The sequence below is a fragment of the Ranitomeya variabilis genome, chromosome 4, assembly GCF_051348905.1.
Source record: "Ranitomeya variabilis isolate aRanVar5 chromosome 4, aRanVar5.hap1, whole genome shotgun sequence".
Taxonomy (NCBI): domain Eukaryota; kingdom Metazoa; phylum Chordata; class Amphibia; order Anura; family Dendrobatidae; genus Ranitomeya; species Ranitomeya variabilis.
The window spans coordinates 40234318-40306406 of NC_135235.1; the positions used below are offsets into that span (position 1 = coordinate 40234318).

Sequence of the window (72089 nt, forward strand, 5' to 3'; positions counted from 1 at the left end):
TGTAAAAAATGGACCGTATTTTTATACGTTGTGTGTGACTCCAGCCTAAAGGCCCCGTCTCACATAGCGATTTACCAACGATCACGACCAGCGATACGACCTGGCCGTGATCGTTGGTAAGTCGCTGTGTGGTCGCTGGGGAGCTGTCACACAGACAGCTCTCTCCAGCGACCAACGATCAGGGGAACGACTTCGGCATCGTTGAAACTGTCTTCAACGATGCCGAAGTCCCCCTGCAACACCCGGGTAACCAGGGTAAACATCGGGTTACTAAGCGCAGGGCCGCGCTTAGTAACCCGATGTTTACCCTGGTTACCAAAAAAAACAAACAGTACATACTCGCCTTTCGGTGTCCAGGTCCCTTGCCGTCTGCTTCCTGCTCTGACTGAGATCCGGCCGTACAGTGAGAGCCGAGCGCAGCGGTGACGTCACTGCTGTGCTCTCACTTCTCACTGTACGGCCGGCAGTCAGTGAGAGCAGGAAGCAGACGGCAAGGGACCTGACGGACATCAGAAGGCGAGTATGTACTGTTTGTTTTTTTTTCATTTACGCTGGTAACCAGGGTAAACATCGGGTTACTAAGCGCGGCCCTGCGCTTAGTAACCCGATGTTTACCCTGGTTACCAGTGAAGACATCGCTGGATCGGTGTCACACACACCGATTCAGCGATGTCAGCGGGGCCTCAACGACCAAAAAAAGGTCCAGGCCATTCCGACACGACCAGCGATCTCGCAGCAGGGGCCTGATCGCTGGTACGTGTCACACATAGCGAGATCGCTATGGAGGTCGCTGTTGCGTCACAAAACTTGTGACTCAGCAGCGATCTCGCTAGCGATCTCGCTATGTGAGACGGGGCCTTAAGATGCATAGATTCCTGTCCCACTTTGCAGGGAGCACAGTACACCACTTCTGAACAGTGACAACAGGTGGTTGTTTGCATAGCAGATAATGCTTCCAGCAGGCTTGGCAGCACCGCCCAGTCTTTGACATGGTCTAGTTTCACCAGCCTAAAGTCTAGATCAGTTAATCCTCACCCTGATCCCCTTTCCTCCCACTATGTTGAGTCCCAGGAGACTAGTGACCCCACACTAGGACACTCTAAGGAGCTCTTTACTGCATCATTTCCTGATTGTGGCCTCTAAATCTGCATGCTCCAAGAAAGATATGAGGGCATGCTGTTTAATGATGCACAAACCTTAAAACAGCCATGGCCACAAGAACATGAGGTTCGGAATGGCAAATTTTGGATAAGGAGGAAGATGATGAGACATAAATGCTGTTGAGTTTTGTTAAGTCACAAAGTTAGGAGGACCAGCGTGCGGTGGTGGACAGCATAGTCACTGACCCAACTGGGAAGCTGGTATGCAGAGTGAGGCCAGCAGCGCTAAGGGGGAGAGATCCGCAGCACTGAAACAGACAGAGGCAGTGGGTAACCAGAGGGAGAAGGTGGGAAACTGTTCTGCAGAGCACTGATCCTCGTGAATTTCTCTGTTAATGAGTTACGTGTTTCCCCAGTCTGAGACATTTTTTTTAAAGAAAGTCAGCAGGGGCATGATCACTAAGAATCTAACCACCTCCAGCATGATCAGACACATGTCGTCTAAGCACCCGACTTGGTGGGCTGAACGCCTAGGACCACGATTGGCAACAGTGGGTGACCCCACTGCCTCTTCCCTTGTTAGGTGCTACCCAATCCCCTGTCCATTAAACTGGCGCAGATGTTTCTCATCCTGCACCTGTCCTTGCATATTCTGTTTCCTCGGTATATATCCCTCAAAAATGCATAGTCTTTATGAGTGTAGGGTGTATCTCAGTCCCTTATTTTTGGCAGTTCTTACTTCCTTCATAAATGAAACTGAAGTTTACTATTTTTTTAATAAAAAACAATTTTGGTATCCTTAAATTATATAATTTATAAAACTTCCCACGGCACTAGTGCTGATGTCAGGTGAAGGGAGTTCATTGGCAGTGAACTCCCAGGAACTGCCTGAGAACTTTTTCATGCTTGTGGTGCCATCAGACGGGTAATAGTTCACAGGGAGACACTGGGTCATAGTAGCAGATGCTGCTCAGTGTCCCTGCTGGATGACAGGTTGTATGGTCGCATCATGTAACCATACAGCCTGCCATCCAGATGTAGCAAAGCTAGACCAGTCATTGGACAAATGGATCAGCAGCATCTCTGTGGAAAGGTGAGGAATATTTTTTTTCTTTACTCTTTTGCAGGAGACAATGGCATCTGTCGAATGGGCAATGTCGTAAGTTCGGTTTAATTAAGATTTATTAAAGGATTCTGTGTCATTCTTTCAATTAAAGGACTTTTTTCTGTGTGTGTTCTTATACAATGTGACTATGTGGTTAGCAACGGGAGCATATTATTGATGCCTTTCCATTACTAACTTGATGGGCTTGATGTCACCTGACAATACAAAGGTGACATCAACTGTCCCAACTATCACCCCACTTGCCACCACTACAGGGTAAGTGGGAAGAGTGAGGCTAAGTGCCAGAATTGGCACATCTTAGAGATGTGCCTTTTCTGGGGTGGCTGAGAGCTGATGCATTTAGCATGGTGGGGGGGCAGTATCCAATGCCCCTTCCTAGGCTATTAATATCAGCCTGCAGTGGTCTACCTAGCCTTTGCTGGTTATTAATTATAGAGGGACCCTATGTCATTTTTATTAGGGTCCCCCATTTTAATTGCCAGTAAAGGCTAATTATACAGTTGTGAGCTCATATTAATAGCCTGGGAAGCTCCATGGGTATTACCCCCTTTTTCGGACTATAAACATCAGCCTCCAGCCGTCGGCTTTCCTTCTGCTGGTTAAAAAAATTAAACGGGAGCCTACACCAATTTTTTTCAGAAAAATAATCTTTTAATAAATACATGTACAGTAAGCTGCACAAACACTGTACTAATTGTATATGTCACTGACAATTTTTTTTTCTCGCACCCATAGGCTTGCATTGGCGAGTCTTGGTGGCAATCACAGCCTGCTGAGATTTTAAATGCACGTCAAATGCAAAAAAGGCTGATTGATCTGCCCCATAGATTAACACTGGGCAGAGTGCTATGCGATGTTTTCTCACATAGCATTTGGCCATATTCGATTGTAGTGTGAATTTGGCCTAAATGCAATGATCGGAAATTTCATTGAACCTTTTCTATACCGGTTGCAAGCATCGTGGATTTAATGCAGATTTTTCCACTACATATCCAGAGTGTTTCTGCATCAAAATCCGCACATGTCACATGTAGATTTAATTAATAATTTCACCCTATACATTGTAAGTGTGAAGACTCCAATGAATTCTGTGCCAAAAATTGACATGCTGAGCATTTTAAAATCCAAACATTCGGTAAGTAAGGGAAAATTTCCACAACATGAAGAGATTTATTTTTAAAGTTTCAATAAGGTAGTTGGTATTATATTACGTGAAAATCCACATCTTGCCCATTTCTTTAACTCCTTTCCCACCTTAGACGTATAGTTACATCAACGGTGGGCTCCCCCTGTTTGCTGCAGGCTCCGACAATGAGCCCGCAACTTTTCCAGGACATGTCAGCTGACTTAAATAGCTGACATGTGCCCCTAAAACCCTTCGGGTGGAATTGTGATCCACCCATGGCTGTTAACATGTTAAATGCCGCTGTCAATCTCTGATAGCTGCATTTCACATGCTCATGCTGGAAGCACGTCACTAATCCTGCCCATCACATGACCGTGGGTCGCCAATGGGTTGGCATTACAACCCGGGGTCTACAGTAGATCCCTGTGGTTGTCATTTCTGGATTGCTCCCGTAAGAGCGCCGCCCAAGGGTCGGCACTCATGGCAAGTGAGCAATTTAGTTGCATAGAGCAGGCTTCTGCTATATGTTGCACAAGCGATTGGATGATCGTAGCTTCTAGTCTCCGATGGAGACTATTGAAACAAGTGAAAACTAAAAAAAAATGTTTTTAAAGATATATATAAAATCACCTCCCATTCACCCAGTTCAAAATAAAGTAAAGAAAAAAAACGCATATTTGGTATCGCCGAATTTATAAATGCCCGATCTATCAATATTTAAAAAGAATCCAATCGGTAAACGGCGTAATGCGAAAAAGTCAAAAAGCCAAAATTACGCTTTTTTGGTCACTGGAACATTGCAAATACAATAATGGCCAATCAAAAGATTGTATCTCCACAAAATGGTATCAACAAAGACATCAGCTCCGCGCACAAAAAATAAACCCTCACCCAACCCCAGATCACAAAAAATGGAGAAGCTGTGGGTCTTGGAAAATGGACACTTTTTTTTTTTTATTTTTTAGAAACTTTGGATTTTCTGATTTTTTTCCACCAATTAAAATAGAACCTATACATGTTTGGTATCTACGAACTCGTGATGACCTGGAGAATCATAATGGCAGGTCAGTTTTAGCATTTAGTGAACATGATAAAATAGCAAAATGAAAAACTTTTGTGGAATTGGACTTTGTTTGCAATTTTACCGCACTTTGAATTTTTTTTTCTTGTTTTCCAGTACACTATTGTGGCACCCCAGGAGTTCGGGTACTACAGTGGTACAGCCTTTCTCTCGGGGAGGGTGATGCCATGCCATGCCTGGAGACGAGAAGGATCCTTTCGACAGGTAACCTCTACATGCATCATTTTCTGACTCCAAGCCAGAAGGGGGAGCTCTGAACCCGGTTTCAGGGGCGCTTCCCTAGTTATATATACATTCTGGTATGGAGGAGGAGTTAGTCTGTAGAGACAGTGAAAGAGGAAGGAGCAGAGGAGAAGTGAGGAGCTGGAGGAGAGCTGCGATTGGGCTCCCTCCAAGCTGAAGCACAGAAACCGGGAGCCCGAGGCTGTTTGGTACTGCATGTCCCACGGCAGAACCAGAGGGCAGGAAATTGAAAGTGACTTGCCCATATATACACCCTGAGGTACAGCAACATCCAGAGCCCGGAGTCACTGTGGATAGAGACCCCTATAAAACGGCTCGCGTTGCCTACCATGCAGGTGCTGTCCCAGGACAGAGAGTGAGAGGGGACCTCGAAGGAAGCCATAGGCAGCAAGGGACTATTATTCAGCCCATAGTGGAAGGCTCCCAATCTGACCTGACAAAGGGAATTCTACTCGTCCTCAGTGGACTCTATTGTCACCCGTTGCTGGTATCCTGGACTGTCGCTGTCTACCATCAGTAAACCAGGTAAAGAGACTGCAACTTTGTGTCCTCTGATTATTTCTGGCACCACACCATCTTTGCCAAACACATTAGGAGCCCTGGGGACCCCAGTTTCACCTGTCATACCATCTTTGCTGCAGTGCCATCACTGCCCAGAGGACCCCTTTTAGCAGCATCGGTCACCTCAGACTGAATACCACAGGTGATGTCACGAACATTTATTATTTCACAAACTCCTTTAAAGACGTTCCCTTTAATTTGGACTCCAGGGCCACTGACTGGGTCGCTGCCACCATGACGTCCCCTTTAATGACCATAGGACACCGTACTGAGTGCCCCTAGGCCCTGGCGGGCGCTCCACTATATGGCAAAACCAGTGGTGTCGTAGAAAAGTACAACTCATCCTGCAAAAAACAAGCATTCACATGGGCTTATTGATGGACTAATAAAAAAGTTATGGCTCTGGGAAGAAGGGAAGCAAAAAACGGAAACTCAAAATGGAAAAACCCAAGGTGGTGAAGGGGTTAAGTGAAAAATTGCAACCGTGGTAATACTATTCAAAACCATATCAAATCAAAAGATAAGTTCCAAGATTTTCATAGGACTGCGTCACTGATCTCCTAGTATCCTCCACAACCTATGAGTCTTCGCTAGCTGCAGACTTTTTATGCCCATTGTCGGTTGGACAATGCGGTTTTCTACATGCATTTGCATATTTCCCTTAAGGGATGGGGGCAGTGTTCTGGATCACTGCGTTGAGAAACACGTGATGGTGTCTCCGCGGTGTTGGATGTTTTGATCTCCACGAGGTCATTCATCCTTATGTTTATAGTCCTTTCACTAGGCACTGCTCCTAATAGCCAGTTTCCTACTCCACACTGATGAGGGGCAAATACCCCGAAACAGCTGTCTGTGGATGGATACCATGTTTTGGCATAGGTGGTTTTCCTTTATTGGATGCTGCCCTTCCCGTGGTTGTTCCTTCCCGGTGAAAGACCTGGCTATTCATTGCTTGCGTTGAGAAACACGTGATGGTGTCTCCGCAGCTTTTCTACATGTATATGGATATTTCCCTTAAGGGATGGGGGCAGTGTTCTGGATCACTGCATTGAGAAACACGTGATGGTGTCTCCGCGGTGTTGGATGTTTTGATCTCTCCGAGGTCATTCATCCTTATGTTCATTGTCGGTTGGAGACATCAGTCACATGGTCAAAGGTCCTATACCCTTCACCAGTTTGGAGGAACAGAAGAAGCAAGAGTCTGGTGAGTCATCTGCTCTGTCCTTGTGTATTTGTTCCTGCAATGTACCCAGGTGACAATTCTGGACCGCTAGATACACAAAGGCAAAGTATATTAACGGATTATACTTTAAATAGCATTAAATATACCACAAATTAAAGTCTCTGTGATATTGTACTATCTTTTTACATCTCTGTATAATATGATACATCGCACTCTTAGATGCTGCATAGCGTCAAACGTTTGCAATCTTTATGTTGGTGCACATACTTAATCAATTATTTTTTAATGTACTGTCCCTTTAAATTACTATTGGTGGTTGTGGAGCGCCCCAGAGTCCTGGTCGTTGCAGTACTGTGGCTCCGCCGCTAAGGGGGGCTATGGTACGTCTGATGGCACTGAAGGAGTTCATCTGACCAGGTATCACAGACACCAATACATTTCACAGTCTGGCCTCCAGGGGGAGCTAAGGGTTCTATTTATTAGGCCACTCCTCACAGTCTGGTAAAACTGGGGGTTAGGCAGGAAGTTAGACAGAAAGCTGACTGGGTTGGAACCAGGCAACACCTTGTGGCAGAGGGTGTTGTAGGGGAAGATTCGGAGGGGTCCCTGTCAGGGGTGGGATCCTGACAGAGGCCTAGCAACCAGAGAGAACGTTACCGGACCGCGCCTGCACGATATAGCGGCGGTACCCCAAGAAAGGACAAGAAGCGAGATTTATTGTGCTGAATGAGAAACGAGATCAACGCAACTAGGAGAATACCAGTAGGAGTCGTGCTGTAAGATCGAGGCAACATCCTATTGAGGCGCATAACCGGTGGCCGGAACGCCGAGGAAGTATAGAGCTCCAAGCCAAACTTCAAACTTACGGCAGGACAGTCAGTCACAGGCGGGCTGTCTCACCCAGACCCAGGAAGACACAGGGGGGTAACAACAGGAGAGGGGTGACGATAGAGCCCAGGAAGAACCTCCGAGCCTCCCCGTCATACGGGTGCGTCCTAACCGTAAGATCAGGGGGACGTAGAAGAACATCAGAATCGAGTTGTGAGGGAACACGAGAAACAGACACAACAGTTGTGGGGTACTATCCCGTAAGCACAGCAGGGAAGGACCACAACACACAAGCGCTAGCAGGTAGGCACAGATTTCCACCTGCGAAGGGAACTCTGGAGGTGCCATTGGACCGGCCGGACTTGCGCAGCCCTGTTAACCGTATTCTGGACTGAGGACCCAGAAGCCTTCAGTAAAGAGGTAAAGAGACTGCAACCTGGTGTCCTCGTTATTTACTGCGACCGGCACTACACCGCACCATAACATCAGCACCATACCACCACCTTTCATTGGGCGCCCCTCAGCAGGGTCACGGACCGGGTCTAGCCACCGTGACAACCCCAGAGCAGACAAAAACCAATAATTAATAGTCTAGCCGCACCCATATAGATAAAGTTTAAGAAATACATATCTCTGTGGATATAGGGGTGCACGTCCTTACCAGGGGATCCATCCCGGTATCCAAGTCCAAATCCAATATAAAAGAGGGACAGCACCATAGCAGTTGTGAAAAAGAAAAAATCACATTTTATTCCACCTCCTGCAACGTTTCGGTCCGCAGACCTTTTTCAAGCATGCTTGAAAAAGGTCTGCGGACCGAAACGTTGCAGGAGGTGGAATAAAATGTGATTTTTTCTTTTTCACAACTGCTATGGTGCTGTCCCTCTTTTATATTGGATTTGAACCCCAGAGCAGAGACTCAGAGGCCCGGTACCGGGTACCCCTCGGCCCTGCGGCAGTGGGGGCGCTACAACTTGGCGTCACGAACAGGATCTACTTAAGCCTGAAGAATCAGGTCATGTGTGCCTTGGAACTGTGATTTATTATACTTGGAACTGTGACTTATTGCAAGGACTGTGTATTGCCATTTACCGCCAAAATCCGCCATTACAGCGCTGAGGAGAGCGCAGGAGAAGAAGAGGGGCGTAGAGTGGGCGTAGACAAGCTGGAGAGCGCGAACGACTATGGCCGCCCAGTCTAAATATTTCTGTGTCCTGAGGACGTGTCCGTCAGCAGCCGAGGTCCGCCTCCTCATTCTCTTTGGAGGATGGAGACCATGGAGATGGGGCCACCCACGAAAGAGACCGCGGGAAGAGGACACCAGAGAGGAAGCGAAAATGGCGACGCTGGGAGCACTGCGTGGGACCGACCCGACTCATTGAGAGGCTGCACAACCCGACACAGCCCCGGACATGCCATCGCTGCGGGAATTGACCCTTGCGGAGCTACCGATAGGCCGACCCCCATGGCCGATGTCCGAGGAGTGTGCGGCTGCAGCCGAGGCCCGGCAGGCAGCCTACCGCCTGGAAGCCGATGGCCGTGTGATCGCTCGGCTGGGCCAACCTACGGAGGTCCGCCTGTCTCCGGTGTCCCCTGCTTCTTTTGTCCCGACCGCGGCGGAGTGTGAGCTGCAGGCCCAGGGCCTGAGGATCCTGCCGGAGGCGGAGCACCTGCAGCGCCTGATGACAGCGTGGCGGGACAGGCACCAACCGGCAGCCCAGGTCGATCTGAGGAGCGTTGAGGAGGTTCCACCGTCACACTGGGGTGTAGTAATATCCTTTAACTCCCGGAAAGGAAGGGGAGTTATCCAGGAGATCGGGGAGCCACTGCAGGTCCATGTGGATCGGGAAGAAGTGGAGCCCTGCGGGGGAAGGTACGATTCCGACCTGGAGCCTGGCGATGCAGTGACCTACACCCGGTGGCGGAGGGAAGCTTGCGAAACTTGCTGGATAGCTCGGGGCGTCCAGCGGTGCGTCGCCCTCCAGGCTGCTGCCAGAACGCCGGAGGACGAGCCTTCTGCAGGGAAGGTGCCGGAGCCCGTCCACGTGGAACCTCAGGAGGTCCGGGTCCACCGCGTGCCTCTGGGTCGCGCTTGCCCACGAGTAAGGAGGGCATCTCGCAGAGGGATCCTGTCGCTGCTGGAGCCAGGACCGGCCCTTGCTGCACCAATGCGACCCGTTGGCCGGGTGAGGCCTGGAAGGAGACCACCCCCTGCACAGCCACTATCAGAGTAAGCAAAAATGCTTTATTGATTGTAAATAAGTTAACTGTTTGTTTTCTTGCTGTTTGCTGCTAAAACCCGTCCAGGGTTAACTCTTAAGGGGATCCCTTTGTTGACCCGGGATCCCTATTGCTTTTTGTTTGTTCTCTACTTTTTGCACCAGTTATCAAGAACTGCTGAATCATGAACAATGCATGATACAAACTCCTTGTATATAGTTTGCACCTTCTTAAAGGTGCTCTCTACTGGTTTTACATAAAAGACGACTCTTTGCGAAGATACGGTTCTTGGAACCTGCACTGGAGTCCTTGCTGCGTACGGACTTGCAGCTTGAGAAGTTGCACTACCTCATAGAGACTTGGTCCCCTCTTAAAGGGGATGTTCATCAAAAGCACTTAAAGAATGATGATGTTTTGAAAGAAAGTACTGATAATGTTGACATGTGAAAGTTATATATAGCTAACTAGTTGATTGTAAGAAATGTTTAATGATGTTGATAAAAGAACGAGGACAGGAAGTGAACCCGTATGGGGTTAGTTAGTGAGTCCTCTTAGGAGCCATGTAGAGATGGCTCAGTGATCTTGAACTGAAAGAAAAATGATATGTTCTATACTGTGTATAGTAGTGGAAAGACAGTAGGCCCGGGCAGAAAGGGGCGGTCCTGTAACAGAAAGGAGAGGCAGTAGGTCTGGAGCAGTTAGGACAGGCGGACCTGCATATATAAAGAAGGAGAATGCATAAAAGTTAATTACCCTTATATGTGATATAAGAAGGTCTTTAGTGGATTTAGCGAGTACGTCCTTAAAGGCAATGTTAAATTATTGTTCAAAGATTTTGCACTTAGTAGAATACCCGGTTGGGTAAGAGAAGTTATTTATAGTCTGTTATTGAAAGTATTTAACCATGTTTGTAACGTTCAAGTGTCCTCACCTCCCATAAAGGGAAGCTCTGTTAAAAGTTTACTTGTACTTGCATTTTCAAAATTGTATGTCTTTTTGCTGACATGTATTGTTGTTTTCTTCCCAGTCCAGGAGTACTGGATTTATCCGGGGGGGGGAGTGCAGCGCCCCAGAGTCCTGGTCGTTGCAGTACTGTGGCTCCGCCGCTAAGGGGGGCTATGGTACGTCTGATGGCACTGAAGGAGTTCATCTGACCAGGTATCACAGACACCAATACATTTCACAGTCTGGCCTCCAGGGGGAGCTAAGGGTTCTATTTATTAGGCCACTCCTCACAGTCTGGTAAAACTGGGGGTTAGGCAGGAAGTTAGACAGAAAGCTGACTGGGTTGGAACCAGGCAACACCTTGTGGCAGAGGGTGTTGTAGGGGAAGATTCGGAGGGGTCCCTGACAGGGGTGGGATCCTGACAGAGGCCTAGCAACCAGAGAGAACGTTACGGGACCGCGCCTGCACGATATAGCGGCAGTACCCCAAGAAAGGACAAGAAGGGAGATTTATTGTGCTGAGTGAGAAACGAGATCAACGCAACTAGGAGAATACCAGTAGGAGTCGTGCTGTAAGATCGAGGCAACATCCTATTGAGGCGCATAACCGGTGGCTGGAACGCCGAGGAAGTATAGAGCTCCAAACCAAACTTCAAACCTACGGCAGGACAGTCAGTCACAGGCGGGCTGTCTCACCCAGACCCAGGAAGACACAGGGGGGTAACAACAGGAGAGGGGTGACGATAGAGCCCAGGAAGAACCTCCGAGCCTCCCCGTCATACGGGTGCGTCCTAACCGTTAGATCAGGGGGATGTAGAAGAACATCAGAATCAAGTTGTGAGGGAACACGAGAAACAGACACAACAGTTGTGGGGTACTATCCCGTAAGCACAGCAGGGAAGGACCACAACACACAAGCGCTAGCAGGTAGGCACAGATTTCCACCTGCGAAGGGAACTCTGGAGGTGCCATTGGACCGGCCGGACTTGCGCAGCCCTGTTAACCGTATTCTGGACTGAGGACCCAGAAGCCTTCAGTAAAGAGGTAAAGAGACTGCAACCTGGTGTCCTCGTTATTTACTGCGACCGGCACTACACCGCACCATAACATCAGCACCATACCACCACCTTTCATTGGGCGCCCCTCAGCAGGGTCACGGACCTGGTCTAGCCACCGTGACAACCCCAGAGCAGAGACTCAGAGGCCCGGTACCTGGTACCCCTCGGCCCTGCGGCAGTGGGGGCGCTACAGTTGTGGCACCCAGTATAGAAGCTGCTCTTAAGGCCGGGGTCACACTTGCGAGTGCAATGAGAGAAACTCCCGCGAGTCTCTCCTATTTTTATCAATGTGGGTTGTGGCTCATAGCTAGAACTCGTGCTTGCAAAGCTAGAGGTTAATGGTTTGATTCCTGGTAGAGAGCAGAGAAAGAGAGATTGTTTATGTAAGTGCAAAGATGTTACCCTACCCCCAAGGAGGAGCTACCGAGCGATAATGACATCGAAGAGAGGTGAGTAGTAAAGGATGGGACAGGAGGGCCTATCCCTCAAATCAGGACAGTCCCGCTGAATCTGGGATGGTTGGGATCTATGACTATATCCTTCCTGAGCATTCAGTGGCTAGATCTCCCTCAGTCCTGTAATTTTGGCTGTGTCCCAACTGTCCTGAATCCTGAAGGACTGTCCTGATTTGGGGGAGCTGTCCCTGGAAGACGAGGTCAGGACTGAGTCCCCGACTCGCACTCACGTTGCATGATGTCTTCAGTTCTCACCTCTCCGCAGTCTTCATTGCTCCTCCTCTCCAGGTCCAGTATCTTTGCTCCGTTCTTGCATTCAATTATAGAAGAACAGACTCTACATATAAATAAATATGTGGATATAAGAAGAGATCCAGCAAAGTAAGTAAATTAATAATTTTATTTAATCCATTTAAAAGCCATAAAATAAAGACAAAAACAGAAATGCCGTATTGGGGATGCCCAGCAAAAATGAAGTGAAGTGGAAAAATAAGGGATAAAGGTAAACAACTGATCAATAAATAATAGTACAGTGACCCCCTTAAAATAGCAAGTCCACTATTTGTAACACTCCAAGAAAAACATACCGTATATAAACGCAGCAAGTATACAAGCAATACTAATCATGAAATGAAAGATGATTGTCATAATAAATCCTTTCATAGCTTGAACAACAAAAGGCTGAATAGAAGATCCAACAAGTCAGTGCTTACATCAGTAACAGTGTATAATCATCCAGGTATGCAGCTATTGTGAAGGCATGTGATTAGTTCTTACCTATATAATGAGAATACCTAACTAAAAATGCAGGAAAAACTAATGCCAATGTTTTTTGCTGCATTTTTGCTGCTTTTTTGCACTTACTCATTGCTTTCTATGGGTGAAAAACCTCTGCAAAAAATGCTGAAAGAAGTGACATGCTGGAATTTTCAAAAAAGCAATGTAGTCAAGAAAAAACACATACCTTATATACTCGTGTATAAGTTGACCCAGTATAAGCTGAGGCACCTAAATTTTCCACGAAAAACTGGGAAAACATATTGATTCAAGTATAAGCCGGGTATGCATTGTCCCCTCATCCCTATCCTTGTATGAATGGCTGCCCATCCCTGTATGCATGGCTCCTTATCCCCATCTTTGTATGCATGGCTCCTTATCCCTGTATGTATGGCTCCTTATCCCCATCTTTGTATGCATGGCTCCTTATCCATGTATGCATGGCTCCTTATCCCCATCTTTGTATGCATGGCTCCCCATCCCTGTATGCATGGCTCCTTATCCCCATCTTTGTATTTGGAGCGCCCCCAGACGCAGGGCCGTGGGACACTCGGCACCGGGCCTCTCTGTCTCAGTTCTGGGGTTGTCACGGTGGCCAGACCCGGTCCGTGACCCTGCTAAGGGGCGTCCAATGAAAGTTGTAGGTGGTGGTGCGTGGTACAGGTCGCGATGAATAACGAGGACACAGGGTTGCAGTCTCTTTACCTCTTTACTGAAGGCTTCAAGGTCCTCAATCCAGAGTACGGTTAACAGGGCTGTAAGAGACCGGCCGGTCCGATGGCACCTCCAGAGTTCCCTTTTCAGGTGGAAATCTGTGCCTACCTTCTAGCGCCTGTGTTGTAGTACTTCCCTGCTGAGCACCACTGGATAGTCCTCACAACTGTTGTGTCTGTTTCTGATGTTATTTCCCACAACTTATGTCTGTTCTGATGTTCTTCTCCGTCCCCCAGATGATATGGATAGGACGCACCCGTATGACGGGAAGGCCTGGAGTTCTTCCGGGACCCTAGTGACGCCCCTCTCCCACAGTTGCCCCCTATGTCTGCTTAGGTGATTTAGGTGAGATAGCCAACCTAAAATCAACTGTCCTGCCTCTGTTTGAAGTATTGGTTGGAGCCTAATACTTCCTCGGCGTTCTGGCCACCGGCTACGTGCCTCAATAGGATGTTGCCTCGATCTTACAGCACAACTCCTACTGGTGTTATCTCCTTTTTGCTTTGATCTCGTTTCTCACTCTCCACAATAAACCTCGCTTCTTGTCCTTTCTTGAGATACCGCCGCGATGTAGTGCAGGCGCGGTTCCTTAACGTTCTTTCTTGTTCGCTAGGCCTCTGTCAGGATCCCACCCCTGACAGGGACCCCCCTGAATCTTCCCCTGCAACACCCTCTGCCACAGGATGTTGCCTGGTTCCAACCCAGTCAGCTTCTGACCAACTTCCTATCTAACCCCCAGTTTTACCAGATTGTGAGGAGTGGCCTAATACATAGCACCCTTAGCTCCCCCTGGAGGCCAGACTGTGAAGTGTATTGGTGTCTGTGATACCTGGTCAGGTGAACTCCTTCAGTGCCATCAGACGTACCATAGCCCCCCTTAGCGGCGGAGCATCAGTACTGCAACGACCAGGACTCTGGGGCGCTGCATATGCATGGCTCCTTATCCCCATCTTTGTATGCATGGCTCCTTATCCCCATCTTTGTATGCATGGCTCCTTATCCCCGTCCTTGTATGCATGGCTTCTTATCCCCTGTCCCTGTATGCATGGCTCCTTATCCCTGTCCTTGTATGCATGGCTCCCCATCCCTGTATTCATGGCTCCTTATCCCCGTCCTTGTATGCATGGCTTCTTATCCCCTGTCCCTGTATGCATGGCTCCCCATCCCTGTCCTTGTATATGTAAGGAGGCGATGGAGGTTGTCATATACTTCCCTCTCTTTGGATATTTAATGTGTGCGGTTCTAGAGCATTTATAAGTGTTAATATGTCTATGTACTGCAATGTGAATGTATTTGATATGTGTTGTGTGTAGGATTAGGGTTAGCATAGGACAATAGGGGGACTGGATTAGTGGGGAACACTAGTGATAGGGAATAAGAGTCTTAGAGTAGATATAGTTAGTATAGGGGTTTTCCAGACTGGGAGGAGTTATAGAATAGTGCAGTACAGAGCAGTGGGGTGTAGTGAGGGACTTCCTGGTTTAGAGTCAGGATGCAGCAGTAAAGAGAGACAGTCTGCTAACCATGGGGATAAGGCTGCTAAGGCAGGAAGGGGCCCCAGGCTGAGTGGGGTGCAGGCGGTCACCAGGTTGTTGGAAACCAACCTGAAGAGGATCCGGAGTCTATGATCGGGGCAGGTGAAGCTGAGCCTGGTACCTTTTCCTTTTGAAACCGGACAAGGGAATGGTAGGAAGCTGGTGGGCCTAAAGGCACAGACTGGACAGAGGTTGTCCAGAAATGAGGCAGGGTGTGCCAGAAACAAGGCAGGGATTGCCAGAAGCGAGGCAGGGATTGCCAGAAGCGAGGCAGGGACTGCTAGAAGGAACAGAGGTTGCCGGGAAGGCAGGGAAAGCGTGAGAGATGCCACTCTGTGTACACTGTGCTTTTTGATGGAAACTCTACTGCTAAGTAAAGTTGAACTGTTGAAAAAGGACAATGTCTCTGAGATGGTTTGTGGAGCTTGTGGATGCGGAGCCGGAGTGACAGAAGACAAGGGGACTCCGGCAACTAATGTGAGTGTCCTGCTGCGCACATTACACACATGGCAGAAGGGACATATTGTTTAATTTGTGAGGCGCTAGGGTGAGGGAACACTACAGCTCATTGCCACGCCTACCATCCTGGCCACCTTACATATGCATGGCTTCTATAAAAAAAACACAGAGCTAGCAGCTCTTCCGGATGAGCGATCACATGTCCCCCACTCATTAAGGTAATAAATATTCACTCCACGTCTATGGGAGTGGAGTGAGGTGAATATTCATTACCTTAATGAGTGGGGGACATGTGATCGCTCATCTGGAAGAGCTGCTAGAGCAGGAACGAGATTCAGTGAGGGCGCGCAGGGAAGGGAAGTAGGATGGGTGCTGGAAGCTGGCGGCTGCAGCTGTATCTGTGCACTATAAGAAAAATGAATACTCACTGCTAGCACAGTGAATATTAATTTCTCTTTAGCAGTGTGCACAGGCTTTAGCCGCAGCCGCCGGCTTCTGCCTCTGTGTCCTGCTGCTCCGCTGCTCCCCTTCCCCCACCGTCTTTCTGGAATAATGACTCGTGTATAAGCTGAGGGAAGCATTTTCAGCACAAAAATTGTACTTAAAAACTCTGCTTATACACGAGTATATATGGTATATTACTTACTGGTAATGTGAGTTTTTTTTGGAACCCATGAGAGCACCAACAAGAGAGGGGATCCGCCCTTCAAGTACTGGAAATCTGCAAGATAAAAAGGGCGGCGCTTCTGTCCACATCAGTGGATTAAAGAGCACAAGAGGGCCTCCAATTTAATGTACAAACACACCTACATACATACAGTGTATATGTAAGCTATTTCTAACTTCCACCATAAGTGGTACACCACATAAAAACCCACCAACCAGAAGGTGATGAACTTAGTAATGGGAAGGAATATAAGGGTGCTGTCATGGGTTCTGAGAAAACACATTACCAGTAAGTAATATACATGTTTTTCTTTCACCCAATACAGCACCAATGAGAGAATTACTGAGAATTACTCATATATTAGGGAGGGACAACCTGTAGAACCCTTTTCCCAAAACTGAGATCAGAGGAGGCAGATAGATCTAGTCTATAGTGGCTATATAAGGTAGATGGTGACGACCATGTAGCTGGCTTACAGATTTGTTCGTTGGACACGTTTGCTCTTTCTGCCCAAGATGCTGCAATTGCTCAACATTGTCCCCAGCTCTTGCTGATTGCAGGGAAAGCAGGCAACAATGATGTGAGCTGTCTTCAGCACCCAGTGCCTGAGAACACTGTGAACTGTGCCGGCTTTTCTCCGGCGCCGGTACATGTGATACTGATGCGGCACACTATGAAACACACGGACACGGATTTTTCCAGTACTGAAAAATATCAGGACCTGTGAAGAAGGCCTTACATGTTTTCATCCTTCTGAGTTCCTGTTCCGTCAGTGCCTCCGGTACGTGTAGTGACAGTTTTCACACGTACCGGAGACACTGACACACGTAGACCCATTCAAATGAATGGGTCTATGCACATGTCAGCGTGATTTGACTGACCGTGTGTCCGTGTGCAAAACACACCGACATATCCGTTTTTTCCCGGACACACAGGCCGCAAAATGTGCCACACATGTGCACACGGATAAGTGTACACTGCCTCCGTGCGCACGGACGGCCATGGGGGAAGCAGCGCTACTGTAAGCCGCTGTTCCCCTGCGTGTGGTGCTGAAGCCGGCTGTCATCCATTGTACGGACGTGGGGTCCCCCCTATATTTTACAACCAACCCAGCAAAACTCACAAGTGCGGGCTGCTATTCTCAGGCTGGTAAGGGGCCATGGATATGGGCCCCTCACAGCCTAAAAACAGCAGCCCGCAGCTGCCCAGAAAAGGCGCATCTATTAGATGCGCCAATTCTGTAGCTTTGCCCGGTTCTTCCCACTTGCCCTGTAGAGGTGGCAAGCGGGGTAATGAGGGGTTAATGTCACCTTCCTATTGTAAGGTGACATTAAGCTGGCTTAGTAATGGAGAGGTGTCAATAAGTCATCTATCCATTACTAATCCTAAAGTTTTTAAAGGGTTAATCAAACACCACACAGTAAGAAAAAAGTCTTTTAATGAACTAAAACAATATACATAGTTTTGTCATCTTTATTAGTCTGCTATTCCAAGCAAAGCCCTCGATCTCCTGTAAAAAACTTAAAAATAAAAAACCAACAATATACCCATACCTGTCCGGCGTACAGTCAGTCCCATGCCATAATCCATATCTGGAGAATGTACAGTTTACAACTGGGAGCAGTGCTAATGCGAACGCTCCCAGCTGTAAACTACTGGGGAATGAATGATATGCAGTGGGCGAAGACTCAGTAACTAGCGGTGATGTCACTGAGTCTGTGCTCGATCACCAACATGAACTCCTGTGACCTCAGGACCGTGGGAGAATGCAAGTGATGAGGTCACAGCAATTCAAGCTCTGTCACAGTGACCTCATTACTTACATTCTCCCATGGTCCTGAGGTCACAGGAGTTCATGCCGGCGAGCGAGCACAGACTCAGTGATGTCAGCGCTAGTTACCGAGCCTGTGCCCGCTGCGTGTCATTCATTCATTCTCTCTTGCTCGCACTGCTTGCCGGCCAAACAGGGGAGAAGGGATGACAGCCGGCTTCAGCACCACATGCAGGGGAACAGCGCTTACTGTAACGCTGCTTCCCCGGCGGCTGTCCATGTGGTACTGATGCGGTACACGGTTGCCACCGTGTGCCGCACCTAGTACACAAACGAACACACGGACACTGATATCTACGGTACCAGTTTTTCTGGTACCAGAAATATCAGGACGTGTGAAGCCAGCCTCAGTCAGGGGTAACAGGCTGACCCATAATTGGGGAGGAGTACTGGAGTAGTGATGAGCGAGTGTACTCATCACTCGGGTTTTCCCTAGCACACTCGGGTGACCTCCGAGTATTTGTTAGTGCTCGAAGATTTAGTTTTCATCACGGCAGCTGAATGATTTACAGCCATTAGCCAGGCTTAGTACATGTGGGGGTTGCCTGGTTGCTAGGGAATCCCCACATGTAATCAAGCAGGCTAGTAGCTGTAAATCATTCAGCTGCCACGATAAAAACTAAATCTCCAAGCAGTCATAAATACTCGGAGGTCACCCGAGCGTGCTCAGGAAAACCAGAGCAACGAGTATACTCGCTCATCACTACTGGAGACCAGTGTGTCAGTTCCAGGTTTGGAGTTAGTTGTTAGGCCAAGGAGAGATGAGCGAATATGTTCGGGTTCCCTCTTACTTGGCAAGCTATATCGCTTACCAAATAAGCTGCAGAGGGAACCTGGCTTCCTGGATTGCGCCGGCCGATCAGGTGATCGGCGCCACAACTGCATGTGTGGCGGCTGTGTGACAGTCACAGCACATGCATGGAGAGCCTGTGTGTTTTGCTCTCCATGCATATGATGTGACTGTCACTCAGCAGCGACACATGCAGCTGCGGCGCCGATCAGCTGGCGCGATCCCGGAAGCCGGGTTCCCTCTCCAGCTTATTTGGTAAGCGATATAGCTTGCCAAATAAGAGGAAGCCCGAGCAAATTCGCTCATCTCTAAGGCCTAGTGCACATGTTCAGTATTTGGTCAGTATTTTACATCAGTATTTGTAAGCTAAAACCAGGAGTGAGTGAAAAAATCAGAAGTGGTGACGTGTTTCTATTATACTTTTTCTCCAAATGTTCCACTTCTGATTTTGGCTTACAAATACTGATGTAAAATACTGAATGTGGGAATTTGGCCTGAAACTGGCACATTGATGAAAATCTGTCCATATCTTGCATATAAGAAAAATCATTCACTTCTGTTTAAAGGCTTCGAGATAACAGTGAGGAACGGCGCAACAATCACTCCAGAAGAAGACCAGAATGTGACAGCTCTGTCAACACCGTAATTGCAGACCTTGTAGGCTGCGTTCACACACTGAGTATTTGGTGCTAATTTTCTTACAGCAGCAGCAAAGTGGATATGTTTTACCTTCGTTTCCCCCACAGCTTGCATTTTGTTTGTGCAGAAATTGTGTTTTTTATCTGCAGCATGTCAATTTCTATATCAGAAATTCAATTTTTTAGTTTAAATTTTACCCTTTAATTTCAACGAGAAAACTAAATCTGGAGGTTAAACTGCATCCCTAGTGTTACTTTTTTTGAGTTTCCGCAACAAAAGACGCACATGAATGGATAAATGTGGAAAATAGGTACAGACTTTTGAGGCAGAAATTGTAAAAATCAAATACTCAACGTCTGAACTCAACCGTACAAGTAGACTGTGCGGGTTTTATGGATTTGTGCACTGGGCGTTGTAATATGACCCTCAGTCCAATAGAATCTGTTCTAAAGCACTGAGTAAAAGATGAGCCAGGTATAGAATGAACTATACGTACTGCATGGAAATAAGGTACGGCATCGGCTTCATTACTACCGTATAAGGGCTGTCCCACACGTCCAGATAATTCCGGTACCGGAATAAATCGGTACCGGAGTTATCCGTGTCCGTGTGCCTGGGAACTCACGGAGGCCATACGTGCGGCACACGTGTGCCGCCCGTATGGCGAGTGGGTACCACACGGAGCGTGTGGTACCCACTCTGCATGGTGCTGAAGCTGCTGAAGCTGCAATTCATATCCTCTCTGCAGTAGCGTTTGCTGCAGAGAAAATATGAAGAATAGTGTTAAAAATAAAGATTTAGGTGTCCGCCGCCCCCCCACCCCCTGTGCGCCCCCCCGCTGGTCAGAAAATACTTACCCTGGTCCCCCGTCGGCTGTCGCTCCTTCCTGGTCTGGCCGCGGCTTCTCCTGCATGCGGTCACGTGGGCCCGATCATTTACAGTCATGAATATGTGGCTCCACCTCCCATAGGGGCGGAGCCGACTATTCATGATTGTAAATGATCGGCCCCACGTGACCGCATACAGTAAGCCGCGGCCAGACCAGGAAGGAGCGAGGGAGCGGGTAAGTATTTTCTGACCAGCGGGGGGGGCGCACAGGGGGTGGGGGGGGGGCGGCGGACACATGGATCTTTATTTTTAACACTATTCTTCATATTTTCTCTATAGCAAACGCTGCTACAGGGAAGATATGAATACCGGCTTCAGCACCATGTGGGGGGGACAGCGCTTACTGTAGCGCTGTCTCCTGCACGCACACGGACCCCAGACGGAGAATGTCCGTGTGAGGTCCGTGTTTTACGCGGACCCATTGACTCTATTGGGTCCGTGTAATACGTGCGCTCCCACGAACACTGACATGTCTCCGTGTTTGGCACACGGAGACACGGTCCGCAAAAAATCAATGACATCTGAACAGATGCATTGATTTTTATGGGTCTACGTGTGTCAGTGTCTCCGGTACGGGAGGAAACTGTCACCTCACGTACCGGAGCCACTGACGTGTGAAACCGGCCTAACCTCTTTCAGCTACTTTGGAGCTTGATTGGAAATTGCCTGCAAGTTGTGCAGAAGGTCATCATTTCAATGCAAACCCCAGCATGGAGCTCATTAAGAGTCTGAGGACAAGTCTTGAGCTCTTTCCCGAGCAAGCAGCACCTAGGAATTAGTATGGATATGTTTGGGCAGCATGCATCTTGTTCCCAGCGAGGATACCACTATGCACAGGATTTTGAGGATCCGGTGGTCAACGCTGGAGACCATTTTAATGTACATCAGCAGAACCTACACCATTCTCAGAGACTGGCTTCAGAGTATGGTGTAACAGATGATACATGGGCAAATACCAACTCATATTGGAAGTTTGGTGGCTTGGCCAGTAATCCTTCATACCTCAATGGGAATATCTCTGGATATTTGCCTAGTGGATATGACAATAACCAAGCCCAAGTTTTGACTCCTGCTGGTTATGCAATGTCAGAGGAGCCCTCGTTGACGTATTTAAGCTATAATGACACAATTCAAAAGGTTCGACCGCCTTTCTCATACTCCGCTTTAATAGCCATGGCTCTTCAGAATGCACCCGAGAAGAAGCTGAGACTCCGTCAGATCTGCAACTATGTGATTAACAAGTTCCCCTTCTATCAGAAGAACGGAGACAGTTGGCAGAAGTCCATCAAACACACCTTGTCCATTAATAAGTGCTTCAAGAAGGTGGCCAGGGATGACCACGATCCAGGTGAGAGGTCCTTTAGGGTCCGCAGCATTGGTTAGAAGTGTCTTGGAGTGTGTATGTGAATTTATGCTTCCAGAGCATGGTTTTCATTATCTAAGTTTTCAGTCAATTCATCGTTTGCAATTTTTTTTTTTTAATTTTGTGCAATTGTAATGGAATATAAAAATTTATTTTTGCTAACTGACAGCCATAAGACCTATACACTTTTTTTTTTTTTTTTTTTAACTCTAGGCAAGTGTTAAAAGCAAAAAAAAAAAATCTTTTAATTTTGATATTCAAATATTTATTACTGGGGTTATTTTTTTGTGCAAAAGACAACTATTTTGAATCAGGGCCAATTGTATCACTTATAAATGTTGTTTTTCCCTCTAATTCCATTATACTAAGAAAGTTCAAACGTATAAGTTAATGGTTCAATTTTAATTTAAAAAACTAAATAAATAAAATTGCTTGTCAATGAATGAGAACATTCCAGGTTGTGTAAACTTCAGTAAATAAAAATGCTACTCTTAACAGATGAAACTACATCCATTACACACCCTGGGAGACGTAGTGCCTTTCCGTATGTTGAGCTTTGACAGGGAGGTCCGCATTGGTATGTTACATTGCTCTGCAGCGCCACTGCAGGAAAGGAAAGATCAAATATATTACATGGACAATGAAACTGAAGACTCAATAGACGAGACACCATCTAGTTCAGGTGAAGAGGGGGGGGGGACTAAAAAAAAAAAAAAAGTTCCATTTATTCTGCCATAGATGCAATGTCTTGACAAGCCATGAAGCGTCACCTCTATGGGAAAATATATGGCATGCGGTCACATGCTGACTAGATGTGTGCAGCCTTTCCTAATACAAGTGCATTGAGCGAGGCCAGTCGCATGTAGTCAGAATATTGGGACCTCAATTCCAGTGGCCACTGTGGGTCCCAATAGTCAGTCGTTGCCTGTTCTGTAGATACCAGACTGCAGGTGAGAAATGTAAGAACCTCCTTTAATCTCGAGAAAAATCCCAGTGCCTGTAATGACAAACTTCAGTATTGTTCATCCTTTTTTTTACAGTGGTTAAAAAAAATAAAAATAAATAAAAATGCGTGGTAGGGTTTCTACTCTCCTCTCCCAATAAATGTTTTTGAAACCTTCTTGCTGGTGTGGTGGGAATCTCTTCATAGAAACTTAATGTTTTTCTCACAAAGTTTATTTTATAATTTTCATCATTTCTGTTTCCACAGGGAAAGGGACTTACTGGACTTTAGATCCAAACTGTGATAAGAGATTAAATGATAATGGTTGTTTCCAAAAGCAGAGAAGGAGCAAAGGGCATAAACCCTCTAAGAATACAGATAATGGGAAGTTCCTGAAGTGTGGCAGGCTCCTAGGGTCTTCAGATGGTAAAATTAAGTCTTCTCCACCTTTGGATACGAGCACTACTGACTTCACATCCTCTGGGATGGGGAGTAATGAGGCGTCCGCTTGGCTCAATGAGGACTTCTCATTCTACAAACTCTCTTCCACTGATGACCACCACAACTCCTCGCTGCCTGGAGAATTTACCTTTCAAGTCAACCTACCTCAAACCTTCGCGTTGCCCAACCAATTGGAGGAGCCAGTGCTCATCTCTCATCAAGCCTCTACATGTGAACCAATGTTTTATAACCAGGAGGCCGTGGTGTGATGAGGAATTTATTTTAACTTTTTTAACCTGTTTCTTTCAGTGTACTTTTATTTAAATCAATGGACTGAACCCATGTACTGCTAAATTGTCTAATTTGCCTCCAATTCCTCTTTGCGGGGAAAAGAATGAGACACTTGTTCAGAAGCTCCTCTTTTCTGGCTATTACTGTACATTCATGAGTTTAGCCCATCTGCAGACATGTTTGTTGTATGGTCCACCAGGCATAAACTTGTTGTGCAGGGCCAACTGGTGTCAACGTTCTGATTAGTGATTTCTATAATGGGGACTCTAATTATGTAGTAGTCCTGCTTACTGATGTAATATAGCTTTTGTATATTATTTTAAACATCCTAATTGTCTCTGCAAGGTTTACGCTACCCAGGACAACCTGTGAGCACATTCCTAGTCATGGACAATGTGCCATCACTTTGCTATCATGGCATTTCTGCAAGAAATAAAACTTGCTGGGTTTTTTTTATAATTTTTTTTTATGTATTTTTAGTTCTTTGCTATGAGAGGAAACTGTGTTTTTATACCTTGTAGTCATTGTTGGCACTTTATGGAAGATAAAGGTAGAATTTTCTTAATGAATTTGTGTTTTGTCCTTAATTGAAGTGATGCATGCTCTATCCATCTCTAAATGTCACACAAACGTACACAAAACACTCTAAGGCCTGCTTCACACATCCTGATATTTACAGTACTGTAAAAACCAGTACCAGATGTGTTACTTGTGGCAAACATGTGCCAGCAGCGGTACAGTTAGCGCTGTTCCCCCAGTGCCGGGTGCTGAAGACCGCTCTAGTCATTCTCCCCTGCTCTGCCGGAGGTCAGCACAAGCAAGGCAAAATGTTCAGAGTTGCATTCAACTAATAACAGTGAGACTATTACTCCCATCAGCCAACACCTGCTGCTGCCAAGAACAGTGAGAGCAGGTGGCGGCTGATTGGGGGGGGAAGGTGTATTCATAAGCCGCCGCCTGCAATATAATCTAAAACCTGCTTGGGTTCCCCTGTTAAAGGCCAGGGGTCCTCTCTTGCAGCTATATCAGGACACAGTTCTACTCTCTTGCAGCTATCAGCACAAAGTTCTCTCTGTAGCAGCCTCAGCTCACACACACAGTTCAGGCTCCACCCCTGCCATCTGCACTGTCCAGTCCATTCATACAGTCTATTGCAGGGGAGAAGCAGAACATTCCATCACATCAGACAAGGGGGTGCAGTCTCTTAAAGTAACAGCGTGATCCTTACTGTACATAACAGAACCACCCTCCTACAACTGCTCTCATCATTCTCCCCTGCTCTCGCTGATTGCTGCAGAGCAGGGGACAATGATGTGCCATCTGAACAGCGCTAACAGTACAGCTGCTTCCCAGCCGCCAGTACATGTGGTACTGATGACACACAGATGTCGTCAGTCTGCTTGTGTGTGGGAGGTTTTGTGGCCTGTACTGCTGAGATATATAAACCCACACACACGCTAATATGTGCACAGACCCATTCACTTTAAAACTGTCGCCACATGTACTGGACACACTAACGTCTGAAACAGGCCTATTGCCCCCTGACTTTTTTTTACCAAACATTAAGCCTATACTTCTGGGTTGTGGGAACCCTCACCATTCAGGGTGGGATCACACAACCCACCGGCCCCTGTTGCAGTGAAGATTTAACTTTTTGCACATAGTTTACGAAGTCGTGACCATCCTTGGAGGTATCATTGATTGCTTAAAGATGTGGACATTCTGGGATAGTGCAACAGTGAAATCTCATGCTGTTTTACTGTGGAGGGTTGTAGGATCCCACAATCTGGAAGCTCGGGCCTGAGTCTTTACTAGAAAGTTAGGCCCTATAGGGGGACATTAGGAAGTTTCCACCCTGCCTGTCTATTTTTATGAAAAATTATATTCTATCTTCAGAAAAACTATGGTTTGATCTATGCCAGTAATTTAATAAACTATATTTGCTTTACTGGTAACTCAATCCACATCTGTTTTTCTAAAATAATAAAAAAAATTAGGGTATTGAACTATTGATATATAATAGAGGGCTAATCGATATATAAACCTTTTTATTTAAATCTACAAATGCAATTATTTCAGCTCTACCTGTACAAACTTCAATAAAAGTAAAAAAGTTTTAAATCCTATAAATCAATAACCTACAAGTGTGACTACGCTCCACTCTTATAAGGGTGAGTTCACACTGGACTGAGTGCCCCCCAGAGAGAAAAAACTACCATACTTCCTGTAGAACCATACCTCTAGATCCTTTGTAAAGCTGGCAGTTCATGTGCTGCTACTGTAAAATCACACTGCCAGGGTAGTGTGTGTGTGAGTGAGAGATGGTGTGTGAAGAGATGGATTACACACCGTAAATACAAATAGAATAGATAGATGTCAGTGACAAATACAATTAGTACAGTGTGAGCAGCTTAATGTACATGTAATTAGTAGATTATTTTTCAGAAAAAAATGGCCTGGGCTCCAGCACAATTTTCGTAACCAGCAGAGGGAAAGCCGATGGATGGGAGTTGATGTTTATAGCCTGGGAAGGGGGTAATACCCATTTAGCTTCCCAGGCTATTAAAATATATCATTTTAGCCTTCACTGGCTATTAAAATGGGGGACCCTAAAAAAAACAAAAAACTGCAAAGGCTTTGCAGACACCTGCGGACTCATGTTAATAGCCTAGGAAGGGGCCATGGATGCTGCCTCCTCTTCCCCTTCCACCCCAGGCTAAAAACATCAGCTCTGAGCTGCCCCAGAAAAGGCGCAGTAGCGGGTATCTGTATATATAGAGGTGATATGATAGCTGCTACTGTGCAGGCATTGCCACCTTGCTAGATATAAAAAAATATATATATATAAATTCCTCCTCCAAGATGGCGGTGCCTGTGCAATAGTGAATGGGTCTGTGCACATATCAGTGTAATTCCATGGACTGTGTGTCCGCAGGCAAAATATGCTGACATGTCCATTTTTTCACTATCAGTACGATTATGGCAATACCAGACATGTCCAGATTTTTTATTTTAGGAGTGAAAATTTTTTTATTTTTTTTAAAGATAAAAAACAAACTTAGGTTTTGTTTCACAATCTTCCGAGACCCATAATGTTTTAATGTTTCTTTTGCTAGAGCTGGCTTGTTTTGTTTTTTGTTTTTTTTGTGAGGCAAGAAAATGTTTTTATGATTAACAAGTTAGGACAAATGTTTTGATACAGCTTGTTACAGCATTTTTTGTGGTATTGCTGTGACCAAAAAACATAATTTTGTCCTTTAATTTTTTTTTGATTTACCGATTAATTTTAGAAGTTGATCAAACTTTTCTGAATGTCACCACGTTTTTTGCTTTTTTTTCTCGTATTCTCTTTAATTTTAACTGGGGAAAAGGGTGATTTGATCCTTTATGTATTTTTAATTGATTTTTCTTTTTTTCATAGTAAGGGCTCGCTCACAACCGCATATACGTCGGACGAATGTTATCTGATTTTTTTTTTATTGATTTTTTTTTTTTTTTTAATCGAGTAGCACTCGGACCAATGTTATTCAATGAGTGAATGCTGATGACTTTTTTTCTTCACTTTGAAATCAAGACAGTGACCTATTCAAGTCTAAGGGTGTGTGGAAAACATCTGAGTGCAGTGCGATCTCCGCGGACTCGCAGAATGGAGAAAACCGAGAAATGGGGTTCTCCATCTTCTTCTCTGAGAGAATCGGATCACACTGAGTTGATACAATGATCAAACTTTTTCCAGAGTTTGATCAGGGCATCATTCGCATAATTGGCCCGATTCTCGCGGATGACAGATTTCTTCGGCCGTCTGACCGCACCCTAATAATCATTTTTGATTATCCGCCCATGTAAATATGACATTTATCGCCTGATAAATGAGCAACACTGGATTGTTTATGCTGGGACAATAATCGCCAGCACATTGCCCCATGTGAACAAGTGATGTTCTGACGATAACATGATACTGTTTTTGGGGAACAAATTGTACTAGTGATTGTTCTGTCCCCTAAAAAAATTGTGCGCCCCCCTTCCACCCCTGCAAAAAAAAAAAAAATGTTACAGTGGCATTCCATTAATTTGTCTAAGTTATCAGGATAAGCAAAGTTGTGGAAGAAAAATTTAAAAAAGAAAATTTTAAAGAAAAATGTATGTAGAATAAGGTGCAAATACTAAAGCCACTAAAAAGAAGAAAATGATTTCAGAAAAGTGAAGAAATGACACTGATGAATCGGGCCAAAGTGTTTTCACACTACCTCATACACACAGAAATATCGAAGTATTTTCAAAAGTCACATCCATGTGCTGCATAAGGCTACTTTCACACTAGCGTCGTGCACTGCACGTCGCTATGCGTCGTTTTGGAGAAAAAACGCATCTTGCAAAAGTGCTTGCAGGATGCGTTTTTTCTCCATTGACTTGCACGTGCGACGGTTGCGTCGGACCGTCGCCACCAAAAAACATCACTTGTAAAGTTTTTGGGTGCGTCGTTCCCGTCTTTTCCGACCACGCATGCGCGGCCAGAACTCTGCCCCCGCCTCCCCGCACCTCACAATGGGGCAGCGGATGCGTTGAAAAACAGCATCCGCTGCACCCGTTGTGCGGCGCTTGCACAGTATGCGTCAGTGCGCTGCAACGTCTCATTGCGACGTGCAGTGCACGACGCTAGTGTGAAAGTAGCCTAAAAAGGACAAAATAGGATTTGAATCTGACCGACGCCGCTCGGCAATTTTTCATCTCAGAGTTGACAGGAAAACATCTAGATGGTACACTGGGGACAATTTATTAATATGAGATTTTCTTAAGGGCTCGTTTGCACTGGCGTATAACACGGCCTAGTGCTTTGCGATGGTTTATCAAATAAAACTTGGGCCCAATGTTATACTATAGGGCAGTGCGGACTAGAGCTTTTTTCTGATGCCGAAACGCAGCATGCTGCCATTGTATCCGATAATTGGCCCATGCACACCCATACAAGTCTATGGGTATTTGTAAAACATCAGACTGCACTCTGATGCTATCTGAGTGCAGTCCGATTTACGCAGGCAAAGAAAATGGAGAAGATTGAGAAATTAAGTTTTCTGTCTTTTCCACACCTGCAATACAATTCTCATGCGAAAGAATTGGATCAACATAAACTGACACTCGATCAAACGCTGCTGACCAAGTTTGATCCGAGTGTCATTCACCTAATCTGCCCAATTCTCTCACATGAGATGACATAGGACTAGAGATGAGCGAATATTTCAATGTTCGGTTCTGATTACGATCTCTGAATTTGCAATTTTTGCCGATTTAATGCGTTAAATATTCGCCGAACATAACCAAACGCCATTCAAGTCAATAGGAGGCAAAAACAAACGCAGGCACAACACCTTATAATGGCCCCAAATGCTGCCAAAACACATCAAATGAGGGACAGACCACTAGGAAAGAGGCCTCAATTCACCCACAGTACGAATTGTTGCATAGAACTGCAGCAATCAGCCAGGCATGAGGTATCGGGGTCTGGGACAGCGTTTACAGCTTTCAATTGAACGTCACAGTAAGACGAGGTTGGTGAGAGATCGGAGTAGGACCCCTTTGTGCTGGGAGCCCTGATACCACATGCAACACCTTTACCTACTTTCATGCCATGTCACACTCAGGTGGCACAAATATCAGTTTTGTAGACAACCATTGTAGGAAACATTTAAGGGTAGTAACACGGGAAGTTGACTCCAAGGAAGTGGAACCCTGACTGTCTCGGAGGCCTACTGCTACAGGCAACACACAAACTAGCAGAATGACTTTGTTGACTTTAACCGTAAAAGACCAAGTAAAAGATGAGCTGTATGGAAATAAGATCCTTATAGATGTTGACTACCGGAGACGTGTCCTGCTAAGTGGAGGGCTGGGGCGACCTCGGCTTCATTACTATAATAACCTCTTTCAGCTACTTTGGGGCTTGATTGGAAATTGCCTTCAAGTTGTGCAGAAGGTCATTACTCCAATGCAAACCCTCAGCTTGGAGAGCTGAGGAGGAGTCCTGTTCCTTCTCTTGAGTGAGCAGCACTTGGGACTTAGCATGGATACTTTTTGGCAGTATGCATCCAGTTCCCAGCCGGGATACTCCTATCTTCAGGATTTATTGGACATTGAGTTCTCCTCTGTAGACGATTTTAATCTTCATCAGCAGAACCTGCACCAGCCTGAGAGGCCAACTAAAGTGCATGATCAAACTGACTACCAAGAGTCAAATGCTGATCCATACTGGTGGCTAGATGGCTTTACCATTAGTCCTTCACACCTCAATGGGAATGGCTCTATTGATTATGCCAATAGTGACGCCCAAGTTTTGACTCCTGTTGGGTACGAAGAGCCAGAGATGCCCTGTTTGCCTATACTAAGCCATGATGACATAATTGAAATGGTGAAACCAAATTACTCCTACTCGGCTTTAATAGCCATGGCTCTTCAGAACGCACCCGAGAAGAAGCTGAGCCTCCGCCAGATCTGTAACTATGTGGTCGATAACTTTCCCTATTTTACGCGAAAGACTAACTGGCAGAAATCTATCAAAGACAACTTGTCGCACATTAACTGCTTCAAAAAGGTGGCCAGGGGTGCTGGCGACACAGGTGAGTGGTCCTGTAGGGGCCCCAGCATCTATTTATAAGTATTTTGGAGTTTATCTGTGAATTGTTGCTGCTGTAGCGTGACTTTCATTATCTATATGTTTTTGTTTAAGTCTTCATTTGCTAGTTTTTGCACAATTTTTGTTCACATTTGAAGATTTTTTTTTTTCTGCAGCTTTCTAAACATCTTTTGAATTTTACTTATTCATTAACTATATTGTACACTTTTGCACCCCAAAATAACTGAATCAGGGAAAATGCTGTAGTGTTTCACTGGATAAAGGTCGTCCTCTAATTTTGCTATATACTAGAAAGCCTAAACTTTTCAGTTAATGAATAACTAACATTAAAAAAAATAAAAAAACAGGCACCATCAAACCCTGGGAGCTGTAGCGTCCTGCATATGTTGTGCTTTGGCAGGGAGGTCCACCTTGGTATGTTACTTAGCTCCGTGGCGCCACTACAGGAGAGATCAAGTATAACATGTTGGACATTTAATATCAAAGGTTGTCTGTAAAATGCATGGAACTATGTGGGAGTCACAAAGGCAAGAGGTCATTTTAGCGAAGATTCCCGCTCGCTCTTCATCATGTGATGAGCGAGGCTGATGACCTCACTGACTGTGCGTGAGCGGCAGGTAGAATGCAGCTCAGCTACTTCCTATCTCTAGTATTAACCCCTTAATGACCGCCAATGTCTTTTTACTGACCTGAAATATAAGAGCAGCATCCCCCCCACACAGGTGACAATCCAGCAGCTGTCGACTTTACACCATATCTGACAACTTTCTGCATCCGCCATGTTCATTGTTGGCACCGTCCATATCTGTTTAACCCCTTAGATGCTGCTGTCAATACTGATTATATCATATAAATGGTTAACAGAGTGTGGGGGCACCCTGAGATCATAATTGTGTGGTCCCGATGTTTGCCATGACAATTCACGGCCAAATAGTGGCCTTAGTCTGTCGGCTACAGCGGCCTGTTCAGAAGTAAGCAACATTTAGGTGGTAAAAATACACTTTTTCATTTGTCATGCCACTTTGCATTAATTCCTGAAAATCACCTGAAGGGTTAATAAACTACTGGACAGAGGTTTTCAATATGTAAGGGGGCACTGTTTTTAAAATGCTATCACTATTGGGGTTTTTCCAATAGTCAGTCACTTCAAATCTAGATAAGTCCCTTAAAAAAAAAAAAAAAAAAAAATTAAATAAATAAAAATATATATAATGTACATTTCCTTGAAAATATGAACAATTACTGATACATTTTTTTTAAACCTCCTAAAATGCTAACAAAATAAAACTGCATTTTACAAATGATGATTTTAAAGCAAACATTGGGAAATTTTATTTCTTAATGTTTTTCTGTGGTATGACTGTCTGGATTTAAAGGGATAACTATTCAAAGCTTGGAAATTGCATACCCTTTTTACATTTTTGGCACATTTTTTATGTTTTGTGTTTATTCATAAGAAAAAAATATATAATTTTTATATATATAATATTTTCTTTACATTTACCATTTTCATAAATGTTAAAAAAAATAAAGAAACAATCTCAAAATTTGCTGAAGCGTTCCAGAGTCATTACTACATAAAGTGACAGTGGTCAGATTTTAAAAATTTTGCCCAGTCACTAAGGAGTTAATGTGATTAAGGGAAGAGCAGGACATAAGCCAGGACTGTTCAGACACCTGTACATTTGAAGCTATAAAGCTAAAATGCCTAGCTCAGAACTAAATGTTCTTCAAAACATGAGGGTGGGTGGGGAAATAATTTCTAGAGGTGTATTGCTATGCTCACAAAGTTCCTTGTCACTTCTCTCTCCACAGGTAAAGGGGCTTACTGGACTATCAATCCACGCTGCGCCACGATCTTAGATAATAATTTCAAAGGGAAGTGGAAAAAGTGTAACAAATGTACTAAACATTCTAAAATGCTGGATAACAAAAAGAATGTGAAGTCTCTGAGTTCTGGCAGCCTTGCAGGATCTCCAGCGAGTAAAATTACATGTTCTTCTGAGACCTCTCCAGCTCTAGACACGAGCCCTTATTTTGCCAGCTTCACATCCACAGTAATTGAAATGAGTCATGGGGCGTCCACTCAACTCATGGAAGACCTTTCACCGTTCACAGCCTATTTCACCGAACTGTCTACTTACCCCAGTGACTACCACCCCAACTCCTCGCTGCCTGGAGAATCTACTCCTGAATTCAACCTGCCTGAAGTCTTGACATTACCTGACCTGTTGGAGGAGGCTGTGCTCTTCTCTCATCAGTCCTCTACATGGGAACCAAATGCCTTCTAATCGGGAAGCCGAGTTGTGATGAGGTTTTTCTTTTAACCTGCTGGGTCCTGTTTTGATGTTTCATTGTAAATTACTTAAATCAATGGACTAGATTCACCCAATGGTGAATTGTCACTGACCTCAATCCTAGAAAAGGAGATGCTCGTTTGGAAGCTTTCTTCTAGCCATTACATTAATGTGTTTGGACAATCTGCGGATGTGGTTGATGGTTTTCATGACCATGTTGTAAGCAGTATTTTATATAATTTTTTTTCTTTGTTTATACATTTACACACACCTAATTGCATATTAGCAAAACTGTGCCGAAACCTATCTAAAGCCACCTGAAAAGGTCTGACTTTATAGGAACCTTTGAGCCTAAACTTCCAGGTTGTGAGAGCCCACCATGCAAAGTAGTATCCCATAACCCAGGAAGTTCGGGCCCGACTTATACTACAAAGTTAGGCTCTGTCAGGGGACATTAGTGAGGGTTTCGCTCGCTTTGAATATGCAGCATTGCTAAATATCGCCCATCTGGAGTTAACTACTCCAACCTTTTTTTTTGTTGGGGTGTGGGGAAGAAAGGTCAACTCAGGGTGGCTCAAGTGTAAAATCTACTGAACCGGTGCCACCGCTCTTCTGCTGGTATCCCTTCTTGGTTCTTCTAGTCAAGGTGTGGGTATCGCAGGATGAAGCGGTACCTGTCCACATTGGACCTATTAAAGAGCATCTGTCACCATGACATCGCAGTCCACTATGCAGGCATCATGTTATAGAGCAGGAGGAACTGAGCAGGTGGATAAGTAGTTTTCTGAGAAGATTTTCGTATAACCTGTGTTAATCATTTTAAATCTCTGCTCTTTCTGTGATGATTTTTTTTCCAGTGGGCGGTCCGATCAGTGACTGACAGCTTTATTTGTGTAAATGTGCATATAGAGAGAGCTGTCAATCACTGATAGGACCGCCCAGTGGACCCAAAATCTCAAGCAGAGGATTAAAACACAATTTATGCTGAGTTTTTATTTTTTATTTTTCCCCCTCACAAAACTACATCAATCTGCTCAGCTCCTCCTTATCTATAACATGGTGCCTGCAGATTGGACAGCATGTTCATGGTGACAGCTTCACTTTTAAAGGCTTAATAGCCACTGGACAACCCCCTTCTTAGATTTCTGTAGTCCGGTTGTAACCGATGTTATAATCTTTTAGAAAAACCCTGGTTGAACCTTGTACAAAACTATAGCGTGCCGAGCACCTTTGTAAAAGGAATGATCAAAAATTTCCAGGAATCATTTCTAAGCTGACTGCATACATTGTAGACTTGATGAGAATGTTCTACTGCATAAACATAGCGTTCATCATCCAAATCCGCTTGTGACATGCAGGTTTTATTGATAATTTCGCCTTATGCATTGCAAGGTGTGAAGACTGAAATAAATTCTGCACAAAGAATAACATTGCGCATTTCTTTAAATGGAACACTGCAAACGGTTTAGGATTTAAAACCATATTATCAAATCAAGAAGAACATATAAAATCTCACAGGACTGCATCACTGGTCTCCTAGTCCCATACTCATCCCACTAGCCTTGGGCAGGTATAAACTGTCAGGTACATGTACATTTCTTTGCATTTTTCCTCTGTATAAGGCCGGGATCACACACAGCGAGATACGGCCGAGTCTCGCAGGTTAAAACCAATCTCTGGCACCGGCACTCCGGAGCGGAGCATGCAGCCGCACAGCAACACATGGAGCTGCACGCTCTGCTCCGGAGTGCCGGTGCCAGAGCTTGGTTTTAACCTGCGAGACTCGGCCGTATCTCGCTGTAGTGTGACTCCGGCCTAAGGGCTCTTCACACATCTGGGTCTCTAGTACGTGTGGTGACAGTTTTCACATGTACTAGAGACACTGATACAGTCTGTGGGCAAAACAGACATGTCCATTTTTTACAGACAGCACGGACCACAAAACGTCCCACACATTGATGTCATCCGTGTGACACGCATCAGCGAAGAAGCACTTCCAAAAGCGCTGTTCCCCGGCACTGGGTTCTGAAGATGGCTCCTGCTGCAGCTAATAGCAGTGACAGCAGGAGTGGCTGATGGAAGTATTCATCAGCAGGCTCTGCGCTGTAAATAAATGAAAAAAAGTGGCTTGGTTTTCCCCCTATTTTCTATAACCAGCCAGGCAAACTTTAGGATTATTAATGGAGAGGTGTCTTATAGACACCTTTACATTACTAAGCTGTGGGCTTGATGTCACCTGACAATACAAAGGTGACATCAACCCCACAAATACAGTATGAACCCCACTTGCCACCACTACAGGACAAGTGGGAAGAGTCGGGCAAAGTGACGCATCTAATAGATGTGCCTTTTCTGGGCAGCTGCAGGCTGCTAATTTTAGGTTGGGGTCGGGGGGAGCCTACATCAATGGCCCCTTACCAGCTCCCCAGCTGTCTGCTTTAGCAAGGCTGGTTGTCAAAAATGGGGGGGGGCCTCACAACGTTTCTTTAAATTATTTATTTAAATAATAATAAAAAAAAAAGCATGGGGACCCTTCTATTCTTGATAACCAGCCTTGTTACAGCAGACAGCTGAGGGTTGCATGCCCAAGCTGCGAGTTTTGCCTGGCTGGTTATAGAAAATAGAGGGGAACCCACGCCATTTTTTACTTATAACTCAAGAGCCTGCTGATAAACTCCCATCAGCCGCTCCTGCTATCCCGATTATTAGTAACAGTAGGGGTAAGCTGATGGGAGTAATAGTCCCAAAAGCAGCGTCGGACTGGAGCACCTTGGGCCCACCAGAGAAAATCATTCTTGGGGCCCACTATGTAGCTACATAGAAATAAATTTAAGACCATCAATTGTGCAGTAAAACACGCTAATATCAGGGCATAATATAAGGTAGTACACATCTTAATTACGTAGCAGGGGTTGGGGTAGCCCCCCTCATAGAATATAATGCAGCCCCCATAGAATATAATGTAGCCTCCCTCATGGAATATAATGCAGCCCCCCTCATAGGGTATAATACAGCACCCCGCAAAATATAATGCAGCCCCACCATAGAATATAATGTAGCTCCCTCATATGGCATAATGCAGCCCCTCCATAGAATATACTGTAGCCCCCTCATAGGGCATAATGCAGCTCCCCTCATATAGTATGATGTAGCCACCTGAGAGAATAATGCAGCCCCACATATAATACAATGCAGCCCCTCCACAGAATATAATGTAGCCCCCTCAGAGTATAATGCCAACCCCTCATAAGGCAGCCCCCCATAGAATATACTGAACCCCCTCATAAGGCATAATGCAGCTCCCCTCATATAGTATGATGCAGCCCCCTCAGAGAATAATGCAGCCCCCACAGAATTGTAATGTAGCCCCCTCATAGGGTATAATGCAGCCCCCTCCAGCATCATCATTGTTCTCCCCCTCCACCATTGCACTCATTACCACCTCCATCATTGCCTCCTCCCCACAACAAATGTCCTTTCCACCACTACCATCTTTGTCCTTTACACCACAATAATCTTTGCTTTCTTCCCCACTATCATCATTGCCTCCCCCACCACCATCATCATTGCCTCCCCCACCACCATCATCATTGCCTCCAGCACCATCATCATCATCATGGCCTCCAGCACCATCATCATCATTGCCTGCCCCCACACACACAGCTGCACACATGGAGGCAGGAACACACATGCAGGCAGGTAGAGATGCACACAGACACACACAGCTACGCACACACACACACACACACACACACACACACACCACCCACTCACTTCCCTGCACGTTCCCAGCACATCCCGGCAACTTTCTGTCTGAAACAGCTGCTCTGAATGATGACGTCATCCAGCCGTGCTGATTCAGACAGGAAGTGCCGGGCAGGAAGGAGGACGGCGTGGATCCCTGCAGCTCCGCTCTGGTCCCAAGCTGCAGGGATCACAATCAAGGATCACCGCCGTATAGGTGCCCACCTTCGGGGCCCCCATTCAGCAGCAGCGGCGGACAGTGTTAGCCTCAGCCTGCGGCTAACGCTGCCCGCCATTAAAGTGAAATGGTATTCACGCCTCTCCACGCCCATGGGGGCGTGGGGAAGCATGAATATTCATTTCTCTTTAGCAGCGGGGACAGGCTCTTGTCCATCTGCTGCTCTCTGGCACCAGAAGGGCCCCCCTTGACTCAGGGGCCCCATAGCAGCTGGGTGTGCCGCTATTAGTGACACTCCACTGGCTGGGGGTCTCCTGGAGCAGTGGGGGCCCTAGGAAGCTGCTGGCCAATATGCCAGCAGGTGTCAGAGCCTGGGCCCACCGGAGAATCCTCCGGTTGTCTGGTGGGCCAGTCCGACCCTGCCCAAAAGCCACCGCCTGCTGTCATTGTTCTCACTTCAATATAACCCTTCGCGCTGTTGCTTCTTAAATCCGGTGCCTGCGCTGTGCGTGCCTGCCTGGGGCAGGCGCAAATAACAATGCCGGAAGGCGGGGGAGCAGGGGGAGCGTCAGAGATGGGACAGCGTCCGAGATGGGGGAGCGCCTGAACAGCGCAGTGCGCATGCCCAGGAATGCCAGCCCCGCACTGTGCATAATGAATAACACAGTGCGGGGCTGGCATTCCTGGGCATGCGCACTGCGCTGTTCAGGCGCTCCCCCCATCTCGGACGCTGTCCCATCTCTGACGCTCCCCCTGCTCCCCCGCCTTCCGGCATTGTTATTTGCACCTGCCCCAGGCAGGCACGCACAGCGCAGGCGCCAGATTTAAGAAGCAACAACGCGAAGGGGGCGGCAACCATCGCCCCTGAAGAGAAGAGTGACGGCCATTGGAAGATTGATAGAGGACGATGCGGACCGCCTCCCGGTACAATTATCTGGTCTTTGTGGCCAATTTTTAAAACGCTTTATTGAGGTAATAACTTAATCAAAAACTAAAAGAGCCACCTTGTTAGACTGCAACATTACTGCTGCACAAGGTGGCTCTTTTAGTTTATAATGGCTGGAGGGGGTGACAGTGGCCCTTTAAGCTATAGGCACAAATGAGTGGTCACCAATATTTCCCGCTAGGCCGCAAGTTCTCCTGACAAAGTCAAGTAATGCTCTATGGGTCCTCCTCACACTGTACGATCCCCGTCCCATCTGCTGCACAGCCTTGGACCAAACCCTGTATCGTACATCAGTGTCAGAAGCAACGGCCTGCTTCCCTTGTGCTTCCGAATTACCACTGCGGACATCCACTTCTGGATGGCAGCCCGCAATCTCTTTTTGGAGCTTCACCTGTGACGGTTGACTATCTGGCTGTGACAGATAAGGGCTGGGCCTCCGGTCTAGACTAGAACAGTATGGATCCCAGGCCTTGACTGGCGTCGTCCAGATCTTGGTCACTGGCCCATGATGTCCCACCTGTCTCATTCTCCAAGTGAGTCCTCTGCACCGAAGTCCCACTGGATTGACTTCTTGGCACCAACTGACTTCCTGTCTTGACACTCCAGCTTTTTATATTGGGTAACTGTGCCAGAGGTGTCACCTTACCCGGTGTTCTCTTTTTAACCCGTTCTTCCTGAAACTCTTCTCCCATTCTTTGGTTCCGCTGGGTTCAGTTTGGACAGTAAGTGGACAGTGTACTACATTTCTAATAGAAGCGATTTGCTAATATTATTATATTACATCGACTACATATTTGGATAGGATCTTGGAGATAGCAACACCCCTTTAAAGACATGATGTGTATAGCATGTCATTATTCGGGAACTGGCACCATGGGCATGAGATTCCACTTTGCTGGTACTGTTGGCCAATGCATTTTTTGCATAGTGAAAATATGCAGTGTCTGAATGAGGCTCAATGGCTTACATTGTAAAAGAAGAGATTCGGTTCAGGCATAGAGCGAAGAGTCAGCCGGAGAGTCTGAACAGCAAGAACGTCACTGAGAAGAGGACGGAACGGCTTATTAATACACTCACACATGTACAGATTTAATGAAAAATAAAACTTCATGGGAAGGCTTCTGTAACTTTGTAATAGATAATTTATTTATTAAATTAGATGAGAATATCACTGATGAGATTCTGATGATAAAAACTGACACACTGAGCAAAGACTGATGAAAATGTGTCCACTGATGAATGGTTCAGTGGTCATTCTAGAAGGGCCAATACGTGGCTGAGACATCAGCAGGGCAATTCCACTGCAGACCTTGTAGACTGGGTTCACACACTGGGTATTTGGTAGGGATTTTATACACGCAATATTTTACAGCATAAGCAAAGTGGATATGTTTTAACTTAATCACATCCACATCCTTCATTTTGTGATGCAGAAATTCACCTTTTTTTAGTTTAATTTCAATAGGAAAAATAAATCCGAAGGTTGAACCACTGTCCTGGCGTTGGTTGGTTGAGTTTTCTCAACAAAAGAGACCCATAAAAACGCAAGGATAAATGTGGAAAATATGTATGGACATAGTATGTAGAGTATTTGGTGAGGATTTCACTATCTCAGCAAATAAGCTATGTCAGCCCACTTTCTCCATTATGCTTGTACGCGTATGTGCACGGGGCTTCATAAATATGGCGCTCAATGCAAAAACTAGCATAATGATATTGTTTAGTCTAACCCAAAGCTCCAGGTCTAGGATGTACTATACACACGCATGGAAACAAGATCCTAGACCTGGCGCTTTGGGTTAGACTAAACAATATCATTATGCTAGTTTTTGCAACTGCAATGAGAGAAACTTGCTCGAGTCTCTCGCCTCAATACCCGACACTGTGGCTCCACTCCATTCCCGAGTGCCGGCGGCCGTGCCGGGTTTTGAGGCGAGTGACTCACGCAAGTTTCTCGCATTGCAATTGCAAGTGTGACACCGGCCTTATAGTGACTACTGGAGACGTGTTCAGATAAAGGGAAAGCTGGGGCGGCACTGGCTTCATCACGATAACCTCTTTCAGCTACTTTGGGACTTGATTGGAAATTGACTGTGAGTTGTACAGAAGGTCATTACTTCAATGCACCCCCCACCCAGCATTTCTGTATGGAGCAATATAAGGGGCTCATTATTCTGTAAGGAGCACTATGTGGTGCCCATAGTACTGTATGGTGTTATATATGTGGCTCTTTATACTGTATGGCGCAATATATGGGGCTCATTACCGTATACTGTATGGAGTACTATGTGATGCCCATAATAATGTACAGAGCAATATATGGGGCTCATTATTCTGTATGGAGCACTGTGGTGCCCATAATACTGTATGGAGGACTATACAGTCAGGTTTCTGAGCTATTGAGGTCACTCATGTAAATGTAAGAAGTAAGTAAAATCTTTGGCATTATACTATACTTATATTTCTCTGCCGTATCTGTGCATCATGAATTGTGGTATGTGTTAAAGGGGCCCACTGAGACTCTTTCGCCTGGGGCCCAAAAAAACCTGGAGCCGGCCCTGACAGCTCCAAGCATTCTGTAACAGTACCTGGAGCTGTGGTGTCCTGCCGTATATTGAGTTTTGACAGGGAGGTCCACATTGGTATGTTACATAGCTCTACAGCGCCACTACAGGGAAGATAAAATATTACATGTTGGACTAATTGTTCCAGCCCTTGTTTTGCCTTACAAATACTTATGTAAAATACTGAACGTGTGACCGTGACCTTCGAGAAAGACTGTACTCTGTTTTCTTCTTCAGTAAAGTGTTAGGTTTACAAGTTCATACTTGTGTCTGGCTAATTGAAATTGCGCAAACATCACAGGCGCTCCAGCACCTGTATCCAGACACCACCTCTACAGGAACACCCCTGAGTCCTATATCACCTCCGTAAGTGCAACCTCCCGCTATTGACCATTGTTGTGGACATGAAGAAAGTGTTTAGGGGGTCAGCGACCTTCTTCAACTATCTTGATTTTAAAATCTGCTGCCAGTGGAACTACATGTCCGTAGTATTTCTATAACGTTAATCTAATAGAAGTAAAGCTGACCGCACCACCGCTTATAGTATCAGCTGAGCCTGTCACCTGCACTGGGAGTATGGCCGCCGGACCGCTGGTGCTATTGCCGAAAACACATGCTGGTATATCCAACGCTGAAGAAAGAAAAGGCAGCACTCACCGATCCTCCGAGACAGGTTCCTTTATTAACTTACAATAAAATCTTCACGGCCGGGGGTGCTGATGTACATAGTGCGGCAAGCCTGACGACGGCCGTTTCACGCCTGACTGGCGCTTCTACGGGTCAGTGAATGAGCGTCCCTTGTGCCAGGGGAAGTGGATGTCCGAGGCGAAGCACCTCCTCTCACCAACGCCCCCCTCTCTAATAGACAAAATACTTAAAAACAATGTAGACAAATCGCTAAATCTAACCCTGAATTCAAACTTCGTGGATCGGCTTATTATACCAACTATTTACCAAACCTAAACTCTACCTGTGCTGCAGGATTAGAACCTGGACGGACCAGTCTTGCTCATGAAAATAATTCCCTCATACTACTTCCAAGGGGAAGAGGGCCAGGGCAACGCATCAATCGATACTAGCGAATAACTGGAAAATGGCCATTATAGCTTCACATGGCGGGACGAAATCCATCACTCACAGTAACAAATCATATTCCTCGAACGCACCAACAATATAATTCTACCTCATAGAAAGATGGACATGTCAACCCAATCATGTCAACCCCATCATGTATTTCTATGCAGCTGTCACGCTCGGGTTAGAAGAGCTGCAGCCAGTCCTTGCACTGCGTTCTGATTTATATGGCCGTCTGACTGTGCCCTAATAATGTTAATGTAACACAGGTGATCTGAATGCAACAGTGGAGACAACAGGTGGGATCAACAATCTACTTTTACTTTATTCTCTTACCATGGTTAAATGCGCAAAAGATTATGACAGATAAATTGCACAAGAACAATATTCACAATATCATTAACAGGCAACTATATGTAGAGAAATACAGTGGGTACTGAAAGTAGTCATACCCCTTTAAATTGTTCATCCTGTTTCATTGCAGCCATTTGGTAAATTCAAAAAAGTTCATTTTTTTCTCATTAATGTACACTCTGCACCCCATCTTGACTGTAAAAAAAAACAGAAATGTATTTAAAAAGAAAAACTGAAATATCATATGGTGATAAGTATTCAGCCCCTTTGCTCAGTATTAAGTATAAGCACCTTTTGAGCTAGTACAGCCATGAGTCTTCTTGGGAATGATGCAACAAGTTTTTCACACTTGCATTTGGGGATCCTCTGCCGTTCTTCCTTGCAGATCCTCTCCAGTTCCGTCAGGTTGGATGGTGAATGTTGGTGGACAGACATTTTCAGGTCTCTCCAGAGATGCTCAATTGGGTTTAGGTCAGGGCTGTGGCTGGGCCAGTCAGGAATGGTCATAGAGTTGTTCTGAAGCCACTCCTTTGTTGTTTTAGCTGTGTGCTTAGGGTCATTGTCTTGTTGGAAGGTGAACCTTCAGCCAAGTCTGAGGTACAGAGCACTCTGGAAGAGGTTTTCATCCAGGATATCTCTGTACTTTCCTTTTCCTTTCCGCATGTTTCCTTCAATGACAACCAGTCGTCCGGTCCCTGCAGATGAAAAACACCCCCATAGCATGATGCTGCCACCACCATGTTCCACTGTTGGGATTGTATTGGGCAGGTGATGAGCAGTGCCTGGTTTTCTCCACACATACCGCTTAGAATTATCACCAAAAAGGTCTATCTTCATCTCATCAGGCCAGAGAATCTTATTTCTCATAGTTGGATTCCTTCATTTGTTTTTTAACAAAGTCTGTGCAGGCTTTCATATGTCTTGCTCTGAGGAGAGGCTTCCGTCGGGCCACTCTGCCATAAAGGCCTGACTGGTGGAGGGCTGCAGTGATAGTTGACTTTGTGGAATTTTCTCCCATCTCCCTACTGCATCTCTGGAGCTCAGCCACAGTGCTTTTGGGGTTCTTCTTTACCTCTCTCACGAAGGCTCTTCTCCCATGATTGCTCAGTTTGGCTTGGACGGCCAGGTGTAGTAAGACTTCTGGTGGTCCCAAACTTATTTCATTTAAGGATTCTGGAGGCCACTGTGCTCTTAGGAACCTTGAGTACTGCAGAAATTCTGTTGTAACCTTGGCCAGATCTGTGCCTTGCCACAATTCAGTCTCTAAGCTCTTTGGCCAGTTCCTTTGACCTCATGATTCTCCTTTCGGTCTGACATGCACTGTGAGCTGTGAGGTCTTATATACACAGGCGTGCACCTTTGCAAATCAAGTCCTATCAGTTTAAATAAACACAGCTGGACTCCAATGAAGGAGTAGAACCATCTCAAAGAGGATCACAAGGAAATCTGAGTGTCTGAGCAAAGGGTCTGAAAACTTATGACCATGTGATATTTCAGTTTTTCTTTTTTATAAAATTTGCAAAAATTACTACATTTCTGTTTTTGTAGTCAAGATGGGGTGCACAGTGTACATTAAAAAATGAACTTTTTTGAATTTACCATATGGCTGCAATGAAACAAAGAGTGAAAAATTTAAAGGGGTCTGAATACTTTCCATACCCACTTTATTTTGGTTAGTACATTATAAGAGATATGTCCTCAACCAGTTCGGGGTCTACAGTCCAACCTTGGTCTAACCGGGAAGGGGTCAAATGCTGAATTTAGCGGGAACAGTCTATAGGGCACCCTTGTGACTTTCTGGGCTCTGACAAAGCCTAATAACACTTTCTGGGCCGCTTTAGCATCATTATCTGTAGCCTTGCCCTGCCCACACCCAGTACCATGAGTATGTGAAGAAAGAAACGGCTCTGCTCACTCGCATCCTCCGATCACCAGCTGAGGTGAGAGTCTGTGGTTATGTAATCTTCGGGTATCTTCGGTGCTTGACCGCCGATGGGCATTTCCTCAATCTGGTAAAGTGAGGGGCTGGTCCTCAACTTTTGACTGGCATTGTCTGAGTTATGGGTCTAGACCGGCGTTGCTCTGGGTCTTTGGTACTTGACCAGCATAGTTTGGATTCCTGACTGGACTCGTCCAAATTTCGCTCACTACATCCTGCCTGTCTTGCTCTCCAAGCATGTTCCAGTAAATCTGCCACGGCATCTCTCGGGCCTTGCTTGGCTCTGATCATGGCCTTCCACTTGAGCGGGGCACTAATCTTCCTCAGAACTCAGGCCTTTTCCAGCATCTGACCACTCTCTAACTCTTGTGGCAATGGTGGCTGCAAGCCCACCTCACAGGCATACAACCTGCCCTGGTGCAGATTCTGGCACCAACTGCCCTTCTCAGCCTGGCCATGAATTTTTACATTCATCACGTCCTTCCTGTGTGTCACCTGACCAGGTTCAGCGGGCAAATTCACTCCACCTGTAAATCTCCCAGCACAATTTGGTTCCTGCTAACACAACTCTTTCCTTTTTTACTTTCACTTTCATTTTGGTTCAGCAGATGGCGGTGTTCGCTTACAGTGACTCAGTCTATGTTGTCCATCTCGCTACATTAAAGGGAGTCTGTCACCCCAAAATTCGAGTATGAGCTGCGGCCACCGGCATCAGAGGCTTATCTACAGCAGTGCGCAGGCGCTAGGACTCTCTGACCTTTACTGCGCACTACAGTACATTGCTCTGCCCTCAACAGGGCAGATAAAGTACACCTGCGCCGGAGCATCGGCAGGAAAACAAGAAGAGGACGTCATCATATGAAGATGGGAGGCGCCGGACCCGGACCGCGACACCCATCGGACCCGGACCGCGACACCCATCGGACCCGAACAGAACCGGGACCGCCCCTGGATGAGTATAATATAATCTGTTTTTCTTATCTTTCAGGGTACATCGGGGGCTTATCTACAGCATTACAGAATGCAGTAGATAAGCCCCCGATGCCGGTGGTCGCAGCTCATACTCAAATTTTGGGGTGACAGATTCCCTTTAACAATCCTAATTTCAGACATACCTGTGAAGAGCCTGATTAGGTTGTAATAACTATATTATTTTCAGAGGGCACAGCTTAGGTTAGCAATAAGTTGAGATGAGCATCTTGCCTGAGGTGGTCGTCTAAAGCGACTCCCCAGGGACAGGCCCCAAGAGAAGGGCAAATCTGGGATAGGCTAGCCTGACAGAGGGCTACATCGGCCAGCAAAACTATTAAAAACATTGTTTACATTAGGATGCCAATACTATTAAGACTGTAGTGGAACAGAGAGCCATCAGCTCCCTGTTCTGATACTTACCCCGGCAGGCCACAGGCTACTTCAGCCGCTGACTTGTTGGAGGCCAGCACCACACAAGAGATGTTGGGCGGTGTGATGAGATCACTGCATCGCAGCACCAGTACTGTGTCACCTCGAGACAATCCGAACAAGAAGACGGAGGCTGGAACCAGGATATGGTCAATATAAGTTTTTCTATGGAGAGGAGTACAGTGTGGAGGAGCAGCGTGAGGTACAGTTTGGAGATAGGGACAGAGTTGGAGGAAACAGCGGAGAGCGTCTATGTGGAAAATAGCCTTATGTGTACTAGCATACATAGGCTGATATTTGTTCTATGTATTGTCCGTTTTGCACATATTGAGCAGATGGACCAAGAAGACATTCATCTAAATGTATGCTTAGGCCTTATTCAGACATCTGTTTTTCATGGAATCTTCTTGAGCTGTTTCCATGTCTGTATTTCTATGGACTGTTTGGTCCTCAAAGAAAAGAAAGGAGACATGTCCATTTTTTTTTTATCCGAGTCATGGAACTCACCAATACAAGTTCAAGAGTCTGTAAAAATCATGGACAGGACAGGGACACCATTCATGCGTTGTCTGTTTTTAACATTACAAGGGGGAGGAAAAGCTTTATAAAAAGAAAATCATTGATGAAACTCTGATGGCAAAATCTGACACACCGACCAAACTCTGATGATAATCGGTCATATTTTTTTTTTTTTTTTACATATGAGAAAAATCACTGACTTGTGAATGAGGACTTTGAACGAAAAGTGATTTTTTTTTTTTCCTGCTAAAGTGATAAACAATGTGACAGGCGCCCCCCAAAGTCCAGTGTATGACATATATCAATGTGGCAGTTCCAGCTCAGATCTCAGAGGCTGGGTTCTGAATTTGGTGCATATTTTACACGTGTGAAATCTAGTGTTTTAAATAACGATAAAACGCGTCCACATTGCTGGTTATCTCATCCACGCCTTGTAAAAATTGTCTTTCGTTGCTTTTTTATTACCTGCAGCATGTCAATATCCATTGTAAAACTGCACCTTTTTGGTTTAGATTTACACTTTCAATTCAATGACAAAGCGAAATTGTCAGGTTAAACCGTTGACCTGACGTTGTTTGGTTGCTTTTCCGCAACAAAAGGTGCAAATAAAAGCGCATAAATAAATGCAGGAAATATACACAGATTTTAATGAAGAAACAGTAAAATCTGCACCAATTACTCAACGTCTGAACGCAGCCATACAAATAAGCTCTACTTTTTCCAGTATGCTTGTACACATACTTGTAAGGGATTTTGTAAATATAGCGCACAGTCACAAAACTTGCATTATCACTTTGTTGAATCTAACTCTAAGCACCAAGTAGAAGATAAGCCAGGTAAAGGATGAGCTGCATGCACTGCATGGAAAGAAGATCTTTATAGACAATGACTACCGGAGACGTGTCCTGCTAAGGGGAGGACTGGGGCGGCACTGGCTTCATTACTATAACCTCTTTCAGCTACTTTGGGGCTTGATTGGAAACTCCCTGTAAGCTGAGAAGAAGGTCATTATTTCAATGCAACCCTCCCATCATTAGGAGGCTGAGGACGAGTCCTGTTCCCTCTCCCAAACAAGCAGCACTTAGGAAGTAACATGAATGCCTTTGGGCAGCATACATCCAGTTCCCAGCCAGGACACTCCTATACACAGGATTTAACAGACATGGAGGTCTTCTCCAGAGATTACTTTAATTTACATCAGCAGAATCTGCTCCAGCCTCAGAGGCCATCTTCAATGTATGGTGTAACAAACCATCCAAAGCCAAATTCCGACCCATATTGGTGTTTTGGTGGCTTGGCCATTAATTCTTCATACCTCAATGGGAATGGCTCCAGATATTTGCCAAGTGGCTATGCCAACAGCAATGCCCAAGTCTTGACTCCTTCTACGGAGTATGGAATGGCAGAGACACACTTGTTGACTTATCTACACCATGATGACCTGATCCAAGCGGTGAGACCACCTTATTCCTACTCGGCTTTAATAGCCATGGCTCTTCAGAATGCTCCTGAGAAGAAGCTGACCCTCAGTCAAATCTATAACTATGTGATTGACAAGTTCCCCTTCTATAGGAAAAGCAAGGCGGGCTGGCAGAACTCCATCAGACACAATTTATCCCTCAATGACTGCTTCAAGAAGGTGGCCAGGGACGACAGCGATCCAGGTAAGCGGTGGCACCCAAGCATCTATTTAGAAATATTGGAATGTATCTGTGAATTGTTGCTGCTGAGGCATAGTTTTGGTAATCCAAATATTTATTATTTTCATTTTTATTTTTTTTTACAATTTGCAACTTTTTTATGCAATTGTACTCCAACATCAAGAGAAGTACAATTTAATTTTATTTCTTTCACCTTTTAAAAAAAAAAAAAATTAATGGTGTTTTGGAAAAAGTTGCTGCAAAGTCTTTATCGCTTATAATGGGTTTTTTCTCTACTTTCATAATTTAATTTTCAGTTTTAATTATACTATCTTAGCAGTTCATCACTAATTTTTAAATATCTGGTTTCAGTCAGTGAATTAAAACATTCTAGGCTGTATCTAGAGGCTAAAATCATCTGTATTAAAAAAAAAAATAAAAAATAAAAATAAAATAAGTGTGCCACAATTTTCACATGTTTAGGGAAACTACAGGTTAAAGTATCTCCAGACAGACCCTGGGAGCTGTAGTCCCGTCAGGTGTTGGATACAAATTGTGCTGATGGCCAGATTTAAGTGAATGCTGAAAGTTTTTGCGCTGTTGTGTTGTTTTTTTTTTGTTTTTGTTTTTTTTTTTCCAACTTTCAGTGCTATTGTTCCCCATTAGCAGCTTTTTCAGGCAAGGAAAGGCTAACTGTAATGAGTTTTGAAATCAAGATCCATATTAATATAAATTGCTCTACAGCGCCACTACATGGGAGATTTAATATTACATGTTGGATATAAAATGCATAGATCTATGTGGGGGTCACAAAGTAAGAGGCATTTTTAAGTCTGTGCACACACACCGCTAACAGTTTCCTATTTGAGACCCTGAACTATAGTAAAGGGGTAATCCAACCCCACACTCTTCTGCATCCGGTCCTGAGCAGGGCATTGATGTCATTTTTTGGCATGTGCGAGCAGTGGGCATCTTGGACCTATGCTACTTATTATAATAGAACAGGTGAATGATACTGGGCGTTTATAAAGATGCCCAGCTCACCACCTGTTATGGAAGTGAAGGGGGCTGAATTACCCCTTTAAGAGGACCTTTCATCAATTTTAGCTTTAATTGGCCACATCATGGAAAAACTGTTTTCAGAGCTGAGGAAAATGTAGTGGGGTTGTTTTTTTTTTTTTTTTTTTTCCTCTTATCCATTGCTTAGATATTAGCTTGTAAACGTTAGATTATAGTTTATTATAAACCTGACTTTCCAGAAATGATCTGGGCGTGTTTTTGTTCCCCTATGTGAGATTGACCAATTATAAACAGGCAGCAACATACAGGGAAAGAACACGCCCACATAATAGCTTAGAGCAGGTTTCTCACTGTGAGACATATAATAGCAGACAGTCTGCTCTCCTCACTGAGTGACTACAAAGTTTCAGGAGCTGAGTCTGATTACATACACCTTTCATCTCATGGCAGAGCAGACTTATATAGCGCTATGAAGGGATTGTTCCTATAAAGGTATGTGTCCACGTTCAGATTTGCTTCAGGCTTTGGACAGGATTTTATGCAGGTAAAATCCTGACCAAAAATGCACCTGAGGTCACTGACAGGTCACCTGCGGTGTTTTGCTCATTGTAGCAACATGCTGCGTTCTGAAAAAACGCAACGCATGTGCGTTTTTGCGGGAAAAACGCATGCGTTTTTTAACCCCTTCCCGACATTTGACGTACTATCCCGTCGAGGTGGGGTGGGCCCGTATGACCGCCGACGGGATAGTACGTCATCACCGATCAGCGGCGCTCACGGGGGGAGTGCGGCCGATCGCGGCCGGGTGTCAGCTGCATATCGCAGCTGACATCCGGCACTATGTGCCAGGAGCGGTCATGGACCGCCCCCGGCACATTAACCCCCGGCACACCGCGATCAAACATGATCACAGTGTACCGGCGGTATAGGGAAGCATCGCGCAGGGAGGGGGCTCCCTGCGGGCTTCCCTGAGACCCCCGGAGCAACGCGATGTGATCGCGTTGCTGCGAGGGTCTCCTACCTCCTTCCTGGCTGCAGGTCCCGGATCCAAGATGGCCGCGGCATCCGGGTCCTGCAGGGAAGGAGGTGGCTTACCGAGTGTCTGCTCAGAGCAGACACTTGGTAAGCCTGCAGCCCTGCACAGCAGATCGTCGATCTGGCAGAGTGCTGTGCACACTGCCAGATCAATGATCTGTGATGTCCCCCCCTGGGACAAAGTAAAAAAGTAAAAAAAAAATTTTTCCACATGTGTAAAAAAAAATAAAAAAAATTCCTAAATAAATAATAATAAAAAAATATATATTATTCCCATAAATACATTTCTTTATCTAAATAAAAAAAACAAAACAATAAAAGTACACATATTTAGTATCGCCGCGTCCGTAACGACCCAACCTATAAAACTGCCCCACTAATTAACCCCTTCAGTAAACACCGTAAGAAAAAAAAAAAAAAAGAGGCAAAAAACAACGCTTTATTACCATACCGCCGAACAAAAAGTGGAATAACACGCGATCAAAAAGACAGATATAAATAACCATGGTACTGCTGAAAACGTCATCTTGTCCCGCAAAAAACAAGCTGCCATACAGCATCATCAGCAAAAAAATAAAAAAGTTATAGTCCTGAGAATAAAGCGATACCAAAATAAGTATTTTTTCTATATTTTAGTTTTTATCGTATAAAAGCGCCAAAACATAAAAAAATGATATAAATGAGATATCGCTGTAATCGTACTGACCCGAAGAATAAAACTGCTTTATCAATTTTGCCAAACGCGGAACGGTATAAACGCCTCCCCCAAAAGAAATTCATGAATAGCTGGTTTTTGGTCATTCTGCCTCACAAAAATCGGAATAAAAAGCGATCAAAAATGGTCACGTGTCCGAAAATGTTACCAATAAAAACGTCAACTCGTCCCGCAAAAAACAAGACCTCACATGACTCTGTGGAGCAAAATGTGGAAAAATTATAGGTCTCAAAATGTGGAGACGCAAAAACTTTTTTGCTATAAAAAGCGTCGCTGGTTTCACACTTGCGTTTTTGTCTGCAGCGTTTTTTGCACAAAAAAAGCATGCGTTTTTTCCCTATATTTAACATTGGAAACGCATGCGGTTTTTTTGTACGCGTTTGGTCGCGTTTTCAAACGCATGCGTTTTTTTTTCTGCATGCGTTCATTTTCAGAAATACAACCTGCAGTATTTTCTTGCGTTTTTAAGCACATGCGTTTGTTTGCGTTAAAAACGCATGCATTTTTTCGAAAAAAAACAGAAAACACACTGAAAAGCCACCCACCACCATCAAGGTGATAAAGGGATCCAAACCCTAACCCTAACTCTACCCCTAACCTCACCCCTAACCGTTTAATGAACATTTTCTGACAGTCATAGTGCCACGTATGTCAGTGCCACGTATTTCAGTGCCACGTATCACGTATTTCAGTGCCACGTATCACGTATTTCAGTGCCACGTATCACGTATTTCAGTGCCACATATTTTAGTGCCACGTATTTCAGTGCCACGTATTTCAGTGCCACGTATTTCAGTGCCACGTATTTCAGTGCCACGTATTTCAGTGCCACGTATTTCAGTGCCACGTATCACGTATTTCAGTGCCATGTATTTAAGTGCCACGTGTTTCAGTGCCATGTATTTAAGTGCCACGTATCTCATATTTCAGTGCCACGTATTTCAGTGCCACGTATTTCAGTGCCACGTATTTCAGTGCCACGTATCACATATTTCAGTGCCACGTATTTCAGTGCCACGTATTTCAGTGCCACGTATTTCAGTGCCACGTATTTCAGTGCCACGTGTTTCAGTGCCACGTATTTAAGTGCCACGTATCACGTATTTCAGTGCCACGTGTTTCAGTGCCACGTATTTAAGTGCCACGTGCCACGTATTTCAGTGCCACGTATTTCAGTGCCACGTATTTCAGTGCCACGTATTTCAGTGCCACGTATTTCAGTGCCACGTATTTCAGTGCCACGTATTTCAGTCACGTTTAGGGTTAGGGGTAGGGTTAGGGTTAGGGTTGGAGGTAAAGTTAGGGTTGGGGCTAAAGTTAGGGTTAGGGTTTGGATTACATTTACGTTTGGATTAGGGTTGGGATTAGAATTATGGGTGTGTCAGGGCTAGGGGTGTGGTTAGGGTTACCGTTGGGATTAGGGTTAGGGGTGTGTTTGGGTTAGGGTTTCAGGTAGAATTGGGGAGTTTCCACTGTCCAGGCACATCAGGGGCTCTCCAAGCGCGACATGGCGTTCAATCTCAATTCCAGCCAATTCTGCGTTGAAAAAGTAAAACAGTGCTCCTTCCCTTCCGAGCTCTCCCGTGCGCCCAAAAAGGGGTTTACCCCAACATATATGTTATCAGCGTACTCGGGACAAATTGAACAACAACTTCTGGGGTCCAAGTTCTCTTGTTATCCTTAGGAAAATAAAAATTTGGGGGGCTAAAAATCATTTTTGTGGGAAAAAAAAGATGTTTTATTTTCACGGCTCTGCATTATAAACTGTAGTGAAACACTTGGGGGTTCAAAGTTCTCACAACACATCTAGATAAGTTCCTTGGGAGGTCTAGTTTCCAATATGGGGTCACTTGTGGGGGGTTTGTACTGTTTGGGTACATCAGGGGCTCTGCAAATGCAACGTGACGCCTGCAGACCAATCCATTTAAGGCTGCATTCCAAATGGCGCTCCTTCCCTTCCGAGCTCTGTCATGCACCCAAACAGTGGTTCCCCCCCACATATGGGGTATCAGCGTACTCAGGACAAATTGGAAAACAAATTTTGGGGTCCAATTTATTCTGTTACCCTTGTAAAAATACAAAGCTGGGTGCTAAAAAATCATTTTTGAGAAAAAAAAAAAAATTATTTTCACGGCTCTGCGTTATAATCTGTAGTGAAACACTTGGGGGTTCAAAGCTCTCAAAACACATCTAGATAAGTTCCTTAGGGGGTCTACTTTCCAAAATGGTGTCACTTGTAGGGAGTTTCAATGTTTAGGCACATCAGGGGCTCTCCAAACGCAACATGGCGTCCCATCTCAATTCCAGTCAATTTTGCATTGAAAAGTCAAATGGCGCTCCTTCCCTTCCAAGCTCTGCCATGCGCCCAAACAATGGTTTACACCCACATATGGGGTATCAGCGTACTCAGGACAAATTGTACAACATTTTTTGGGGTCCAATTTCTTCTCTTACCCTTGGGAAAATAAAAAATTGGGGGCGAAAAGATCATTTTTGTGAAAAAATATGATTTTTTATTTTTACGGCTCTGCATTATAAACTTCTGTGAAGCACTTGGTGGGTCAAAGTGCTCACCACACATCTAGATAAGTTCCTTATGGGGTCTACTTTCCAAAATGGTGTCACTTGTAGGGAGTTTCAATGTTTAGGCACATCAGGGGCTCTCCAAACGCAACATGGCGTCCCATCTCAATTCCAGTCAATTTTGCATTGAAAAGTCAAATGGCGCTCCTTCCCTTCCAAGCTCTGCCATGCGCCCAAACAATGGTTTACACCCACATATGGGGTATCAGCGTACTCAGGACAAATTGTACAACATTTTTTGGGGTCCAATTTCTTCTCTTACCCTTGGGAAAATAAAAAATTGGGGGCGAAAAGATCATTTTTGTGAAAAAATATGATTTTTTATTTTTACGGCTCTGCATTATAAACTTCTGTGAAGCACTTGGTGGGTCAAAGTGCTCACCACACATCAAGATAAGTTTCTTAGGGGGTCTACTTTCCAAAATGGTGTCACTTGTAGGGGGTTTCAGTGTTTAGGCACATCAGGGGCTCTCCAAACGCAACATGGCGTCCCATCTCAATTCCAGTCAATTTTGCATTGAAAAGTCAAATGGCGCTCCTTTCCTTCCGAGCTCTGCCATACGCCCAAACAGTGGTTTACCCTCACATATGGGGTATCAGCGTACTCAGGACAAATTGTACAACAACTTTGGGGGTCCATTTTCTCCTGTTACCCTTGGTAAAATAAAACAAATTGGAGCTGAAATAAATTGTGTGTGAAAAAAAGTTAAATGTTCATTTTTATTTAAACATTCCAAAAATTCCTGTGAAACACCTGAAGGGTTAATAAACTTCTTGAATGTGGTTTTGAGCACCTTGAGGGGTGCAGTTTTTAGAATGGTGTCACACTTGAGTATTTTCTATCATATAGACCCCTCAAAATGACTTCAAATGAGATGTGGTCCCTAAAAAAAATGGTGTTGTAAAAATGAGAAATTGCTGGTCAACTTTTAACCCTTATAACTCCGTCACAAAAAAAAATTTTGGTTCCAAAATTGTACTGATGTAAAGTAGACATGTGGGAAATGTTACTTATTAAGTATTTTGCGTGACATATGTCTGTGATTTAAGGGCATAAAAATTCAAAGTTGGAAAATTGCAAAATGTTCAAAATTTTCGCCAAATTTCCATTTTTTTCACAAATAAACGCAAGTTATATCGAATAAATTTTACCACTAACATGAAATACAATATGTCACGAGAAAACAATGTCAGAATCGCCAAGATCCGTCAAAGCGTTCCAGAGTTATAGCCTCATAAAGGGACAGTGGTCAGAATTGTAAAAATTGGCCCGGTCATTAACGTGCAAACCACCCTTGGGGGTGAAGGGGTTAATGCACAGTGGAGACGGGATTTCATTAAATCCCCTCCACTATGCTGTAACATCTGGACGCTGCGTTTTTGACGCTGCGGCAAAAACGCAGCCTTTCCTGAACGTGGACACATACCCTTAGTGTTTAATCGTGGCACTTTGCAATCACACACAGCTCTCAGCAGTGATATCAGTGAGGAGCCTCACACAGGAGAAACCCGCTCTAAGCTATTGTGGGGGCATGTTCTTTGTCTGCGTGGTTATGATTGGTAAATAATATTATACAGTGAAGGAAGCGCACGCCCCCTGAGACAAATCTTTGGTAACGTCCAGTTAAACTTTTCAGAATTTTTATAACCTAAACTTTACAAGCTTAAATCTCTACAATGGAGAGGAGAAATCAAAAAGTAAAAACTACACTTCACTCAGCTCTGCAGTCACTATTCCATGATGTGGTCAGTTTAAAATGCTCAAAGTGATGATCATTCCAATTTAACTCAAAAAATGTCTTAAGTCAGATTAATTCTTTTAAAACCATCCACAGGATAGGTGATAAATGCCTGATTCAGTAAGGGTCCCAATGGTCAATCCTTTAGATTTTTGAGTGAAAACTTCCTTGATGACACAAATCTCTACAATCACTACTTTCTGCTATACAATATTGTTTTTCTTAAAACCTATGGTTGTCTTAATTTGTACACTTTGAACACAGTGTGGTTATATGGCTTTGTTTTTTTTTTTTTTTTTGTTCTTTTGCATACTTGGTAACACATTTTATTGGCCACACATTGAGTAAGTCGAAAGAAAACTTTGTGGTAAATAGTGTATGGTTTTGTATACTTTTTTTTCTTTGCCCCCCTTTCCTCTACACACGCACTAGGCATGACTTTTTTTTTTTTTCCCTCGCTCCCATACGTATGTGAAAAAATATATTTCTGAAACACCTGGAAATCACAGCTTTTTTTTAGTGCAAACTAGTATGAATCAAACATCCAAGAGCAAACTCTGAAGGGAGTCTCGGGCTATGCTCGCATGTTTTTAAGGACTTTCTAAAGTGACTTGTGTATATATTTTTTTGTTTGTTTGTCTTCAGACTTTTGCTATGATGGTGAACATGACTACACATTGTTTCTTCTTTCCCATTACCACCCTCCTCTTTCTTTTTCAACTAGGGTAAGGGTTAACCACAGTTTACAGTATTATTGGAGTTTTGTGATGTGATATATGATCTAGCCAGTAGAGGGCAGTGGCGAGAGACCAGAGTTGGGTGGTGTGGTTGAGGGACTCAAAACGTCTTTTAGCAAAGTGGATTTTTTATTGAAAAAATTTTTTGAAATGGATGTGTTAAGAAAAAAAAAAAATCTGTGTGAACATGGCTTTATGGGTTTTCTCACCAAGTTCCTTGTTTCCACAGGTAAAGGAAATTACTGGACTCTCGATCCAAGCTGCGACAAAATGTTCGATAACGGCAATTTCAAACGAAAGCGGAAAAAGTGTGACAATGGGAGTAACCCGTCTAAAAAGCTAAGTGACAAAAAGAAAGTGACCTCTCTTGGGTCGTCTGACAGTCTTGCGGGAACTCCAGCCAAAAAAATTAAGCAGTCTCCAGCATCTTCACCCACGGTGAACACGAACCCTTGCTTTGCCAACTTCACATCCGCCGTAAATGCAGTGTGGGGTAATGGGTCGTCCTCTCAGCCCAGTGATTACTTCTCACCCCCCAATGGTTATTTCACAGAACTTGCTCCTCTTAGTTACCCCACTGACAACAACCACATCTCCTCATTTCCTGGAGAATCTATTGCTCAAGCCAACTTCAAGCCTTGGCGTTGCCCAACCAATCGGAGTAGTCTGTGCTCATCCGTCATCAACCCTCTACATGGGAATCACATGCTTTATAACCAGAAAGCGGAGGTGTGATGAAGACTTTATTTTTTTTTTTTTAGTCTGCACAGGCCTGTTTTTACTCTGTACATTACTTTCTCTTGGAGAACACACTAAACTTATGTTGCGAACAGTCATAAAGTAGACTTGTTTGGAAGCTGCTCTCTTCCAGCCAATACGTTAGGGGGTGGTTGGCCCATCTGCAGGCATGTTTGGGTTTTCATGACCATACCTCATCATAAGTTGGTTATTGGTCCAAGTGGCATAAAATTGGAGTGTAGGGTCAACTGGTGTCCACCTTATTTGTAGCAGTTTTTAGAATGAGGGCTCAAGTTATCAAACTGTATAACTCATGTTTATTGGTGAAATATGGTTCTGTGTGCACTCAGATGTGTAATATGGCTCCTATATATCCTAAAATAATTCCCAATTGGCCCTACAAGGCTTTTCTCTACCAAGGACAATCTGTGAGAACAAACCCAAACATGGACTGTTTGCTAGCGCTCTGCTCTCATGGTGTTTCTGCAATGTTTGTAGTTCATTTGTTGTAGGGGTTTTTTTCTGTATTTTTAGAGATTTTTTAGCTTTTGTAAGAGACTGTATTCAAAAGATATATATTTTTGCATTTCATGGAAGATAAAGTAGATTTTTACTTAATGGATCAGTGTATGTCTTTTATTGAAAGTGATTTTTCTTCTTTTAAGAAATGTTTTTTTTACATGAAGAATTGAACCACTGTTCACCATGTTCATCCTATCGATTCCAGATGAAAGCGTGAAACTTTCTCCTAGGACTCAATCACTGATCGCCTGGTCTTCACGTCGTCCTACGAGCCTTAGACTAGGCACTGTACACACTTTGTGTGTGCTGTCAGGTGCATACACTCAGAAAGTATGCGCCTGGTAGAGACCACAGTTGGGATGAATGCCTAGGCATCTGTCCACCAAGGAGACCCCCACTGTAAAAGATGAATTGGAGCAATGCAACATGAAATTGGCTGGTCTTTAAAAAGTTATTCCAAAAAAAAGTTATCAATTGGATAGAGAGTAACTTGTTGATCGTTGGAGGTCTAAGAACTGGGACCATGGAATCATGAGAATAGGGTTTCAGAACATGCTGAAAGTAGAAGATGTGTGCATACGCGGCTCTTGGCTAGTCCCACAAACAATAAGGGGAGCGTTGATTGCTCCTCACTGCAGCCCTGTTCTCAGGTCCCAGAGGTCGGACCCCTAGTGATCAGAAAGTTATTCCTTATCCAATGAATACGGGATACCTTGTTTTTTTGGGGGAAAAACTTTTCCAGGTGTTAAGGAGAATCTGTTGGATCCCCAAGTGATACACCTTTGAGGCCACACATCAGACTCAGTACATCCAGTCTCTCAGTGTCCGCCGGTCGCACACTCATTCGTTTGGGGCTGTAGTCCCTCATTGACCATCTGTGACACCAATAACTGGTTGCGTTACAGTTAATTATCCACCGATCATAATATTTACCCCGCTTTCTTTGATACTTGCGCCAGACCCGATGATGTAATTCATTGCGTGTAGAAGCTCACCAGCCTCCATGTTCTCACATTGTGGTGTTGTTTTGTGTTCTCCATCCCCCCCGGAAAAGAAAATTATAATAATTCTTTGTGTTTCTCTGTAAGAAGATGTCAGTGTTTGTGATGTAAGAAAAAAAAAAAAAAGGGGGATTTAATGGAGCGTCTCAATAAATCCGGATCCCTGCAGGGGAGCTCTGTAATTGCTGCCGTCCTGAATGCTGAGGTTTACAACCGGTTATTGTCAGGGGCAGTCGCAGTGCCATGGATTGGTAGTGGCATGACAGGCTGGCACATTCCTCTTTTATAAAGCAATATGCCAGCTGCAGCCGCCCCATACTGAAAATATAGACCTCAGCCATGTAACCTGTCTGTATCAGTAACTGCTGTTATTTACTGAATGCAAAGATCCAGTGTCCTAATTATATCATTTACTAAATGCACACAGATCTCTGATAACTATACCATAGAGCTAGGTTTTAATTCTCCCAGAGCAAAACTTTCAATTTGTCACACTAGCCTTCTTGCTAAATGCAATGGTCAAGTCTAAGTGCCACCCTGGAACTTAACACCCAGAGCACGTGACCTGGTAGCCCCAACTCTAACTGCACCCCTGCTACACTGTAAAGCTTTACATAAATCAAGTTGTTGTTTTTACTTTTTCAACAGTTTTATTTTTTTAGTAGATCTGTTCCAACAAAAAATTTTAAAAATCGCCTTACAAAATAAATTACCGTAAATGCTTTTCCTATTTCAATGTTTTAATCTTCTTTCCCGTTCATATACACTGAGCGAAAGGGTAACAATGTTTTGAAATTTTGACTTTCAGGCTCCATATATCACCATACACTTCTGCTTTGAACGTGAGACTACCATCATAATCATCTTGGCTATCTCATATATAAATTCGACTTGCAACTATTTAGCCTCTGATTACTGTAGTTATACAAGAAAATCAAAAAAGTGAGCAGAAGTATGACTTGAAAATGTGCATGAAGTAAAGGAATGTTCACACTGGCCGTAGAAACAAGCAAAACCAAAGAAAAAGCAATGTGTGAATAAACCCTAATGAAAATAAATAAGTAAAAAAGTGCATTAAATAATTAACATACAGTATTTAGTAAACACTGTTTTTGATTAAAAAAAAACAAAAACATAAAGTTGTCCCACCGCAGCAAGGTATACCCATTTGGGACAGTAACTACCTTCTCTGTTAAAACCTGTGAATAGTGGCAGAGAGTAACCAGATCCCAACCGGACACCAAGCTCTGGAGGGACTATATATGAACTGCTAGCTCAGTGAAAAGGGACACACACTATTTGTACTAAATACAAAAAAACTGAGCCGCACAATTTTTTTTCTTATTTTTTACAGGGATATTAGTAAAACTGATTGCCTGGTTGCTAGGGAATCCCCATGTGTATTCAAGCTGTCTAGCAGCCGCAAATCATGCAGCTGCATCAACAAAAACTAAATCTCCGAGCACTCACAAATACTCGGAAACCACCCGAGCAACGAGTATACTCGCTCATCACTAGTGGCCATCTCAGTCTCCTGACCTCAATATCATTGAGCCACTCTGGGGAGATCTCAAGCTCGCAGTTCATGCTAGATAGCCCAGGAATTTACAGGAACTGGAGGCTTTTTTGCCAAGAAGAGTGGGCAGCTTTACCATCTGAGAAAATGAAGAACTTTATCCACAACTACCCGACAAGACTTCAAGCTGTCAGTGATGTTAGAGGGGGCAATACATGGTATTAAGAAATGGGGTATGTAAACTTTTGATCAGTCATTTGATTTTCGGTTGTCATTATGATTTAAAAAGAGAAAACACATTAGTTTGACAATAAATGGCTTCACCCAACCACTAACCATGAGTGGAGAAAAAGTTTTGGTGTTATCTTTCACATTCTCTGAAAAAAAGGCCAAGAAAGCAAAAATTCTGCCGGGGTATGTAAACTTTTGAGCACAACTGGATACCTTATAAACATCAAAAGACTGACCATCGCTTCCAAACAGAAATCAGGTGTGAAAAGGTGCTTACTAAGAGTAGCCATCTCCATATATAACCAACAAAGTAGCACTCTGTAGCGCTATAGCATGCAAACATGAAATATATGAAAGATTGCATTACTGCACTAGAAAATATGAAATATTGAGAATGCTTAGCGCATAAATTGACCATTTCATGTGTACCCAGCAGCCACAAAAAGGTCATTCTTGTTGCTGGGAATCTATCTCTGAATCCTCTCTTAGGCCGGTTTCACACGTCAGTGGCTCCGGTACGTGTAGTGACAGTTTTCTCATGTACCGGAGACACTGACACATGGAGACCCATTAAAATGACTGGGTCTATCCAGATGTCAGCGTGTTTTGACTGTCCGTGAGCAAAACACGCAGACATGTCCGTTTTTACCCAGACACGCGGCCTGCCAAACGTCCTGCACACGGAGAACAGTGTACACTGTCCTCCATGCGCACGGACGGCGGCGGGGGAAGCAGTGCTACTGTAAGCCGCTGTTCCCCTGCATATGGAGCTGAATGCGGCTTTCATCCATTGTCCCCTGCTCTGCCGGCAACAGCGCGAGCAGGGGACAATGAAAGAAAGAAAAAAAAAAAAAAAGTGGGGTTCCCCCTATATTTTACAACCAACCCAACAAAACTCACAGGTGCAGGCTACTATTCTCAGCCTAAAAAAAGCAGCCCACAGCTGCCCAGAAAAGGTGCATCTATTAGTTGCGTCATTTTGGGAGCTTTGCCCGGTTTTTCCCACTTGCCCTGTAGTGGTGGCAAGTGGGATAATGAGGGGTTAATGTCACCATCCTATTGTAAGGTGACATTAAGCTGGCTTAGTAATGGAGAGGAGTCAATAAGACTACTCTCCATTACTAATCCTAGAGTAGTTAAATAGTTACTCAAACACCACACAGTGAGAAAAAAGTCTTTCAATGAAATAAAGCAATATATACAGTTTTTTCATCTTTATTAGTCTACCATTCCAAGCGATGCCCTCGATCTCCTGGAAAAAATGTCAAGTATTAAACCAACAATATACCCATACCTGTCCGGCATACAGTCAGTCCCACGCAGTAATCCATATCTAGGGGAATTTACACTTTACAACTGGGAGCGCTGCTAATCGACAGCCCCCGGCTGTAAACTCCTGGGGAATTAATGAAATGCTGGGAGCGGAGCTTCAGTAACTAGCGGTGATGTCACCAAAGCGGCGCTCCCTTGTGGCCTGAACAAAAATGAACTCTTCAGCGTGGGAAAATCAGCTGTCATTACTGCGTGGCACTGACTGTACGCCGTACAGGTAGGGTATATTGTTGGTTTATTATTTTGACATTTTTTCCCGGAGATCGAGGACTTCACTTGGAATGGCAGACTAATAAAGATGGAAAAAATGTGTACCGGTATATTTTATTTCATTAAAAGACTTTTTTCTTACTGTGTGGTGTTTGATTAACCCTTTAAGGACTATAGGATTAGTAATGGATAAATGTCTTATTGACACCTCTCCATTACTAAGCTGGCTTAATGTCACCTTACAATAGGAAGGTGACATTAATCCCTCATTACCCCACTTGCTACTGCTACAAGGCAAGTGGGAAGAAGCGGGCAAAGCTCCATCTAATAGATGTGCCTTTTCTGGGCAGCTGTAGGCTGCTTTTTTTAGGCTGGGGGGGCCCATATGCATGGCCCGCACCTGTGAGTTTTGCCGAGATGGTTGTAAAATATAGGGGGGACCCCACATCTTTTTTTTCTTTCATTCATCATCCCCTGCTCGCCGGCCGAGCAAGGGAGAATAATGACAGCCGTGTTCAGCACCACACGCAGGGGAACAGCGCTTACTGTAGCGCTTCTTCCCCAGCAGCCGTCCGTGTGGTACTGATGCGTATTCAGAGGATGAAAACGCTGCAGAATTTTCCACCTGATTCTTAGATTGCGGTAGCAGCAAGATTAAAGAGATTTAAAAGCATCTACAGAAATTTTCACATGTAAATTGACCTTCAATGGTCATTTTGTCTTTTTTTGCTGCAAAATAAGCAAGGATTTGTGGTAGATCGTTTTCCCTGTATTCTTCACTGTGATGACATTTTATTTCTTTAGTCCAGGTTTGTGTAACCGTGGAAGAAGATTGAGATAGCAAGTGTACAGTTTTTTTATTTTTTTTATTTTAGCCGATCAACAGTAGAAATGCAAATCTGTACCCAAAGCTGCATGATTTGGCATGGATTGTCAGCCTAGACTTACTTGTGGAAACCTTACAGCAGCGCATCCGGTACGTGGTGAAATGCACGGTGGATTTGCAGGTGGAAAATTTTCAGCAGATGACAGCCTTGTGAGATTTGAACAAATGTCATTCGAAGGCTGCTGATTTTGCTTTTGCCTTGCTGATTTTTAATTGTTAAATTATTGCGTGAATTTCTCTTCTTTCGCTGCAAACTTGTGAAATCCACAAATGTGTTTGTTGGCAGATTCTCTCAACAGCCCATCTCCATCGCAGACAAAACATAGGTTTCTATATGAAGTTGTCCTCTTTGAGGAATGTCATTAATCAGTAACAGATTATGTCCTGCTTTTGACACATTCCCCTGTAGCTATGATTCAATTTAGCACCTTGGTCTCTGACTTAACCTCGGTTTGCTATACACTGAACCTCTCCGCTAAAAAGCCCCGGGCAAGATATTTTTTCCTTCCTTAAATGACACTGAAGGTTGAACGAAGCTCCATAAGTCAGCGGCACTAATACCATAATGGAGGGTTTCACATTCAGGGCAATTTTACATCAATGATCTCTACTTCTTCAGAAAAGCACTTAGATGTGATAAAAGTATCTAACTAGGAGTCACGACCTCCCCATCACCGGACACGATCCCAGGAGACGACGACGGCGGAGGGTGGAGAGATGGACAAACGCCAAGAAACTCTACATAACATTACCATTAAATTAAAGGTGGCAAAAAGCCACATGAGACGGCTTCGACTTTGCAAATGACAAGTAGCAGACTAGGGGCTCAATACCACAGTTGGCACTGAAACCTAGAACTTCAACTTTCACAGATAGGGCTCATTCACATGATCGTATTTTCGGTCCGTGTGCTGTTGGTGAAAAAAACGGTCAATACTTGGACCAATTCAATGAGCAGTGCAGATGAGCACTTTTTTTTTCCACTCACCGAACCTAGATTTGAAAAAAGTTGCAGCCTACACTAGCTTCTTCCATAAATCGGATGAGACTCGCCCATACAAGTCAATGCGTGTATAAAAAAAATCAGATCCCATAAGGAGCCATGGTATAGCCTCCGATTTTTACAGATAAATTGCAATTCTACAACCTGCGAAAATGTAAATGGTCTTGATTATTAATAGATGCTCCTCTAAAAAACAGATTGCGCATGGATGATAATTGAGAAAAAAGGTTGTACAAATTTTCTGGATGAAACTGTGAATAATTTTTTTATACACTCTTGTGAATCTTCAGCAAGGAGAACGAGAACCTTGGTGGCAGATTCTGTGTGGGTAATTATTCAAGCAGGCACTGTGGGGGTATCTTTGAAAAGCCCTATGAGGGCTCCTGTGATGGGCACTTGGAGCAGCAGAGAACCACTAATGGGCATCTGAGGCTGGTACTCTGGCTGCCTTCTGGGTCAGCTCCAGCACTGTAAGAACGTCAGCACACAATATGGGGGACAATCTGACCGGCACTAAGGAGAAGTCAGTACTGTGAAGCATGCAGGACAGACAATACGTAGTAATCCATGGATGGCAGTATGAACACATCTTAGGTAGGTGCTATGTTGGCATCATGGGGTACCTGAGCCACTAATGGAACATATGCAATAGGAAGAAAAAATATGAAAGGAACTAAGGCACTTGGGTGGCATGCACAAGGGGAATTTGGGGCAGGTATTGGACTATTGAAGACAGCCACTATGTAGCATTTGTGGCCAGCAGTAAGGTTACATTTGAGAACGGCACACCTGATGGAACTATGGGGCATCTGAGGAATAATAAAAGAATCTGCAGTAGGCATTTTGGGTGAAAATGTGACAAACACTAACGCGCATCTGATGAAACCAGTATTTGCAGGGATTTGGCGGAATATGTACATCTTAGAGGGAATCTATCAGCTTATTTTTACTATGTGATCTGAGAGCAGCATGATGTAGGGGCAGAGACTCTGATTCCAGGAATGTATCACTTAGTTTATTGTGTGTGGCAGTTGTGATAAAATCACAATTTTCTCTGCTACAGATCAAGCAGAGCTCCAATGCTGAGCTGTGTATAACCCCGCCCACACCACTGATTGGCTGATTACTATGTATATTAACAGAAAGCTGCTAATCAGTGGTGGGGATGTGGCTGGACTAGAAGGCACAAGACACTTAGTCCTGTAGCGATAATCTCCTGGTTATAAAACACTGATTTCATTAAAACAGAAACACACAGCCTAGTAAGTGACACATAGCTGCAAACAGGGTCTCTTCCCCTACATCATTCTGCTCTCATATTACATAGCAAAACCTGCTGACCGATTACCTTTTAATACAGAAATATAGTAAAGTGCATATTAGTTTGTGATCATTTGACACACAGAATGGTTACATTACAGGGGTAATTATATAGTTACATAATTACTGCTATATTAGAGGTATAATAGAATATTAATAATAATATCGTAACGCACATATTAGTTTACGTTCATGTGGCACATGGACCGGTATAATATAATTACATAAATACAACCATAATAGAGGTATAATCATAGAGTTAAGTACATAATATTATATTTATGTGACAAACAGACTGGTTAAATTACAGATATAATAAAAGCCATTTGTGACAATGGGGCATTTTCCGTTTTACAATGACACAATGTTTGCAGAGCGCTTTATATCTACATGTGATATCTATGTCTAATTCCCCAGATCAGTTACATTATTTCCATAAGTACCGTATGTCCGTGACCATGTTCAGATTTGGAAAGCACAGTGGGGTCTTTCCAAAAATTCCTGGCCCCCTTCAGCGACAATCGGTGATAATCTTAACAATTAACCTTCCACCCCACCCCACAATCCACACAATCCTAGTAGAAGAGTCTATCCTTCTGGAAATATTTGGTAAAAAAGATGCTGTTATAACTGAGGCTTCTGGGGCACTGGGATAATAATATGTAAAAAAATATATATACCGTATATACTCGAGTATAAGCCGACCCGAATATAAGCCGACCCCCTAATTTTGCCACAAAAAATTGGGAAAACTTAATTACTCGAGTATAAGCCTAGGGTGGAAAATGCAGCAGCTACCGGTAAATTTCAAAAATAAAAATAGATACCAATAAAAGTAAAATTAATTGAGACATCAGTAGTTTAAGTGTTTTTGAATATCCATATTGAATCAGGAGCCCCATATAATGCTCCATACAGTTCATGATGGCCCCATATAATGCTCCATACAAAATACGCCCCATATAATGCTCCATACAGTTTATGATGGGCTCCATAAGGGGCTCCATAAGATGCTCCATATTAAAATATGCCCCATATAATGCTGCACAAATGTTGATTATGACCCCATAAGATGCTCCATAGACACATTTTCCCCGTATAATGCTCCACAAATGTGGATTATGACCCCATAAATGCTCCATACAGATATTTCCCCCATATAATGCTGCACATGGCCCCATAAGATGCTCCATACAGATATTTGCCCCATACAACGCTGCATATGGCCCCATAAGATGCTCCATACGGACATTTGCCCCATATAATGCTGCACATGGCCCCATAAGATGCTCCATACAGATGTTTGCCCCATACAACGCTGCACATGGCCCCATAAGATGCTCCATACGGACATTTGCCCCATATGCTGTTGCTGCGATTAAAAAAATAAAAAATCACATACTCACCTCTCAGGCCCCGGACACTTGTATATTCACCTGCTCCCCGTTCCACCGCCGAGCGCCGCTGAGTCTTCCCCGTCCCCTGCAGTGATGTTCAGGCAGAGGGCGGTGCGCACTATTCGCGTCATCGCGCCCTCTGACCTGAGCGACACAGCAGAGGATGGGGAAGACGCAGCGGCGCCGACGGTGGACCGGGAGCAGGTGAATATCACGCACTGCGTTATACTCACCTGCTCTCGGTGTGGTCCCTGCACGTCTGTTCCCCGGCGCTGGCAGCTTCTTCCTGTAGTGAGCAGTCACATGGTACCGCTCATTACAGTAATGAATATGCGGCTTCACCACTATGGGAGTGGAGTCGGGTCCATATTCATTACTGTAATGAGCAGTACCATGTGACCGCTCACTGCAGGAAGAAGCTGCCGCGCCGGGGAACAGACGTGCAGGGACAGCGCCAGGAGCAGGTGAGTATTATTACACAGCTCCGCTCCTCCTCCCCTGCCGACCCCTTGGTATGACTCGAGTATAAGCCGAGAGGGTTACTTTCAGCCCAAAAAAGTGGGCTGAAAATCTCAGCTTATGCTCGAGCATATACGGTAATAAATGTTATTAGATGTTATATTGAAGCCAAACAAAGCAACCTCCTTCCTGGGACTGAAAAGTGACTATTAGGCTGCCGTCACACTATCAGTATTTGGTCAGTATTTTACATCACTATTTGTAAGCCAAAACCAGGAGTGGGTGATAAATGCCGAAGTGGTGCATGTGCTACTATTATATTTTTCCTCTAATTGTTCCACTCCTGGTTTTGGCTTACAAATACTGATGTAAAATACTGACCAAATACTGATAGTGTGACGGCAGCCTTAGTGATGAGCGAATATACTCGTTGATCGGGTTTTCCCGAGTACGCTCGGGTGGTCTCCGAGTATTTGTTAGTGTTCGGAGATTTAGTTTTCATTGCCTCAGCTAAATGATTTACAGCTAGTAGCCAGGCTAAGCACATGAGGGGGTTGCCTGGTTGCTAGGGAATCCCCACATGTATTCAAGATGGCTAGTAGCTGTAAATCGTTCAGCTGCAGAGATGAAAACTAAATCTCCAAACACTAGCAAATACTCGGAGACCACCCGAGCGTGCTCGGGAAACCCAAGTAACGAGTATACTCGCTCATCACTAGTAGTGACTATACATTTCTCATTTATGGTCACTCTACCTGGTGACCTCTGTTTACCGCCTTCTGCCTCGTCTGCTCAGATCGCCAATCCTTTACACCTTTCCAGTTGTCTGCTTCAATATAAGGTTTTTTTAAATGCCATCCCAGCCCCTAGAATCTCGCACATGAAAGTCGGCAGGTGCACGACATTTGGCCATATTCCCCCCAAATTCAGCTTCTTATGACTCTGCTCTATCATCTCTAATCACATCGTGCTTTTCACACGGAGTCTACAAGGAATTGTCTTGAATCTTGGTGATGCCCGAGTGTCACCATGGTGTGGCCTCTTTCTTACATTTGTTACCCAACTGTCCTGGATCTCTCAACCCGGTCCTCTAAACTATTGTGCTCTACATCTGGCTTTGAAGATGGTCTGGCATGCTGCCATGTAATCATCTGCCTGAGCCTATATAAGGCTCACCAAGACACACACCTGTGCCTTGGTATTAAAACTTCCATGCTACTAAGACTCTGAGTTTCATGGTACACCTTAACCTGCTTGACTGCCTGCATGTTTGTGGTTTTCAGCATCCCAGCTACCTTTCTGTGGTTTCCTGGACATCTCCTGGCTGCCTGCGGTTTCCAGCATCCCAGCTACCTGTCTGTGATCTCCTGGATGTCTCCTGCCTACAGTTTCCAGAATCCCATCAACATGTCAGTGGTCTCCTAAATGTCTCCTGACAGCAGTTTCCAACATCCCAGCTACCTGTCCATGATCTCCTGGATGTCTCCAACCTACAGTTTCCAACATCCCAGCTGCCTGTCCGTGGTCTTCTGGACATCTCCTACCTGCCTGCGGTTTCCAGTATCCCAATTATTCATGTCCTGCGTGCCTCACCCATTTGCTGTACCTACGTCCATGGCACATGTGCCTGCACAGGCCTTAGGCTTGGAGGATCCACCTCACCTGATGAGCCTAACGGTATTACGTTCACAGAATTCTTCAAGAATTCTCCTTACCAATACTCAAATCTTATGCTGTAACCAGGCGTATAACTGGAATCTCTATAACCCAATGCAAAATCTGTAACAGGACTCACAACTACCTAATACTGTTGTGTTCTTATGTAGCAGGAGGACCATTAGTCCCCTTCAGGCAACAGGGCCCAGGAATTACCACTACCTCTATATCTCCTACAGCTTCACTTATAAATAATGGGAATATTCTTAGTATCCCAATAAGTTTGTAATAATACACCTGGTGGCCTAGTGGGTTCAGAATTAATAGCCCTGGCAGTCTAGTGACTTAATAAACAAGTTCTTAGTGCCATTGGGTCGATGGAACGCAACTCAGGATGGTGCATGGTGTATTTTTCAGTTGATATATTAGGAATTTCCTTCTAAGAAGTAATATATCATAATATAATCGCTTATGGCATGTCGAAACCTAATAGTCATACACGCACGCTTTACAAACGTCCTGCTCTGACAAGTTCAGAGAGTTCACATGTATTCCCACAACTCAGGCTTTGCTTCATCAGAATACCTAGAAAACAAGACCCTAATAATACAGTGAGAGTCAAGTGTCAGAGCCGTTCTCCATGTAGCTCCTGCAGTGTGTCTCCATTTCTTAGCGCCACCCTACAAGGTGACACAGATCAAAGGTTATGAAAATACAGATGTAAATCTCTGCCTCTGGGAACACGTAAACCATAAATTATACAGTCATAGCCAAAAGTTTTGGCATCTTTGAATTTGTTTCAGAAAATGAAGTATTCCTCCCAGAAAATTATTGTAATTGCACATGTTTTGTTACACACATGTTTATTTCAAAAATCTAAGCAAATTTCAAAAATCTAAGCAAAAAAGGCAAATTGGACATAATTTCACACATAACCCCAAAAAGGGCTCAGACAAAATTGTTGGCCCGCTCAACTTAAAATTTGGTTACGCACATTTTGAATAAATAACTGCAATGAATCACTTCCTATAACCATCAACAAGCTTCTTACACCTTTCAAATGGAATTTTGGAGCACTCTTCTTTTGCAAACTGCTCCAGGTCTCTCATATTTGAAGGGTGCATTCTCCCAACAGCAATTTTAAGATGTCTCCACAGGTATTCAATGGGATTTAGGTCCAGAGTTATTGCTGGCCACTTCAGAACTCTCCAATGCGTTGTTTCCATCCATTTCTTGATGATTCTTGAAATATATTTGGGGCCATTGTCCTGCTGGAAGACCCATGACCCATAACGCCAACCCAGCTTTCTGACTCTTGGCATTACATTACCCAATATCCTTTAGTAATCTTCAGATTTCATGATGCCTTGAACACAGTCAAAGCACCCAGTGCCAGAGGCAGCAGGATAACCCAAAAACATATTTGAACCTCCACCATATTTGACTCTAGGTACTGTGTTCTTTTCTTTGTAGGCTTCATTATGTTTTCGGTAAACAGTAGAATGATGTGCTTTACCAAAAAGCTCTATCTTGGTCTCATCAGTCCACAAGACGCTTTCCCACTAGGATTTTGGCAAACTGCAGTCTACCTTTTTATGTCTCTGTGTCAGCAGTATGGTTCTCCTGGGTTTCCTGCCATAGCGTTTCATTTCATTCAAATCTCGGCAGATAGTTTGTGCTGACAATGATGCACTATGAGCCTGCAAGACAGCTTGAGTTTCTTTGGAACATGAATTGGGCTGCTTATCCACCATCTGGTCTATTCTGCATTGCAACTTTTCATCAATTTTCTATCTGCAGTCCACGTCCAGTGAGATTAGCTACAAGGCCATTGGTTGTAAACGTCTTGATTTTGGTGTCCATTGTGGACAAAGGAACATCAAGATCTCAGGAGATGGACTTGTAACCTTGAGATTGTTGATATTTTTTAACAATTTTGGATCTCAAGTCCTCAGACCGTTCTCTTCTCTGTTTGTTCTCCATGTTTAGTGTAGTACACACAGACACACAATGCCATGCTTGAGTCAACTTCTTCCCTTTTTATCTGATGTCAGGTGTGATTTTCATATTGCCCACACCTGTTACTTGCCACAGGTAAGTTTGAACGAGCAGCATATTCTTGACAAAGTTGTTTAGTCACATTTTTGAAAAGGTGACAACAATTTTAAACAAAACAAGTGTAATGACAATAATTTTGTGGGAGAAATACTTCATTTTCTGGAATAATTTCAAAGGTGCCAACGCTTTCAGCCATGATTGTATATAACATACCATAGCAGAATATAATAGGGAGTGAGCACTTACCAGAGAGTTGCCTACAGCAAACTTTCCAAAAACTATCCCCTACTTCAATAATAAAGAATTCTTTTCGAACAGGGTCTGACTCTTAAGTGGTTACCTGAGAGGCCTCCTCACCCTTTGAGTTCTACATTTTTCCTGCAAACCTGGATTTTTTTTCCTCCTGTAATTCTATTACCAGGATCTTAATCTTCCTCTTACCACTGGGCTGTGACCAATGGCCCCAGGTGGAAATATCCAATCTCGCTACATCCCTCTCTGTGTAAATTCCCACCAAGCAATCATTCAAGTTTTCATTAACCCTGATATATTAGAAAAAACTTGAGCAAATTCGCTGAAATTAGAGGGATTTTTTAGATTTGCTCGAATTTGGATAGAAATTCAATTTCATCTAAGGAGGATAAAAAAAAACTTAAAAAAAAACTTGCTTCGCATTTGTCTGGCACAATGGCTTCCCAGCCGGTCTTCCACTGGTTTGCTTTTTTCTTCTGGCTTCCGTCTTTTCCGCCTGAAGTGACATCATGATGTAATGATGTTGTGGGTCGATGTATGTCGTTAGTGACCACAATGAAGATAGAAGAGAAGACTATTGCTAACCATTAATTTTAAAAAAAAGTTCTGCATATTCCTTTTTCCAGAAATAAGGCCACTTTTATTCATTTGGTATTGCACATGGAGCTGAATTGCAATCCAAGCCTATGAACAATTATGAGGCTTTTTTTGGAGACAAAAATAGAAGGCTGACTTTGGACAACCCCTTTGACAATGATTTTTCTAATAATAGGCACAATTATGCCTGACACAGGATAATGTTTTTTGTGCCACCAGGTCATCATCAATGCTGTGTGTGAAGGGGTCTGGCTGACTGGCTCGTTTCAATAGCTAAGCCGGCTCCATTCCATGTCAAGGCTGATGGTGATAACTAATGGATCAATGGAATCACCATTTTTTTCCGAGACTAGAAATTGAAATGTCCCATCAGAATAAAGAAGTGGCTGCGCATGAACGTCATTGCTCCATTCATCCTCCATGGGACTGATATATCTGACAGTCCCTTAGAGAATAAAGTGAAAATTTCGAGACCATCACTCCAATCGGTTGGATAGGTCATAACATTAAATGTTAGGAATAGACTATAAAGGGGTTTCCACTTTCAGAAACCTCCTGTCACCCGGTTCCTTACTCAGCCTCTCAGTGGACTCGTCGGCTGTGAGTGGCTCGTACCGTCAACTCGGAGCTCAGTGTTTGGCTGCAGCGCTGTTGATGTGATGCCATTGTGGCTTAGTACTACACGGCAGGAGTCAATAAAGAACAATTTTATTTTGATAAAAACAAACTTTAGCGGGTAGACGGCTTTCGGCAAACCCCCTTTTAGTTTCCTTACTCCTGGTGGTCAGGATCGTGGCAAACAACCCAAGGAGAGGATCCCTTTTCCGCTACTTATGCACGTGAAATAGGACCATGTACAGATAGTTGTATGTAAGGATGTGTTCGCTTTCCGCCATATTGAGCAATCACAGCCGTTGATTATTTCCTGTAGGTAAAGAGGGACCTCACGCCTGGAGAACCCCTTTAAGCTTGACAGCAAAAATAATGACTTGTAAGAAAAGCTTTACGTGTCCGATCCCACAGTCACATCACGAGCTCTCATCCACTGTGTACATATGGGCAATGCGGCGTTCCAGGGAGCGGACAGATGCTGAGCTTTTGAACTATGGAAATAAATGTGCAATTTAGTCAATGTGAGCGGAGAGTGATCTGTTAAAAAAAAAGTCATTAAAGAAAATTCACACAAGAGTCAGGAGATCCCACTCGTAGGACCACACAAGACTGTCCTGAGGCACTATGTGCGCTGTGATGAACGTACCTGCGTGTCATAAGGGTCTTTCATGTTAAAGACTCCAGTTAAACAATTAAAGGATCATATTTACTCTGCCATCTGCTGCGGGTCTCCTGTGTAAAGCACAGGCACCTTCACAGAAGTCTCGATATGCACACAAACAAACTTGTTGTATCCACAAAAATTACAGGAGAAAAATTTGCAGATCGGGTCACGTTTTTTCCTATTGAGTCACTAATTCTTTTGAACTGTTGTTAAAATCTCAGGATCACTTTGGACAGAAAATATTGTTTTTATTTAATTTTTAAAAAATCTTATTTTTTGTTAATTTTGTTACAGATCTGCGGGTATCTAACAGCAAAATCTGCAAAAAAGGGGTTTATTCTGCATTTTGAAGTTTTACAATTTATCTTTATCCAGGACATTTTATATTATTCCTGTTTAGCTTCTGCTTGCTGCCAATCAATACCAAACATCAATGTTTGCTAGAATATAAAAGTCTGACTTGACTGACTTGTTGAGGTGCCATTGCAAGGCACAATATATAATGGCAGGTGACTGCCGCATACATAGTGGATGGGAGATACACAGTAAATCGAGGAGGTGGTTGTACTCTGTGATGTAAAACTGGAGTTATGCTCAAATACGGATAGTGCTAAGAGGATTAGACAGCCAAGACAGGGCCAGGTTTATTTGTTAACAGCTAAAGAGTTCGGGGGGGGGATGGTTGTTCACCATATCAGTATATCATGTGGTTCCCATTATAAAATGAGGCCTGTTTGTCTCACGCATGATCTGTGTGTGGAGGTGTGCAGATTCTCTAGGATTGTGTGTCTTTGCTAAACTACTAAGCTTAAAACTGGACTGTAACCCAAGCGTGCAGAATCGCACTATTGTATTGACTTTTTACTGTGTTTCACTTTGTGCCGGACAAGGGCTGAATTTAAGTTTTCCTGTGATGTGGTTTATGAATAGTGTTGAGCATTCCGATACCGCAAGTATCGGGTATCGGCCGATACTTGCGGTATCGGAATTCCGATACCGGGATTCCGATACTTGCCGCGTATCGGATACCGGAATCGGAAGTTCCAAGATTCAAAATGCAGAAATTCAGCCAATGAGAATGATTCCAAGTGTGGGCACATCCTGTTTAGCATGGAGGGCATGAAAGTACTGGCAAGGCTGTGATTGGCTGCTGAAATGATGTCATGCTGCAGTTTAAAAGTCGCTGGCGCCATTTTGCGATCACTCTGCTGTGAATTCAGTTAGTGACAGGACGCTGTTTGCTGACTGAGGGACAGTT

At 44.3% G+C, this 72089-nt stretch overlaps 3 protein-coding genes across 3 annotated transcripts; all 3 read left to right on the forward strand.

Annotated features, from left to right (window-relative positions):
* Positions 1–20945: 20945 nt before the first annotated feature.
* On the forward strand, positions 20946–23833 carry LOC143768367 (forkhead box protein I1c-like). Its single transcript, XM_077257051.1, has 2 exons — positions 20946–21574; positions 22800–23833. Exons 1-2 carry the CDS (start codon positions 21007–21009, stop codon positions 23240–23242), a joined length of 1011 nt encoding a protein of 336 aa, XP_077113166.1. The 5' UTR covers positions 20946–21006; the 3' UTR covers positions 23243–23833.
* A 5372-nt stretch (positions 23834–29205) lies between these two features.
* On the forward strand, positions 29206–33811 carry LOC143769656 (forkhead box protein I2-like). The gene is made up of 2 exons (XM_077258385.1): positions 29206–29875; positions 31708–33811. Exons 1-2 carry the CDS (start codon positions 29323–29325, stop codon positions 32181–32183), a joined length of 1029 nt encoding a protein of 342 aa, XP_077114500.1. The 5' UTR covers positions 29206–29322; the 3' UTR covers positions 32184–33811.
* A 12126-nt stretch (positions 33812–45937) lies between these two features.
* LOC143769657 (forkhead box protein I2-A-like) lies at positions 45938–56747 on the forward strand. Its single transcript, XM_077258386.1, has 2 exons — positions 45938–46572; positions 54607–56747. The coding sequence occupies exons 1-2, from the start codon at positions 46002–46004 to the stop codon at positions 55110–55112; spliced, it is 1077 nt and encodes a 358-aa protein (XP_077114501.1). The 5' UTR covers positions 45938–46001; the 3' UTR covers positions 55113–56747.
* Positions 56748–72089: the final 15342 nt, after the last annotated feature.

Bases quoted from the DNA above. Each gene is read 5' to 3' on its own strand.
- LOC143769657 (XM_077258386.1), top strand. From the start codon at position 46,002: ATGAATGCCTTTGGGCAGCATACATCCAGTTCCCAGCCAGGACACTCC. The intron at 46,573-54,606 runs GTAAGCGGTGGC...TTGTTTCCACAG, and splicing joins CAGGGACGACAGCGATCCAG to GTAAAGGAAATTACTGGACT.
- LOC143768367 (XM_077257051.1), top strand. From the start codon at position 21,007: ATGGATATGTTTGGGCAGCATGCATCTTGTTCCCAGCGAGGATACCAC. The intron at 21,575-22,799 runs GTGAGAGGTCCT...CTGTTTCCACAG, and splicing joins CAGGGATGACCACGATCCAG to GGAAAGGGACTTACTGGACT.
- LOC143769656 (XM_077258385.1), top strand. From the start codon at position 29,323: ATGGATACTTTTTGGCAGTATGCATCCAGTTCCCAGCCGGGATACTCC. The intron at 29,876-31,707 runs GTGAGTGGTCCT...CTCTCTCCACAG, and splicing joins CAGGGGTGCTGGCGACACAG to GTAAAGGGGCTTACTGGACT.